The 68,988-nt window shown below is 58.9% G+C and overlaps 1 protein-coding gene across 1 annotated transcript; it reads right to left on the reverse strand.

Annotated features, from left to right (window-relative positions):
- Nucleotides 1-12,911: 12,911 nt before the first annotated feature.
- Nucleotides 12,912-52,334, reverse strand: MUC5B (mucin 5B, oligomeric mucus/gel-forming). The gene is made up of 53 exons (XM_058527671.1): nt 52,250-52,334; nt 49,732-49,803; nt 48,788-48,883; nt 48,189-48,450; nt 47,953-48,067; nt 47,711-47,801; nt 47,342-47,448; nt 46,013-46,214; nt 45,374-45,499; nt 45,130-45,247; nt 44,874-45,012; nt 44,405-44,518; nt 44,067-44,136; nt 43,463-43,600; nt 42,904-43,068; nt 42,399-42,493; nt 41,125-41,251; nt 40,595-40,850; nt 40,139-40,194; nt 39,902-40,002; nt 39,595-39,746; nt 38,961-39,099; nt 38,762-38,875; nt 37,549-37,728; nt 36,845-37,084; nt 35,731-35,887; nt 35,278-35,406; nt 35,044-35,188; nt 34,872-34,915; nt 34,592-34,789; nt 33,495-34,346; nt 31,798-33,383; nt 30,547-31,464; nt 29,104-30,021; nt 20,553-28,524; nt 20,157-20,341; nt 19,670-19,841; nt 18,977-19,233; nt 18,499-18,685; nt 18,074-18,290; nt 17,803-17,972; nt 17,663-17,732; nt 17,282-17,382; nt 16,961-16,992; nt 16,499-16,679; nt 16,036-16,140; nt 15,904-15,941; nt 15,279-15,395; nt 14,793-14,879; nt 14,562-14,684; nt 14,290-14,338; nt 14,079-14,187; nt 12,912-13,781 (listed from the first exon to the last, which is right to left on the reverse strand). Exons 1-53 carry the CDS (start codon nt 52,332-52,334, stop codon nt 13,577-13,579), a joined length of 18,684 nt encoding a protein of 6,227 aa, XP_058383654.1. The 3' UTR covers nt 12,912-13,576.
- Nucleotides 52,335-68,988: the final 16,654 nt, after the last annotated feature.

The following is a 68,988-nucleotide window of genomic DNA, read 5'->3' on the forward strand; positions in this document are numbered from 1 at the left end:
CAGATGTGGAAACAAGATGGGATACGAAGTGCACGCACAGGACAGAAGGCTGTGAAAAACGCCCCTGCAGAGCTGGGAAAGAGCCCCACGGGACTGTTAGAGGTGAGGACGTGGTCACTGGAATTCCCATCGGAAGGGACAAGTGGTCAGCAGACTGGGCATCGCTGACGGGACAGGGACTCGGGGGGGATCTGGAGAAACCTGCTGGGGAGCGGCACAAAGAGAAGAACTGCTGGCCCCAGGAGCACGGGTATGTGCCCGTGCACTGAGTCAGAGCTGTGGGGACTGTGCAGTGGTGTCTGTGCGGGTCAGGGTTGTAGTTTGGGGGCAGCCGTGACGAGGAGGGCAGCGGTGATGGCATTGGGGCTTCTCTGTTCTGAAGGGGTGGGAGACAACGGTTACCTCGGTCTCTAAGTTAAACTGCACAGAGCGTCGTTGAGACAACGGGGCCCGACGTCGGTGCCCAAGGCCTCGAGGGTCCTCGTGTGGAAGTCCACGGCGTGGCCTGGGAACAGGGTGGGCCTGCAGAGCCTGCTGCAGCCGCTGTGCACCATCTGGTTTCTGCAGGCGGTGGACAGATGGAGTAAGTGGGGCTGTAACGGGAGCGACGCTTTCACCCACTGTGTATCTGGGGGCCCCTGCTCTACCATCCCATCCACGACGTGGTTTGGGTGGGTTGTCTGGCTTGGGTGCAGGGGTTCCCACTGCAGTGGCTGTTCCCAAACAGGTGGAGGCATCTGGCCGGGCTCTGCCGGTAGCTGGGCCTGTCTGTCCCAGTTGTGCGTTGCAGGGTTGGGGGCTGACCAGCGGGCTGACCAGCGGCCCTGTAAGCCCCAGTGTTAGTGGGGCCTTGGTGGTGCTGCGGGCCCCTAGTGCCAGTGGTGTCGCTGCCTGTGTCCTGAGGCGTGTCCGTTCTCCAGTGCACGTTGGGGTAAATGGTCGTGGGCCCCTCTGGGAAGGGCTGGGATCACCGCCCTGTACACCTGCTGTGGTGTTGACGGGGTGTCCTTAGGGAGCCTAGCCCCTCCTCTGGTTCTGGTTCTGGTTCTGGTCCTGGTCTGAGAACTGCCTCAGGTCTGGATGCTGCAGGAGGGTCATGGCTTTGCATGGAGGAGGCTGGCGACCTTCTGCTCTCCTTCTGTTCTGTTCTGAATACGCGTCCTTGTCAGCTGTCCTTCCAGCCTGCCCCGGGGACCCCCTGGTCTAACACCTGTCACCACATAGCTGCCAGTCAGGGCCTCTGGTTGCCCTCTGACCTTGGTGCTCCGTGTGGGACCCTCGCCCCACTCCGTTGCCTCTGCTAACGGGGGAGCCGACTGTGATGGCGTCTGCTGTCCTCAGCGCGCTGCACAGGGGGCAGCTCTGCTGGGCTTCTCAACTTGCGGTGCCCTCTCCTGTGCAGCCTCACTGCCTTCGGAGCACAGTGTCCCCTGGCGAGCCCTTGGATCCCCCCCTCAGCCGTCCGCGAGGGGTGTTCCGGGCTCGCCATCAGTGGGGACTGCTGTTGGTTCCGGACTTCCAGGAGCCACCCCAGCAGCAAAGTGGAGGAGCTCACGGGCACCTGCTCCCGAGTCACAGACTCGCCCTCACGCGGCCTGTGCTCAGGCCCCACCCCAGCCTGCCCCAGAACTCCTCAGACCCCGTCATGCTTCCCAGCCCCTGTGGCTGCGGTGGGTCAGCCTCTCCTCCCTGCAGGACCCGCACCACCCTGCCCTCCTCACTGACCCCACTTCAGATACTGGACTACGTCTGGGGGCAGCAGGCCCTGCAGCTGTGGGGGTCCGAGGGCCCCACCGGGTCTAGGCTCCCACTCCTTCCCTCTTGGCCTGGTGTGACCACAGGGGCTTCCTGGAGAGGCAGGTGCTGCCTTCCCCCCAGGGGCTGCCGGCCTGGCATTTAGGTCCCAGTCCTGCACTCAGCCTCCGGCGCTCAGGCTGCAGGAGAACCATTGCCTCAGCCTGCCCAGGGGCCTCCTTATTGCCCACCTAGAAATCTGGAGGCTGTTGTCGCCAACCTGGGCACCCACGGCAGTGGTCCCCGGTCTCTTCTCACTGTCCCCACCATGCCTCCTGAGTGCCAGGGAGACAACACAGGCACTGGTCTCTGACCTGAGCCCCCGCATCCCAGGCAAACGCTCTCCAGGACGTTCCCCTCAGGCGCATTCTGGACAGTTCCTGCCACGTTTTCCGGGTGGACGTGTCTCATCAGGGTGGACGAAGGCTAGTGGCACAGGCCTGCTGGTTTCACGACCTGCCACCATCTGCCGCCTTTCTGAGTTCCCCGTGTGTCGTGGTTTTTCCATCAGTTGTTTTGAGTTCTCTGTATACATGATCACGTCTGTGAGGACCAAGATAGTGTCTCAGTCTGTCCCGCTGCCATAACAGGTGGCTTAAACCAGACATTTAATTCTCAGTCTGGAGGCCGGAAGTCCAGGATCAATGCTCGGGCAGTTGGCGTCTGGTGAGGGCCTCCTGGTTCATAACCCGTCATCCCGCTCTGTCCTCATGTGGTGGAAGGGGTGAGGGGGCTCTCTGGGGTCTTTTCTAAGGGCGCTGATCCCATCATGGGTGCTCCACACTCAGGACCTGATTGCCTCCTGTGGGCACTCCAAACACCGTGACACTGGGGGTGAGGCTTCCACGTTTGAATTTGGGGGACGTGTTCAGGCCACAGCAGGTGGCTTTCTGTCTGCCTTTCCGATGCCCACGACTGGTGCCTCCACAAAAGTGGACGTAGTGGCCAATTCCTTTGAAGCCCGAGGCAGGCTGAGATCACAGGAGAGGAGAAGGGGCCCAAGGACAAACACGGGCCCTCCTGCGTTGAGGGCCGGGACAGGAGGCGGCCAGCGAGGTCCTCCTGCCTCGGCCGGGACAACTGAGCAACTTGCTTGATCCACATGCGTCTCAGGCCCCAGCAGGCCAGCCTGTGCATGCTCTGGGGCTGTGGCAGAGACGCAAGAGAGGGGGGGTACGTGTGTGCGGCCTCCTGATATGGAGGGGCGGCAGTGGGGGCACTCTCTGCTGCTGGAGTGCTAACAGCCACAAGGCAGTGACCTGGGAGGTGGAGGCAGGGAGGGCGTGATCGAGACCCACCCAGAAGTGTTTCAGTGTGTCAGGTATGGCCCCGAGGTCCCGCCACACGGGCAGGCGCGCTCAGGCGGGAAGAGTAAGAGCCCAACGCGGGGTTCAAGGGAGAGGTGGGAGTGAGAGGAGAGGATGGGGACACAGGATGGGCCTCGGAGGGGGGAGATCCAGGAGGGGACGTTTCGGAGACAGGAGAGGGAGGGATGCTTGTGCTGACGGATGAAATGACCTGGAAGGAAGGCCCAGGATGCTGGGTGTGGGGGGGGGCAGGGGAGGCTGGGGTCCCCGGGAGTCCCGCTCTGGTCTCTCCCAGCCTTCTGCGTCTGCCTCCACACCTGCTCAGGCTGCATCGCCTCCCTCAGGTCCTCAAAGGGCCCGGCAGCCCCGTCTCACTGGAGTGAGGCCCAGAGCCCCTGCCAGGGCCTCTAGGGCCTCCCCACGGCCTCTCCCTCTGCCGCCACCCCTGATGCTGCTCCAGTGTCCCTGCTCAGGGCAGCTTCCCGCTCCTACCACCCTCTGGCCCATCCCTGTTGAACATCCAGGCTGACACATTTTCTCCTTTATCTTACTTATCGTCTGTCCACACACAGATGCTGGCTCGCAGGGAAGCCCATCTGAGCGGGGTCCTCGAGGGGAATCCCACCAAAGCGGGGTCTGTGCTTCTGTCCCGTTTCCCCAGCACCCACACAGCAGGCGCTCAGTGGGCACGTGTCGAGCGAACAGTGGAGGAAGGGATTCCCAGCTCAGCCCCACCGTGCCCCGCAGGCCCCTGGGTCAGTCCCCTCATCACCCCTCCCGAGAGTAGCAGGGAATTGCTGGGGGATCGCCTCCGGGGGCATGCAGGTGCGTGCCCCAGAGCATGCCCCCCCGCCCCCCCAGCAGTCTGAGGGCATGCAGACCTTGGGCCCTTCCAGGTTGTTTTCCCTGGTCCTGACGAAGACAGCTGATTTTTTATTATGTTTTCCATTTTTATTTTCAAAAGTAATTCCCAGAGTATCCCTTTAAACTGTTGATTTCTGAACAACAATCTTTGTGGAAGCAAAAACTGCAGCCAAGTTTTACTTGAGGTTTGAAGTTCTCAAATGTGGAAACAAAAGGATGCGTCTTGCTGGTCACTTTCCCTGCAACTGGCGAGGCCCAGGTTCTGCTGGTTCAGCCCCTGAGAAGACGCCGGCCCCACGGTTATCAGCGGGAGGACATGGGCCCTTGTTAGCAGAGGGGGGAAAGCAGGGGAGTGAAGAGAAGTGTGTGGCCTTACTGGTGACGAGTGCATCAAGTGGGGATTTTTGCTTGTGAGTTTTCTTTAATAACGTGAGAAATAACCTGTTCATCAGAGCCCCATTTAGCCCCTGGCCGGCAGGCGTTGTTGTGGAAAACATTCAACCTAACAGAACACAAAACACCCTCTTTTACTAATGTGTAATGTTGTCATAAGAAAATCACCTCCAGTGCCTATTAGCTGTCAGGTATCACCAATATTAGAGCAATAAACCTCATTTAGGAGAAAATGGAATAGTGAAAAATTACAGAAAGTATGATGCAAGAGCTGTTGACTCCACACGGAAGTACCGTCGTCGGTCTTTCTCTTCTCAACGTGTGGCTGGTTCGCAATTATTCCTGCAAACGTTCGGGTTAGTGGTGGGCTGAGGAGACACCACGACGGGGAACGAACAGAGCGTGTCAGCTTGACACCAGTGCAGGTGGGACGTGTCCAGTGCTGACTGCAGGCGTCGTGGAGGGTCAGGCCTGGGGCCCTGGGCTGGGTGGGGCTCTGCTGGGTGAGGAGGGACCACTCACCCACGGGCCCCCTGCCGCACCACTCAGCACAGGTCTGTGGCCCTGGGCTCAGGTGGGAGCTCCGCCCTCGATGCTGACCCACCACGAAGCTCCGGGCCCCCTGCCTCCACAGTTCCCAGTCTCAGGGCCCAGACTGGCTGGAAGAGTCATGGAACCCACGTGGCTTTGGTCACTGAGTGAGCAGATTAGAGAGAGCAATGACATGACCCTCAGATTACCCGGACTCCGACAAGACGGTCGCTCAGCTCCAGTGGGCATCCTGCAGCCTCCCTTGTAGGATGGGGCTTGGGACAAGTCGTCAGAGTGAAGAGCTCACTGGCAGAGTTCTAGGAAAGGCTGTGACCTGCCCCGGCCCCCCACCCCTCTGCCCTTCGTGAATCACATGGGAAGCCTCTGGGGTTTCTCCTGGCTCTTGGCCCCTGCCTCCAATGAGCCTGGTGGTAGAGCTAGGTTCACCTAACGGTCATATCCAGGCTTCAGCCCGGCTGTGGAAACCCACACAGAATCCTGGTGGGCCCACAAGGCCAGGCAGATGGCAAGGGCTCCAGGGGTCCACTCTGATCAATCAGGGACTTCCAAGGCCCAGGAGGGAGGCACAACAAGATCCTTGCACTCAGGGCTGGACTGGGCCGACCGGTGGGACCTTGCACTCAGGACTGGACTGGGCCGACCCGTGGTGGGACTTGCCAGGAGCAAGATGAGAGCACAGAGCATTCCAGGGGCTGATAGGTGGCACCCCTTTGATCCCAGGATCTCAGTGGGCAGGGTCTGGGGTAGATGGGGACCCAGCAGCAGATGCTGCATCTCTCAGCCCTCCCTCAGTGACTCTGGGGTTATGGAGACATTCTTCTCCTTGACCTCTGGAACGAGGCAGAGAGCAAGGCTGCAAAGAGCGCATGCAGACGCTTGGCTCCAGGGCATATAAGTTTAAATTAAGAGTGTTATAATGTTAGGATGTCAATGTCATCCCCATGGTCACCACAAAGAAAATAGCTATAGAATATGCACAAAAGGAAACCAGAAAGGAAGTTACATATTTCACTTCAAAGAATCAACTAAACACAAAAAAGAGACGGTAGTGCAGGAAATGAGGGACAGAAAAGCTCCAAGGCACATAGAAAACCAACAGCACAATGACGGAAGTATGTTCTCTTTATCAGTAACTACTTTAAATGTAAATGGATTAAACTCTGCAATCAAAAGACACAGATTGGCAGAATGGATAAAAACGCATGACCCAACTCTATGCTGTTTGCAAGAGACTCATGAGCTCCAAAGACACCATCAGGTTGAAAGTGAAAGGATAGAAAAAGTTATTCCATGCAAATAGTAACCAAAAGAGAGCAGGGTGGCCACACTAATATCAGGTAAAACAGAATTTAAATTTACAAAGTTTAAAAGAGACAAAGAAGGACATTCAAAACAGTATGAAGATATAGCAGTTATAAACATTTACACCCCTAAGGACAGACCATCAAAATATATGGAGCAAAAACGGACAGAATGGGGCTGGCCCAGTGGTGTAACAGTTAAGTGCGCACACTCTGCTTTGGCAGCCCGGTGTTCACAGGTTCAGATCCTGGGTGCAGACCTTATCAAGCTATGCTGTGGCAGGCGTCCCACATATAAAGTAGAGGAAGATGGGCATGGATGTTATAATGCCCAGGCCAATCTTGCTCAGCAAAAAGGAGGATTGGCAACAGATGTTAGGTCAGGGCTCATCTTCCCTCCCGCCCCCACACACAAACTGACAGAATTGAACGGAGAAATAGTTCTACAATAATAGTTTGAGATTTCAATACCCCACTCACAATAATGGATGAAACAACCATACAGAAGATAAGTAAGAAAATAGAGGGCTTAAACAACACCATAGACCAACTAGCTCTAACAGACACATATGAAACACTCCACCCAACAACAACAGCACACACAGTCTTCTCAAGTGCATGTGGGACATTTTCCAGGATAGACCATATGTTGGACCACAAATTAAGTCTCAGTAGATTTTATTTTATTTTTTTTTTAAGATTTTATTTATTTCCCCCGCCCAAAGCCCCAGTAGATAGTTGTATGTCACAGTTGCACACCCTTCTAGTTGCTGTATGTGGGACGCGGCCTCAGCATGGCCGGAGAAGCGGTGCGTCGGTGCGCACCCGGGATCTGAACCCGGGCCGCCAGCAGCGGAGCGCACACTTAACCACTAAGCCATGGGGCCGGCCCTCAGTAGATTTTAAAAGATAGATATCATATCAAGTATCTTCTCTGACCACAAGATGAAGTTAAAAATCAATAACAAGGAAAACTGGAAAATTCACAAAATTGCGAAAATTAAGCAACATACTTTTAAGTAACCAATGAATCAAAGATGAGATCACAAGGGAAATTAGAAAATACTTAGACATAAATGAAAATGAAAACACAACATACCAAAACTTATGGGACACAGTGAAAGCAATGCTAACGGGGAAATTTATAGCTATAAATGCTTACATGAAAAAATAAGAAAGATCTCAAATCAGCAACCTAACTTTACAACTTATGGAACTAGAAAAAGAAGAACAAACTAAACCCAAAGCTAGCAGAAGGAAGGAAATAATAAAGATTAGAGCAGAGGTAAAGAAAATAGAGGAAAAAAAATAGAAACAATCAATGAAACCAAAAGTTGGTTCTTCAAAAAGATCAACAAAATTGACAAACTTTTAGCTAGATGGACTAGGGAAAAAAGGAAGACTCAAATACTAAAATTAGAAATGAAAGAGGGACATTATTACTGATTCTACAGAGATCAAAAGGATTATAAGAGAATCTACAGAGATCAAAAGGATTATAAGAGAATACTATGAATAACTACACCAACATATTGGATAACCTAGATGAAATGGACAAATTCCTAGAAACACAAAACCTATCAAGACTAAATCATGAGGAAATAGAAAATCTGAATAGATGTGTAACTAGTAAGGAGACTGAATCAGTGATCAAAAATCTCCCAACAAAGAAAAGCCCTGGACCAGAGGGCTTCACTGGTGAATTCTACCAAACATTTAAAGAACTAATGCCAATCCTCAAGCTTTTCCAAAAAATTGAAGAGGAGGGAATACTTCCTAACTCATTCTATAAGACCATCATTACCCTGATACCAAAGTCAGATAAAGACACTACAAGAAAAGAAAACTACAGACCAGTATCTATTATGAACTTTGTTGCAAAAATCCTTAAGAAGATACTGTCAAACCAATTCAGAAGCATTTTAAAAGGATTATACACCATGACCAAGTGGGATATATTCCTGGAATGCAAGGATGGTTCAACATATGAAAATCGATCGATGTATACACCCCACCAACAAAATGAAGGAAATAAAACCACATGATCATCTCAATTGATGCAGAAAAAACATTTGACAAAATTTAATACCCTTTCATGATAAAAACACTCAACAAAATAAGAATAGAAGGAAAATACCTCCACATAATAAAAGCCATCTGTGAAAAACCCACAGCAAACATAATACTCAATGGTGAAAGACTGATAGCTTTTCCTCTGAGATCAGGAAAGTGGCAAGGATGCCCACTTTCACCACTTCTATTCAACATAGTACTGGAAGTTCTAGCCAGAGCAGTTAGGCAAGAAAAAGAAATAAAAGGCATCCAAATTGGAAAGGAAGAAGTTAAGTTATCTCTGTTTGCAGATGATATGATCTTATATGTAGAAAACTCTTAACTGTTAGAACTAATATATGAATTCATCAAAGGTGCAGGATACAAAGTCAACACACAAAAATCAGTTGCATTTCTGTAAATAAACAATGAACAATCGGAGAAGAAAATCACAAAAACAATTCCATTTACAATAGCATCAAAAAGAATACAGTACTTAGGAATTAACCAAGAAAGTGAAAGACTTGTACAGTGAAAACTGCAAAACAAACTACAAAACATTGCCAAAAGAAATTAAAGAAGACATAAATAGAAATACATCCCACATTCATAGATTAGAAGACCTAATATTATTAAAATGTTAATACTACCCAAAGTGATCTACAGATTCAATGCAATTGCTGTCAAAATCCCAATGACTTTTTTTGCAGAAATAGAAAAACCCATCCTAAAATTCATGTGGAATCTCAAGGGACTGTGAATAGCCAAAACAATGTCAAAAAAGAAGAACGAAGCTGGAGATATCACACTTCCTGAGTTCAAAACTTACTATAAAGCTACAATAATAAAAACTCTACGATATTGGCATAAACACAGATATATAGACCAATGGAATAAAATAGAGAGCCCAGAAATCTTGCATATATGGTCAAATAATTTTTGACAAGGGTGTCAACCATTCAATGGGGAAAGCACAGTCTTTGCAACAAATGGTGCTGGGGAAACTGGACATCCACATGCAAAAGAATAAATTTGGACCCTTCCATAACACCATACACAAAAATTAACTCAAAACGGATCAAAGACCTAAATGTGAGACTTAAAATAATAAAACTCTGGGAAGAAAACATAGGACAAAAGCTTCATGACATTGGATTTGGCAATGATTTCTTGGATATGACATCAAAGGCACAGGTAACAAATGAAAAAATAGACAAACTGGACTTCATGAAAATTAAAAACTTTTGTGCATCAAAAGACAGTATCAACAGAGTAAAATGACAACCCACAGAATGGGAGAAAATATTTGCAAATCATATATCTAATAAAGGATTAATATCCAGAATATATAAAGAATTCCTAAAACTGAACAACAAAAAACCAAACCAATCCGATTCAAAAATGGGTAAAGGTCTTGAATAGACATTTCTCCAAAGAAGACATACAAATGGCCAATAAGCATGTGAAAAGATGTTCAACATCACTAATCATTAGGGAAATGCAAATCAAAAGCACACTGAGATAGGACCTCACACCCGTTAAGATGGCTACTCTCAGAAAACCACAGGTGTTTGTGAGGATGTGGAGAAATTGGGACCCTTGTGCAGTGTTGGTGGGAATGTGAAATGGTGCAGCCGCTGTGGAAAACGGTATGGCAGGGAGCCGGCCCAGTGGCACAGCGGTTAAGTGCGTGAGCTCCGCTTCAGCAGCCTGGAGTTCGCAGGTTTGGATCCCTGCGAGCACTGATGCCCCGCTTGTCAAGCCATGCTCACATATAAAGTAGAGGAAGATGGGCATGGATGTTAGCCCAGGGCCAATCTTCCCCAGCAAAAAAGAGGAGGATTGGCATCGAATATTAGCTCAGGGCTGATCCTCCTCACAAAAAAAGAAAAGAAAAGAAAACAGTATGGCAGTTCCTCAAAAAATGAAACATAGAATTACCATATGACCCAGCAATTCCATTTCTGAGTATATACCCAAGAGAATTGAAAGCAGGGTCTTGAAGATATATTTGCACACCGGTGTTCACAGCAGTATTCACAATAGCTCTAAAACGTAAAGACAACCCAAGTGTCCATTGATGGATGAATGATAAGCAAAATTTGGTCTATCCAGACAATGAAATATTATTCAGCCTTAAAAAGGAAGGCACTTCTGGCACTGCTACCACATGGATGAACCATGAGGACATTATGCTGAGTGAAATAAGCCAGTCACAGAAGGATAAATACTGCATGATTCCACTTAACATGAGGTACTTAGAGTAGTCAAAATCATAGAGACAGAAAGTAGGATGGTGGGTACTGAGGGAGGGGAGAGTGGAGAGTTAGTGTTTAATGAGAACAGAGCTTCAATTTGGGGAGATGGAAAGAATTATGAAGACGGGTGGTGGTGACGGTTGCACAACAATTGTAAATGTGCTTAATGCCACTCAACTGTGCACTTAAAAATGGTTAGGATGGTAAATTTCATGTTATATGTATTTTTACACAATAAAAATAATTTAGGCAGAAGGCAAAACTGTAGGACTTTAAAAACATAATCCAGAAGACCATATTTTTGATCCCAGGGCGGGGAAAGTTTTCTGAAATAAGACCAAGAAACACTAACCATGAAGAAAAATACTGATAAATTTGTCCCATTACAATTATGAACTTCTGTATTTGATCTGTTGGTTCCTGTGAGGTATGCTTCTTGTTTGGATGTAACGTGTGTGTTTCTGATTTCCTGGCTTACGGTTATCTGCATGCTACTACGTTGGATGTGATGAGTACCGTTTCTTCTTGTTGGAGTTCAGATTCCCCTAGTTGTTCTTTCCCAGAGGGTCTGGGAGGTCAGCTTTCTGAGTCCTTGTCCGTCCAAAATGTCTTTTTTTCATTGTCACTCTTCAATGATAGTTTAGTTGGGTATAGAATTAAGCGTTCAAAGTTAGCACTTTGCAAATATTGTGCCACAGTGTCCTTGCCTCTGGTGTCACTGATGGGAAGCCTGCTGGCGATCTAATTCTTCTTCCTTTGTAGGTAAGCTGTTGTGTCTTCCTGGCAGCTGTGAGGTTTTCTCTGTCTCTTGATATTCCAAAATCTCACTCCCAGGTATCTAGGAATGGGTGCCTTTTTTTTTTTCTCTTTCTTGACAATCATTGGGTGTTTTCAGTCTAAGAGTTCCTGTCTTCAGACTGAGAGACCCTTGTTACTGTCCATTCAAATGTTGCCCTGTGGCCTTGGCCCCCTCCCACCACTGGGGCTTCCCAGAAACCTCCTTCTTTTTGGGAAGTCTGTTGGGTTTACAGATAATTCACTTTCTTGTTTTCAATTGCTGCTATTTTAAAATTTTTATCATTGTCATGGTTTTTGTGTCTGTGGGGGACGATACGTCCAGTTTTCCATCCTGGAACCAGAAATCCCTTTTAAAAATATTTAAAGTTTGGGTAACGTTGTTTTGTTTTATTCATTGTGTTGATTTTTACAGTGACCTCCTCTAGGGCAACAGTGGACTCTGGAGTCAGACTGCTTGGACTTAAGCCCAGCTTCACCCCTTCCTGAAGCAAGTCTTTTCATCTCTTTTGTGCCTTCCCCATCTGTGAAGTGGGAGAAGGAGTTGCTCACACCACATGGGGCGGTTGTCAGGGTTAAATGAGGACATACCCTGACACACTTCATACACGTGAGCTCTGGTCCGTGCGAGTGACACTCGTATTCCTGGTACCTCAGGGACACGTTTAGATTTTGTAAGAGGTACACGGGTTTAAGGAGATGATCATGCTGTGAGAATGATTGAGGTTTAGGAAACGCTATTGTTTTGTGCGTGGGTTAACAGAGACTCAGGTGGGGTGTGACCAGGCCACAGCACCCCAGGAAATCACAGTGAGACATAGCATAAGTTACAGAAGTTGACCCCAGTGGTAACCAGGGTGCTGGCCAGCCTCACCTATAGTGTACCTGCGACCTAGTCAGCCCCCAGGTCATCTCCGGTCCAGTGCCAGGGTGGCCTGCTCTGACCTTGGTGAGCTGGGTAGGAAAGGCCAGAGGACTGGCAGTGGCCACTAAAGAGAGCTCAGGCCCTCCTCACTGAGACCTCAGGCCCACCTTCCCCACGAGCTGGGGACCCCAGCCCACGGGGGAGCAGGAGCTCGGTAAATGTAAATTACCAGTGATACAAGAGCCTTGGAGAAAGTACACCACGGGAAGCGTGGACAGGATGGGGAGGGGGACAGCCGTGGGCAGCGGGGACAGCCGTGGGCAGCTCCCTCGGGGTCTGAGGGAGCTTCATGTACCCTGTCCGCCCTGCGCACCCCTGGCCTACGGGGCAGCTGCTTCCTGCACTGACACAGCCTGGGTTGCCTCCATGGCCCCCTGTTGTCTCGGTTGATCTTTCTACATCTGTGAACCAGTTTCCTCATGAGCCCAGTGTGTTTGAAATAATGGCGAGGTCATTGCTGAGGCCTTGGTTGATCCCTGGCTGCTGCCATTACTCCACAGCCCGTGACTGACCCCGGGGCTCCTTGCCGCCACCCCGCCTGTGCCTCCCAGAGGGTCCAGCACGAACCCTGGGGGTGCTATACAGTCTGGGGAGCCTAGGGCCGCCCACCCCACGGACAGGGCAGAACCTGGGGACACAGTCGGCAGGAAGAGACGCCAGGACAAGGAACTGTACACAGTGCTCAGCATTTATTTGCTAGATTGGGGCTGGGTGAGAGGAGGGGGTGCTGCGGGGTGCCGACCCCTCCCCGCCCACACCTCGGCCATCGAAGCCTCAGGTCCAGGTCCAGACGTGGGCAGGCAGCCACTCTACCTGACGCCGCCTCTTGGAGGCAGCCGGCCTTGCCTGGATAGGCCTCAGTCTGCAGTCTGCTGCGGGAGGTGGCCAGCGGGAATTTGTGCCCCATGGGGCTTCAAGGAGTGGTGGGGGCTGCAGTGGGGAGCAGCACAGCGATAGATATGCGGTTTTGCTCCAGGGCGTCCCTCTGACACCAGGAAGGGGTGAGTCTGGGCCGAGTGGGCGCTTGCGTTTCTGCTGAGGGGCAGGCCCTGATGACTGGGCAGGTGACCAAGACCAGGCGGAGGGGCTCCCAGGGCAGGGCCCCCGGCTGGCGCCCTCCTCAAGCAGACTCTGGCTGCGCTGTCCCCCTCCAGCGCACAGGTTTCACCTGGGGGCAAGTGGAAGGTGGGCGGGGCAGTGGGAGTCACAGAAGGTGTGCGTGGGCTCCTGGAGCAGGCCCCGCGAGGTTTCCGTGGTTGGGTGGTGCAAGTTCTGGCTCCAGACGGGGAGGGCGTGTGGGACGGGGGCACTCTGGCGACAGACAGTGGTGGTCCCCTAGAGCAGGTGGATGGGGGTGCTGTCCTCGGGAGCCTCGGGCGAGGGGGCGCAGGACGGGGTGCAGCTGCACGCGTCCACGTGGATGTAGGTGTGCTGGACAGCTGTCCCGTTGGGACACTGCAGGGTCACCGCCTCCTCGTGGGCCCTGGTCTCCTGGCAGCAGGTGCACCGGCGCTGCATGGCCTGGGCCTCCAGGGAGTACCTGCGGACACACAGCGCCCTCAGGACGCGCCCGCCGGCCCACCACCGCTCCTGTGCTGGGGTCTGGAGACGCCGGCCCCGCGCTGGTTCTCTGAGCACGCGGGGCGTCTCCTTCCGGGCCGGGGCGGCGCTCAAGGTCGCTCTGAACCCCGCTCTTCCTCCACCCAGCTGCCCAAACTTGCCGACCCCGGCAGGCCCCCCGCGCCCCCCTCGCTTCCTGGGCCTAGAGCCGGCACGGCCTTTCCTCCGCCTCTCTGGCCGACTGCGGCCACGGGGACACTGCCCGCAGGCTACTCACGCGGACACGCCCGGGCAGGAGCCCTCGCAGGAGGAGACGTTGACGGGCGCCCCGCTGGTGCAGTCCCCGAGCCGCAGCACCGTTCTGTTGACGCGGACGCGGCAGGAGTCTGGGCGGGGACAGGAGGGACAGGGGTCTGAGGACCCACCGGGCGTCCCCCGCCCGTGCTCAGGGGGGCTCTGGGGCGGGGCGGGAAGGCGCCTCCACTTACGTAACTCTTCCTCGCAGGAGTAGCAGCAGCCGCTCTTCCGGAGGACGCCCTGCGGACACAGGGGGGCTGGGGCGGGGCCTCCGGGGGCGGGGGCTCCGGGGGGCGGGGGTGTGGGCGGGGCTTCCGTAGTGGGCCCCTGGGGCGTGGTGTGGGCGGGGCTGCCGGAGTGGCAGGCCGTGGGCGGGGACGGGCGCTGGGGGCGGGGCCTCCGGGGCGGGGTGGGGCGGGCCTGCGGAGGGCAGCCAGACTGGCGGGAGCTCCGGGACACACACCATGCAGCTGGACACTTCCGGGCAGGGCGCGGGCCTCAGGATCAGCACGTGGAGCCCGTTCGTCTCCTGGCAGCGGTACTCGGTGCAGTTGTCCACGGGGCTGCTGACCCAGGTCTCGTTGGGCTGAAATGCAAGGGGGAGAGTGGAGGCCGGGTGGGGATTACCTGGTGGGCCGAGAAGGGCTGGTTGGGAGGGTCCCCCGGGTTGGGGGCTGAGACGAAGCCCCCTTACCTGGACCAGCCTGCCGTCAGGCGTGAGGCAGGCCGTCTGCACGCATTCCCCGCAGCACTGCCCCGCCACCTTCGAGTGCTCGAAGCCCTGGGGACAGAGGAGTGGTCACATCCCACACCTCTAGCCTGGTTCCCCAGCCTTAGCAGCCCCCGCCCTTTGTGAGCCTGTGTCCTTGCCCAGGGTTTCCAAGGCAGAAGCTGCCCCAGCCCTATTGTCCCAGCTTAGCCTCACGCCTGCTTCCAGCACCTTCTCCATCCACTCCTGCCTTCCTGGAACCAGAAGCCAGTCCTCAGTGCCCTGCAGGCCCTGGCCCCCGCCACACCCCCTCCACCCTCCTCCTGCTTCGCACCCTCCCTTTGGGAAAAAACAAGACCCCAGCGAAGGCTGAACTAGAGAGCCCTCCTGGAGCCCAGGTACCGGTGACACCAGGCTGCCACCAGGCAGGCACACAGTGGGGCCTGGGTCTTCCTGGGAGGATGGGCTCACCTGGGGGCAGGGGGTGTTGCAGGCGTTCTCCTCACACTGCACAGTCAGGTTCTGTGTGTCCGTGGACAGGCAGGTGCATGTGTGGCAGGGCTTGACCCCTGGGAAGGTTGCACCAACCTGCAGTGGACGGGGTGAGGGGAGGTGACATTGAGGGCACTGGGCGGGGCATCAGGGCCAGGACCCCTTCCTGCAGCTGGGTGGGTCAGGAAAAGGTGAGGCCCACAGAAAGTGTTCTTTCATCTTCAAATGGAATTATAGATGCGCCCCCTGGGGCAGAGGCAGGACCTGGAGCAGGCAGGAGAGGGCATGGAGGGCATGGTCCTGCCCCAAAGCTTTTGCTGGGAGGAAGCTGCTGGGAGACTCTGAAGGTGTGGATTCCACTGCTCTCCCAGGCTCTTGACAGAGGTGCCACCCCTGTACCCCCATGTCCCGACCTGACTCTCAAGCGCCCAGAGCCCCTTGGCTGATCTGCTCGCGTGGCAGGATGGTGTGGACAGGGCTGGGCATGTTGAGACGAGGAGTGGAGGTCCAGAGGAACACGGGGAATCCATGGTGGGCGTGCCAAGCCCAGGGCCCCACCCACCGCCACCCACCCAGCCTGGCCGCCTGGCCACTGGGCCCTTACCCCATAGAAGGTGCCGTTGTAGGTGCACAGCTTAGGTCCTGGAAGGAAAGGGAGGGTTGAGCGCCTGCTGGGTGACGCGAGGAAGTGGACACAGCCCCACCCCGAGAATTCCCAGCCCTCAGCCCCGCTCACGGCAGTGGAAGGTGGGGCAGCAGTCGCCTTCATTCTGGGTGCTGGTCAGCTCCTCTCTCGGCCCACATGTGGGTGGCCTCCGGGGGCAAGTGGTCACGTTGCAGACTGTGAGAGAGTCAGGGCGCTGTCAGAGGTGCCCCTCCCTTCCCTGGTCGCCGCTTCCTTTCTCTGACCTGCTAGTTCCTGGCATCATGGAGTTTCCCCAGGTTGGAGCCAAAGATGTATTCTTCCTATGGGGGCTGCCCTCTCCAGGTCCCCTCACTGTCACCTCCCCAGTCCTCCCCAAGGCCCTGGGCTGTCCTGGGGCAGACCAGAGTCACCAGCCTCAGCGGTCCAGCTGCCATCAAGCCAGGACCCTGTGGTCCTCCTCTGCCCTGCAGACCCTGCCAGCCAGGCAGCCTGTGCCCACCACCCTCCTCGGCTCCCTCCCTGCCGCACCCGGCCGCTGAGGCACAGGGCTCACCGCACAGCGTCTCCTGGCAGCAGGGGTTGTCCGCCAGGGGCCTGGTCATGGTCACAAAGCCGGCCTGGCTGCACTGCGGGGGCTGGTCCTGGGCCTTGCACTGCACGGGGACACACTGTACCGACACGGAGCCCTTGTCGCACACGCAGTCCTGGCAGTTGCTGACCCACTGCTCTCCGGGCTGGAACAGACCAGGTCAGGGTCCCCTAGGGCTCCCGGGCAGTGTCCTGGCCTCTCCGGCTGCATCCAGCAGCAGGTCGGGCCCAGCCCTCAGCGTGGCCAGGTCAGCCCTCAGCCTCCCCGGCAAGCTGCCACCTCTGGAGCAGCGCGGGTGACAGGGACATGTCTCACACTGGGGCACCCCTCGCCAGCCCGCTACAGGCGCCGCCTGGGGATGGGGCGCTCCCTCCCTCCTTCTGCTCCAGTGGAGGGAGGGCAGGGAGCTGGGGGTAGAACACTCACGAGTTTGGGAAACCCATCTGGTCCCACGCAGGCTGGAAGGGAAGGAGAAAGAGGGTCACTGGGGGGCTGGAGTTCACGGCCTGGTGGGGCCACGGGTCTTTGTGGGCCTGGCCACCCCCCGAGCCGAGGCCTTGTCTTCCTGCTGGGGACAGAAGCTCCAGAGAACTGGAGGGGTGTCACAGAGGAGGGGGCTTGGCAGGGCTCCAGGCCTCACTGCGCTGCTGGCAGAACAGGGTGAGAGCTGGCCGAAGATCGAGCTTGGCTGGCGGGACAGTGAGTGGTCTTCCGGCCCGTGGCCCTCCCCCTCCCTCTTGGGCTTACAGCACTGGGGCACACAGACGTCCGTGTAGGAGTTGAAGAGGATGTGGCCATCTGGACAGAAGCAGCCCTCCGCCAGCCTCTTGTTCACTGGGCTCTGGCTCCTGCAAGATGAGGAAGGCAGTCCTGGGACCCTTGATGCTTGTGAGCGGGCAGTCTGAGGGAGGAGGGCGGCGGGCATGTGGAGGGCTGGGGTTGGTTGGTTGCCCAGGGCCGCCCCTGGGGTCAAGGGTCAGAGGTCGGGGAGGGAGAAGGGAGCCCCAGAGATGTTGGGCTGAGGGTCCTGGACCCTTCGTGGGTCCCCTCTTGGCTCCCCCCAGACCCTCCAGACAAGCCTGGGAGGCCCGAGGGGCCCACTGTCCCTGACGTCCGGCTAGCACTAACCTGGAGTCACAGGACTCGGCCTGCGCAGGGCCACACGGCTTGTACACCTTGGCAGGTGGGCAGGTGAGTTCTGGGGGCACAGAGACAGGTGTCAGGCGGGCCAAGGAGGCCAGAGCTCCCGGCAGTCGCCCCCCACTCACCGCACAGCCCGCCGGTGGCATTGCGCCAGTTGCTGCACACGCCCCGGGCACGACAGAGCACCGCGTAGGCCTCCAGGCTCTGGCAGGGGTCGCTGGCCTGGCAGTGGTCGCTGATGCAGGTGCTGAAGAACGGGCCAGGAGGGATGAGGCCGTGGCACTCAGCGAAGACCCTGCGGGCAGGGGCGGTCAGAGGCCAGAGCAGAGAGCCAGGTCTTGGGCCAGGGTGGGGGTCGTTGCTCCAGGACTGCCAAACCCACAAGGCAGGACTCACTGGCTCAGCATCAGTGTGCAGAGGGGCGCTGGGGGGCACGTGGTGGAGGCAGACATGGTAGGTGTGGAGGGCGGGGGGCTGGTGGGCGGGGGCGCTGCCCGGCAGCTCTCCTTGCTGCTGTCGGGGATCAGCCAGGAGCTGGCCATGTCCTTGCAGGTGGGGGCCACAGTGCCGTCTGACCGGCGGCAGTCATCTGTCTGGCTGTTGGTGCAGGTGCCTGGGAAGTGCAGGGACAGGGCGGGTCACCGCAGGGTCAGGCTGGGCAGCGCGACCATCTGGTTCTCAAGCCTTTCATGATCTCTCCCTTCTCCATCCCCCCACTTCCCTGGTGGTCACTCGGTTAGGAAACACCATCTACTGAGGCAGCTCTGGCCTGGGGCAGGTGGCAGGGGGAGCAGGTGGAGGTCCCGCCACATCTGGCTCACCGCACAGGCCCTCAGTGTTGTGGTTGAAGTGGCTGTAGGAGAGCTGGGCCTGGAAGACGCGCCCGTCAAAGGTGATGCTCACGCCGATGGCAGGAATGTCAATGCGCATCATGGTGGTCCCCGTCACCGACACGTTCACGCCATTCTTGCTGAAGCCCTCACCCACCGGCCTTTGGTCAAAGAGGATCTGGGGACATATCCGGGGGGACCCATAATGGGAGGTGGTGGGGCCTGCCTTTGGGCCTCTGTCTCCCAAGCGCCAGGGCCCCCTCATCTGCACCGCCACCCCAAAGCACAGCTGCTCCTCTCAGGGCGCTCTCGGCTGTGGGCACCCCCCACAGGCCTTCCCTGCTCCCAGGAGTTGCTGTGCTTGGGGGCCCTGCATCTTGGCACGCCCTTTGCCCTCTCTGAGGCCCCTGGTGGAGCTGACCACCGGGCAGGGGAAAATGGGCTCTGCTCTGGGAGCAGGAGCACTCACCAGGCTCTTCTCCTGCCCGTTGGCGGCCGTGGTGGTGGTGAGGATGATCTTCATGGACTCGTAGTGGACAATGAGGGCGCGGGGGCAGTGGGCGGTGGCTGCGGCGGCCCCGCAGTAGTAGTTGTTGATGTAGATGCTGAGGTTCCCGTCGCGTGGGCGGATCTCTCTCATGAGCACGTGGGTGCAGTTGTCCCAGAAGGAGTAAGAGGTGCCATCGAACGTTGTGTAGTGGGAGTCCCCCCAGCCGCTGCAGGAGCCTGTGGGACACGGACAGTCCCCTCACCCAGCGCCACCCCAAACCTGCCACCTCGGGGTGTCACTCAGCCCCCCGCGGCCTCAGTTGCCTCCTTTGTAAAATGGGTGTAGTGGGTTCGATGGTGGCCCCACAGACACGTCCACCCAGAGTCTGCGAGTGGGACCTCCCTTGGGGAGGGGGTCTTCAGAGCTGGAGTTAAGTTAAGGGTCTCGAGAGGAGGTCATCCTGGACTACCGGATGGTCCCTAAATCCCATGACAAGTGTCCTCATGAGAGAGAAAAGACAGAGGAGGTCGTGTGACAGATGACAGAGGCAGAGATTACAGCAGACCCAGGCCTGTCCCCCTCCCGTGGGCGAGCTGGCAGCATTTCTGGCCGACTCAGTGCCACCAGGAGAGCACATCTCCCAGGGCCGTTCACGCCCTACCCGCTGCTCACACTCGCACTCCAGGCGGTAGGCGCACCGCTCCTTCTCGCTCCACACTTTGACGGGCAGATGCCCGTTCACGCAGGTGATGTTGGCCACCGGCTGCGGCCCCAGCAGGATGATGCGGTTCTTGCCCTCACACCTGGCCACCGTGCAGTCCTCCAGGGTCCAGGACTCGTTCACCTGGCGGACATCCGACACGGTGCTCAGCGGGGTTGGGGGCACTCACGGCAACCCACCCCATCGCCCTGCCACAGCCTCTGGTCCCCGATGGCCTCAAGTCCTGAGCGCCTGGCCTGGGGCAGGGCTGCTGCTACCACCTGGCCGGCCCCAGGCGCTGCCCTGGCCCTAGACCCAATGTACCTCCCTCCAGCCAGAGGTCCCCATGGAGGGGTCAATGAGGTGCCAGGGGCCATGCCCAATTGGAGCCCTCAGCAGCCCAAGGCAGGACATGATCCTGAAGGGCACACAACAGGGAGAGGAGGTGGGGGAGCGCACCTGTCGGGGAGGGAAGATGAGGTCGCAGCCGGGAGGCTGGGAGGTCGGTGGTGCCGGGGTCTTCGAGGTCTCCAGGGGTGAAGAGGTGGGGCAAGCACCTGGGAAGCGGTCAATGTCACAGTGCTGGTTGCAGATGGCATAGAACTGGCAGCCGGCGCTGTCCGTCTTATTGTAGATGACGTCCCCTGTGGAGGAGCAAGTCACCAAGACAGAGACATGCCTGGGTCAGCCCGAGACAGCAGGCAGGAGGGAGCACCTGTCACAGGGAGGGGCCAGAGGGCAGGGACACAGGGAGGGGGCAGGAGGGAGCACCTGTCACAGGAGAGGCCACAGGGCAGGCGCACAGGGAGGGAGTAGAGGGCGGGGGCACAGGGAGGAGACAGGCTCTCTACTCACCAGGTAAGAAGAGCCGTCCAAATGCCTGGCAGAAGCAGGCTGTGGTAGAGATGGGTGGGCTGGAAAAGGCGGTGGGCCTGAGGGTGGTGAGGATGGAGGGAGCTGTGGTGGACACGCTGAACTGTGGCAAGCTGCTGGAGATGGCTGGGGTGGTCCATATGCGGGAGGTCACCAGGGAGGCGGCTGGGGAGACACTGGGCGTGCCTGGCTTGACAGTTGTGGTCTGGGTTCCCAAGGGGGAGGAAGGACTGGTGACAGAGACTCTCTCAGTGGTCCCAGAGGAGGAGGGACCTGTCACAGTGGTGGGAACAGTGACCTTCTCTGTGGTGCTGAGGGAGGCGAGAGGTGTCTGAGTAGTGGGGACCCGACGAGTAGTCCCAGGAGAGGAGGGACCTGTCACAGAGGTGGGGAGAGTCACCTCAGTGGTCCTGGAAGAAAAGGGACGTGCCACAGTGGTGGGGACTGTCACCTCAGTGGTCCCAGGAGAGAAGGGACCTGTCTGGCTGGTGGGGACAGTGATCTTCTCCGTGGTGCTGAGGGAGGTGAGAGGTGTCTGCGTGGTGGGGACCCGATGAGTAGTCCAGGGAGAGGAGGGACTTGTCTCAGGGGTGGGGATAGAGAGCCTCTGAGTGGTCCCAGGGGAGGAGAGACCAGTCCCAGTGATGGAGATGGAGTAGAGCTGGGTGGTCCCGGGGGAAGAAGGACCTGTCACAGGAGTGGGGACAGTGACCTTCTCCGTGGTGCTGTGGGAGGTGAGAGGTGTCTGAGTGGTGGGGACTCTCTGAGTAGTCCCGGGAGAGGAGGGACCTGTCTCAGTGGTGGGGATGGAGACCCTCTGAGTAGTCCTGGGAGTAGAGGGACCTGTCACAGTGGTGGGGATGGAGAAGCTCTGGGTGATCCCAGGGGAGGAGGGACCTGTCTCAGTGGTGGAGATGGAGAACCGCTGGGTGGTCCCGGGGGAAGAAGGACCTGTCACAGGGGTGGGGACAGTGACCTTCTCAGTGGTGCTGTGGGAGGCAAGAGGTGTCTGAGTGGTGGGGACCCTATGAGTAGTCCAAGGAAAGGAGGGACCTGTCACAGAGGTGGTGATAGAGAGCCTCTGGGTGGTCCCGGGAGAAGAGGGACCTGTCTCAGTGATGGGGAGAGTGATTTTTTCTGTGGTACTGAGGGAGGTGAGAGGTTTCTGAGTGGAGGGGAGCCTATAAGTAGTCCCGGGAGAGGAGGAACCTGTCACGATGGTGGGGATGGAGACACTCTGGGTGCTCCCGGGGTAAGAGGGTCCTGTCTCAGGGGTGTAGATGGAGTACCTCTGGGTGGTCCTGGGAGTGGAGGGACCTGTCACAGCGGTGGTGATGGAGGAGCTCTGGGTGGTCCCAGGGGAGGAGAGTCCTGTCTCAGTGGTGGGGACTGTCACCTCGGTGGTCTTGGGAGAAAAGAGACCTGTCTGGCTAGTGGGGACAGTGACCTTCTCTGTGGTGCTGAGGGAGTTGAGAGGTGTCTGAATGGTGGAAACGGTGTGAGTAGTCCCCGGAGAGGAGGGACCTGTCCCAGTGGTGGAGCTGGAATACCTCTGGGTGGTCACGGGGGAAGAAGGACCTGTCACAGGTGTGGGGACAGTGACCTTCTCTGTGGTCCTGAGGGAGGTGAGAGTTGTCTGAGTGGTGGGGATCCTATGAGTAATCCCCGGAGAGGTGGGACCTGTCACAGTGGTGGGGATGGAGATCCTCTGGGTGGTCCCTGAGGAGGAGGATCCTGTCTCAGGGGTGGGGATGGAGACCCTCTGGGTGGTCCTGGGAGTGGAGGGACCTGTCACAGTGGTGGTGGTGGAGAAGCTCTGGGTGATCCCGGTGGAGGAGGGTCTTGTCTCAGTGGTGGGGACCGTCACCTCGGTGGTCTTGGGAGAAAAGGGACCTGTCTGGCTAGTGGGGAGAGTGACCTTCTCCGTGGTGCCGAGGGAGGTGAGAGGTGTCTGAATGGTGGGTACGCTATGAGTAGTCCTGGGAGAGGAGGGACCTGTCTCAGTGGTGGGGATGGAGACCCGCTGAGTAGTCCTGGGAGTAGAGGGACCTGTCACAGTGGTGGGGATGGAGAAGCTCTGAGTGATCCCGGGGGAGGAGGGCCCTGTCACAGAGGTGGTGATAGAGAGCCTTTGGGTGGTACTGGGAGAAGAGGGACCTGTCTCAGTGATGGGGAGAGTGACTTTTTCTGTGGTGCTGAGGGAGGTGAGAGGTTTCTGAGTGGGGGCGACCCTATAGGTTGTCCCAGAAGAGGAGGGAGCTGTCACGGTGGTGGGGATGGAGACCCTCTGGGTGGTCCCGGGGGAGGAGGATCCTGTCTCAGAGGTGGAGATGGAGTACCTCTGGGTGATCCTGGGAGTGGAGGGACCTGTCACAGGGGTGGTGATGGAGGCGCTCTGGGTGGTCCCGGGGGAGGAGGGTCCTGTCTCAGTGGTAGGGACCGTCACCTCGGTGGTCTTGGGAGAAAAGGGACCAGTCTGGCTAGTGGGGAGAGTGACCTTCTCAGTGGTGCTAAGGGAGTTCAGAGGTGTCTGAATGGTGGAGACGCTATGAGTAGTCCCCGGAGAGGAGGGACCTGTCTCAGTGGTGGAGATGGAGTACCTCTGGGTGGTCCCGGGGGAAGAAGGTCCTCTCACAGGAGTGGGGACAGTGACCTCCGTGGTGCTGAGGGAGGTGAGAGGTGTCTGAGAGGTGGTGACCCGATAAGTAGTCCCAGGAGAGGAGGGACCTGTCATAGTGGTGGGGATAGAGAGCCTCTGAGTGGTCTTGGGAGAGGAGGGACCTGTCTCAGTGGTGGCGATGGAGTAGAGCTTGGTGGTCCCAGGGGACTGGAGAGCGGTCCCAGTGGTGGAGATGGAGGAGAGCTGAGTGGTCGCGGGGGAAGAAGGACCTGTCACAGGAGTGGGAACAGTGACCTTCTCTGTGGTGCTGTGGGAGGTGAGAGGTGTCTGAGTGGTGGGGATCCTATGAGTAGTCCTGGAAGAGAAGGGACCTGTCTCAGTGGTGCGGATGGAGAAGCTTTGGGTGGTCCTGGTAGAATAGGGACCTGTCACCCTGGTGGGGATGGAGAACCTCTGGGTGGTCCCGGGGGAAGAGGGACCTGTCAAAGGGGTGGGGACAGTGACCTTCTCCATGGTGCTGTGGGAGGCGAGAGGTGTCTGAGTGATGGGGACCCTATGAGTAGTCCAAGGAGAGGAGGGACCTATCACAGAGGTGGTGATAGAGAGCCTCTGGGTGGTCCCGGGAGAAGAGGGACCTGTCTCAGTGATGGAGAGAGTGACTTTTTCTGTGGTACGGAGGGAGGTGAGAGGTTTCTGAGTGGAGGGGAGCATATAAGTAGTCCCAGGAGAGGAGGAACCTGTCACGGTGGTGGGGATGGAGACCCTCTGGGTGGTCCCGGGGAAAGAGGGTCCTGTCTCAGGGGTGTAGATGGAGTACTTCTGGGTGGTCCTGGGAGTGGAGGGACCTGTCACAGTGGTTGTGATGGAGGAGCCCTGGGTGGTCCCGGGGGAGGAGGGTCCTGTCTCAGTGGTGGGGACCGTCACCTCGGTTGTCTTGGGAGAAAAGGGACCTGTCTGGCTAGTGGGGACAGTGACCTTCTCTGTGGTGCTGAGGGAGTTGAGAGGTGTCTGAATGGTGGAGATGGTGTGAGTAGTCCCCGGAGAGGAGGGACCTGTCCCAGTGGTGGAGATGGAATACCTCTGGGTGGTCACGGGGGAAGAAGGACCTGTCACAGGAGTGGGGACAGTGAACTTCTCTGTGGTGCTGAGGGAGGTGAGAGGTGTCTGAGTGGTGGGGACCCTATGAGTAGTCCCAGGAGAGAAGGGACCTGTCACAGAGGTGGTGATAGAGAGCCTCTGGGTGGTCCCGGGAGAAGATGGACCTGTCTCAGTGATGTGGAGAGTAACTTTTTCAGTGGTGCTGAGGTAGGTGAGAGGTGTCTGAGTGGTGGGGGTCCTATGAGTAATCCCAGGAGAGGTGGGACCTGTCACGGCTGTGGGGATGGAGACCCTCTGGGTGGTCCTGTGAGTGGAGGAACCTGTCACAGTGGTGGTGATGGATAAGCTCTGGGTGATCCCGGGGGAGGTGGATCCTGTCTCAGTGGTGGGGACCGTCACCTCGGTGGTCTTGGGAGAAAAGGAACCTGTCTGGCTAGTGGGGAGAGTGACCTTCTCTGTGGTGCTGAAGGAGGTGAGAGGTGTCTGAATGGTGGGTACGCTATGAGTAGTCCTCGGAGATGAGGCACCGGTCCCAGTGGTGGAGATGGAGTACCTCTGGGTGGTCCCGGGGGAAGACGGACCTCTCACAGGAGTGGGGACAGTGCCCTTCTCCGTGGTGCTGTGGGAGGCAAGAGGTGTCTGAGTGGTGGGGACCCTATGAGTAGTCCCGGGAGAGGAAGGACCTGTCGCAGAGGTGGGGATAGAGAGCCTCTCGGTGGTCCCGGGAGAAGATGGACCTGTCTCAGTGATGTGGAGAGTGACTTTTTCTGTGGTGCTGAGGGAGGTGAGAAGTTTCTGCGTGGTGGGGACCCTATAAGCAGTCCCGGGAGAGGAGCGACCTGTCAAAGGGGTGGGGATGGAGACCGTCTGGGTTGTCCCAGTAGTGGAGGGACCTGTGTCACTGGTGGGTGTGGAGACCCTCTGGCTGGTCCCGGGGGAGGAGGGTCCTGTCTCAGTGGTGGAGATCGAGACCCTCTGGGTGGTCCTGGGTGAGGAGAGACCAGTCCCAGTGGTGGAGATGGAGTACCTCTGGGTGGTCTCGGGGGAAGAAGGACCTGTCACAGAGGTGGGGACAGTGACCTTCTCCGTGGTGCTGAGGGAGGCGAGAGGTGTCTGAGTGGTGGCGACCCTATGAGTAGTCCCGGGAGAGGAGTGACCTGTCACAGAGGTGGTGATAGAGAGCCTCTGGGTGGTCCCGGGAGAAGAGGGACCTGTCTCAGTGTTGTTGAGAGTGACTTTTTCTGTGGTGCTGTGGGAGGCGAGAGGTGTCTGAGTGGTGTCGACTCTATGAGTAATCCCGGGAGAGGAGGGACCTGTCACAGAGGTGGTCATAGAGAGCCTCTGGGTGGTCCTGGGAGAAGAGGGACCTGTCACATTGGTGGCAATGGAGACCCTCTGGGTGCTCCCAGGAGAGGAGAGACCTGTCACAGAGGTGGGAATGGAGACCTGCTGGGTGGTCCTGGGAGTGGAGGGTCCTGTCACAGGGGTGGGGATCGTCTCCTCGGTGGTCCTGGGAGAGGAGGGACGTGTCCCAGTGGTGGAGATGGAGACCCTCTGGTTGCTCCCAGGAGAGGAAGGACCTGTCACAGGGGTGGGTATCGAGACCCGCTGGGTGGTCCCGGGAGAGGAGGGACCTGTCTCAGTGGTGGAGATGGAGTACTTCTGGGTGGTCTCCGGGGACGAGGGACCTGTCACCGGGGTGGACATGGAGACCCTCTGAGTGGTCCCAGGAGTGGAGGGACCTGTCACTGTGGTGCTGATGGAGAAGCTCTGAGAGATCCTGGGAGAGGAGGGTCCTGTCTCAGTGGTGAGGACCGTCACCTTGGTGGTCTTGGGAGAAAAGGGACCTGTCTGGCTGGTGGGGACAGTGACCTTCTCCATGGTGCTGAGGGAGGTGAGAGGTGTCTGAGTGGTGGGAACCCTATGAGTAGTCCCCGGAGAGGAGGGAACTGGCACGGTGGTGGGGATGGAGACCCTCTGGGTGGTCCCGGGGGTGGAGGGACCTGTTGCAGTGGTGGCGATGGTGACCCTCTGGGTGGTCCCGGGGGTTGAGGGACCTGTCGCAGTGGTGGGGATGGAGACCCTCTGGGTGGTCCCGGAGGTGGAAGGACCTGTTGCAGTGGTGGGGATGGAGACCCTCTGGGTGGTCCCGGGAGAAGGGGGACCTGTCTCAGTGTTGGAGATGGAGAACCCCTGGGTGGTCCCGGGAGAGGAGAGTCCTGTCACAGGGGTGGGGACCGTCACCTCGGTGGTCTTGGGAGAAAAGGGACGTGTCTGGCTGATGGGGACAGTGACCTTTTCTGTGGTGCTGAGGGAGGTGAGAGGTGTCTGAGTGGTGGGGACCCAATGAGTAGTCTCCGGAGTGGAGGGACCTGTCACAGTGGTGGGGATGGAGACCCTCTGGGTGGTCCCGGGGGTGGAGGGACCTGTCCCAGTGGTGGCGATGGAGACCCTCTGGGTGGTCCCAGGAGAAGAGGGACCTGTCACAGGGATGGGGATGGAGACCCTCTGTGTGGTCCCAGGAGAGGAGGATCTTGTCTCAGTGGTGGAGATGGAGACCCTCTGGGTGGTCCCGGGAGAGAAGGGACCTGTCACAGGGCTGGGAACAGTGACCTTCTCCGTGGTGCTGAGGAAGGTGAGAGGTGTCTGAGTGGTGGGGACCCTATGAGTAGTCCTGGGAGAGGAAGGACCTGTCACAGAGGTGGGGATAGAGAGCCTCTGCTTGGTGCCGGGAGAAGAGGGACCTGTTGCAGTGGTGGGCATGATGACTTTCTGGGGGGTCCTGGCAGTGGAAGGTCCTGTCATAGTGGTGGTGACGGGGAGGCTCTGGGTGATCCCGGGAGAGGAGGGTCCTGTCTCGGTGCTAGGGACTGTCACCTTGTTGGTCTTGGGAGAAAAGGTACCAGTCGCAGGAGTGGGGACAGTGACCTTCTCCGTGGTGCTGAGGGAGGCACGAGATGTCAGAGTGGTGAAGACCCTAGGAGTAGTCCAGGGGGAGGAGGGACCTGTCACAGGGATGGGGAGGGGGGTCCTCTGGGTGGTCCCAGGAGAGGAAGGAACTGTCACAGTGGTGGCGCTAGAGACCCTCTGGGTGGCCCCATGGGAGGAGGGTCCTGTCTCAGTTCTGAGTACAGTGAAATCAGTGGTCCTGAGGGAGGTGAGAGGTGTCTGAGTGGTGGAGACAGTGTGAGTAGTCCCGGAAGATGAGGGACCTGTCTCAGCGGTGGGGATGGAGACGCTCTGGGTGGTCCTGGGAGGGGAGGGTCCTGTCTCCCTGGTCCCAGTGGAGGAGAGGTGTATCTGGGTGGTGGCTGTGGTCCAGACTGCTGTCACTCCCGATGACCACCTGCCCGTGCTGGTGGTGGAGGGTCTGGGGGATGGTGTGGTGGTCTCGGAGGCAGCCGAGCTGGGGCAGTGGCTGTAGTCATCACAGCAGCGCACGCGGATGTGGTAGTTGAGGCAGGTCTGGCCTCCGCTCTGCCAGCTGTTTCTGCAGATGAGCCCGTAATCCACATTGCACTGCACCACCTGGCCCAGCTGCCCGAGGGGTATTTCCGGATAGAGGACGGCCTCGCATTCGATGGCCACCGGCCGCAAGCAGAGCTGGCCTCCCCTGCCCACGATGTGGTAGTAGGTCTCGATGTCGCCCCTGTAGCGGCCGGGCAGAGGCCGGTCACTGTCCAGCCAGTCAGTCCAGTGGCAGGCGGGCTGGCACCCGGAGGTCGCTGTGCTGGGGCTTGTGCTGGGGCCTGCAGTGCTGGGGCTGGTCGGGGGCTGGGCAGTGGTGCTAGTGGCCGCTGGGGAGGTCAGTCCCAGGCTGGTCCCCTGGGGGCTCAGTGTGGTGGTGGCCGGGGTGCTGAGACAGTGGCTGTAGTTGCAGCAGAGCACGCGGATGTGGTAGTTGAGGCACAGCTTGAATGGGCCGCTCTGGTCACGGTTGTGGCACACCAGCCCGAAGCTCAGGTTGCACTGGACCACCTGGCCCAGATCCTGCACGGGGACGTTGGGCTGCGTCTCAGCCCGACACTCCAGGTCGAGGGGCTGCTGGCAGATGGCCTCGCCGGTCGCCCGAAGGTTGGCATAGGTCTCAAAGTCCCCCCCAGAGGCCCCCGGCACCGGGTAGCTCTGGTCCAGCCAGTCTGTCCACGCGCACTGTGGCCTGCATCCCTCGGAGGGTGAGGTGGCTGGTGTGGATGTGAGGGAGCTGGGCGGTGGGGAGCTAGAGGGCAGCGTGGTCTGAAAGGGAGACTGAGTGGGTGGGGACCAAGGGTTGGTCATTATGTGGGTTCTGGTGGGGGCACTGGATGGGGCTGGCTGGGTGGTTGTGGCTGGGGTCCCAGGGGAGGGAGAGGGACTAGAGATGGAGACCCTCTGGGTGGTCCTTGGGGAGGAGGCACCTGTCTCAGTGGTGGGGCTGGAGACCCTCTGGGTGGTCCTTGGGGAGGAGGGTCCTGTCTCAGTTCTGAGTACCGTGACCTCAGTGGTCCTGAGGGAGGTGAGAGGTGTCTGAGTGGTGGAGACAGTCTGAGTAGTCCCGGAAGATGAGGGACCTGTCTCAGCGGTGGGGATGGAGACGCTCTGGGTGGTCCTGGGGGAGGAGGGTCCTGTCTCAGTTCTGAGTACAGTGACCTCAGTGGTCCTGAGGGAGGTGAGAGGTGTCTGAGTGGTGGAGACAGTCTGAGTAGTCCTGGAAGATGAGGGACCTGTCTCAGCGGTGGGGATGGAGACGCTCTGGGTGGTCCTGGGAGAGGAGGGTCCTGTCTCCCTGGTCCTTGTGGAGGAGAGGTGTATCTGGGTGGTGGCTGTGGACCTGACTCCTGTCACTCCCGATGACCACCTGCCCGTGCTGGTGCTGGTGGTGGAGGATCTGGGGGATGGTGTGGTGGTCTCGGAGGCAGCCGAGCTGGGGCAGTGGCTGTAGTCATCACAGCAGCGCACGCGGATGTGGTAGTTGAGGCAGGTCTGGCCTCCGCTCTGCCAGCTGTTTCTGCAGATGAGCCCGTAATCCACGTTGCACTGCACCACCTGGCCCAGCTGCCCGAGGGGTATTTCCGGATAGAGGACGGCCTCGCATTCGATGGCCACCGGCCGCAAGCAGAGCTGGCCTCCCCTGCCCACGATGTGGTAGTAGGTCTCGATGTCGCCCCTGTAGCGGCCGGGCAGAGGCCGGTCACTGTCCAGCCAGTCAGTCCAGTGGCAGGCGGGCTGGCACCCGGAGGTCGCTGTGCTGGGGCTTGTGCTGGGGCCTGCAGTGCTGGGGCTGGTCGGGGGCTGGGCAGTGGTGCTAGTGGCCGCTGGGGAGATCAGTCCCAGGCTGGTCCCCTGGGGGCTCAGTGTGGTGGTGGCCGGGGTGCTGAGACAGTGGCTATAGTTGCAGCAGAACACGCGGATGTGGTAGTTGAGGCACAGCTTGAATGGGCCGCTCTGGTCACGGTTGTGGCACACCAGCCCGAAGCTCAGGTTGCACTGGACCACCTGGCCCAGATCCTGCACGGGGACGTTGGGCTGCGTCTCAGCCCGACACTCCAGGTCCAGAGGCTGCTGGCAGATGGCCTCGCCGGTCGCCCGAAGGTTGGCATAGGTCTCAAAGTCCCCCCCAGAGGCCCCCGGCACCGGGTAGCTCTGGTCCAGCCAGTCTGTCCACGCGCACTGTGGCCTGCATCCCTCGGAGGGTGAGGTGGCTGGTGTGGATGTGAAGGAGCTGGGCGGTGGGGAGCTAGAGGGCAGCGTGGTCTGAAAGGGAGACTGAGTGGGTGGGGACCAAGGGTTGGTCATTATGTGGGTTCTGGTGGGGGCACTGGATGGGGCTGGCTGGGTGGTTGTGGCTGGGGTCCCAGGGGAGGGAGAGGGACTAGAGATGGAGACCCTCTGGGTGGTCCTTGGGGAGGAGGGTCCTGTCTCAGTTCTGAGTACAGTGACCTCAGTGGTCCTGAGGGAGGTGAGAGGTGTCTGAGTGGTGGAGACAGTCTGAGTAGTCCCGGAAGATGAGGGACCTGTCTCAGCGGTGGGGATGGAGACGCTCTGGGTGGTCCTGGGGGAGGAGGGTCCTGTCTCAGTTCTGAGTACAGTGACCTCAGTGGTCCTGAGGGAGGTGAGAGGTGTCTGAGTGGTGGAGACAGTCTGAGTAGTCCTGGAAGATGAGGGACCTGTCTCAGCGGTGGAGATGGAGACGCTCTGGGTGGTCCTGGGAGAGGAGGGTCCTGTCTCCCTGGTCCCAGTGGAGGAGAGGTATATCTGGGTGGTGGCTGTGGACCTGACTCCTGTCACTCCCGATGACCACCTGCCCGTGCTGGTGCTGGTGGTGAAGAGTCTGGGGGATGGTGTGGTGGTCTCGGAGGCAGCCGAGCTGGGGCAGTGGCTGTAGTCATCACAGCAGCGCACGCGGATGTGGTAGTTGAGGCAGGTCTGGCCTCCGCTCTGCCAGCTGTTTCTGCAGATGAGCCCGTAATCCACGTTGCACTGCACCACCTGGCCCAGCTGCCCGAGGGGTATTTCCGGATAGAGGACGGCCTCGCATTCGATGGCTACCGGCCGCAAGCAGAGCTGGCCTCCCCTGCCCACGATGTGGTAGTAGGTCTCGATGTCGCCCCTGTAGCGGCCGGGCAGAGGCCGGTCGCTGTCCAGCCAGTCAGTCCAGTGGCAGGCGGGCTGGCACCCGGAGGTCGCTGTGCTGGGGCTTGTGCTGGGGCCTGCAGTGCTGGGGCTGGTCGGGGGCTGGGCAGTGGTGCTAGTGGCCGCTGGGGAGATCAGTCCCAGGCTGGTCCCCTGGGGGCTCAGTGTGGTGGTGGCCGGGGTGCTGAGACAGTGGCTATAGTTGCAGCAGAACACGCGGATGTGGTAGTTGAGGCACAGCTTGAATGGGCCGCTCTGGTCACGGTTGTGGCACACCAGTCCGAAGCTCAGGTTGCACTGGACCACCTGGCCCAGATCCTGCACGGGGACGTTGGGCTGCGTCTCAGCCCGACACTCCAGGTCCAGAGGCTGCTGGCAGATGGCCTCGCCGGTCGCCCGAAGGTTGGCATAGGTCTCAAAGTCCCCCCCAGATGCCCCCGGCACCGGGTAGCTCTGGTCCAGCCAGTCTGTCCACGCGCACTGTGGCCTGCATCCCTCGGAGGGTGAGGTGGCTGGTGTGGATGTGAAGGAGCTGGGCAGTGGGGAGCTAGAGGGCAGCGTGGTCTGAAAGGGAGACTGAGTGGGTGGGGACCAAGGGTTGGTCATTATGTGGGTTCTGGTGGGGGCACTGGATGGGGCTGGCTGGGTGGTTGTGGCTGGGGTCCCAGGGGAGGGAGAGGGACTAGAGATGGAGACCCTCTGGGTGGTCCTCGGGGAGGAGGGTCCTGTCCTAGTTCTGAGTACAGTGACCTCAGTGGTCCTGAGGGAGGTGAGAGGTGTCTGAGTGGTGGAGACAGTCTGAGTAGTCCCGGAAGATGAGGGACCTGTCTCAGCGGTGGGGTTGGAGACGCTCTGGGTGGTCCTGGGGGAAGAGGGTCCTGTCTCAGTTCTGAGTACCGTGACCTCAGTGGTCCTGAGGGAGGTGAGAGGTGTCTGAGTGGTGGAGACAGTCTGAGTAGTCCCGGAAGATGAGGGACCTGTCTCAGCGGTGGGGATGGAGACGCTCTGGGTGGTCCTGGGGGAGGAGGGTCCTGTCTCCCTAGTCCTTGTGGAGGAGAGGTGTATCTGGGTGGTGGCTGTGGACCTGACTCCTGTCACTCCCGATGACCACCTGCCCGTGCTGGTGGTGGAGGATCTGGGGGATGGTGTGGTGGTCTCGGAGGCAGCCGAACTGGGGCAGTGGCTGTAGTCATCACAGCAGCGCACGCGGATGTGGTAGTTGAGGCAGGTCTGGCCTCCCCTCTGCCAGCTGTTTCTGCAGATGAGCCCATAATCCACGTTGCACTGCACCACCTGGCCCAGCTGCCCGAGGGGTATTTCCGGATAGAGGACGGCCTCGCATTCGATGGCCACTGGCTCCAAGCAGAGCTGGCCTCCTGCACCCACGATGTGATAGTAGGTCTCGATGTCACCCCCATTGTAGCCAGGAAAGGGCTGGTCACTATCCAGCCAGTTGGTCCAGTGGCAGGAGAGCTGGCACCCGGAGGTCGCTGTGCTGGGGCCTGTGCTGAGGCCCGGGGTGGTCATGGACTGGGCATTGGTGCCACTGGGCGTTGGGGAGGTCAATCCCAGGCTGGTCCCCGGGGGAGTGACTGTGATGGTGGCCGGGGTGCTGGGACAGTGGCCGTAGTCGCAGCAGAGCACGCGGATGTTGTAGTTGAAGCACATGTTGAAGTTGCCCTGCTGGTCTTCATTCCTGCATACCAGCCCGGTCTGCAGGCTGCAGCTGACCACCTGCCCGATCCGGTCAATGCTCACCTCGGGGTAATTCTCCGCCCGGCACTCTATACTCTTTGGCTCCGCACACATCCTGCCCCCTGCAGCCCTGATGTTGTCGTAGGTCTCCATGTCGCCTCCTGTGACCCCCGAGGTTGGGAAATCCACATCAAACCACTCCGTCCACTCGCACTTGGGCTGACAGCTGGTTGTGCCCTGGTTGGTGTTGGCCTCGGTCGTGGCCGTTGGTACCAGAGTTCCTGTTGGCGTCTCTGCTCCTGATGTGCTCGTCTTGGTGCGTGAGGTGGGTGGCGGGCTGGTTGAGATGGTGCCGGCTGTGCTGGCTGGTGCTCCTGTAGTCGCGTGAGCCCTGGAGGTGGGTCCCTGTGAGGTGCCCCCTGTGGTCCCCTGCAGTGTTGTGCGAGTTGGAAGGACTGACGTGGCTCTCTCCGGGGTGGTGGGCTTTGTGGAACCTGGAGGAGCCGTGAGGCTCCTGGTGGCAGACGTCCTGTGTGTGGCCGTGTGGCTGGGGTTTAGGGATGTGGCTTGGGATGTTGATCTCGTCGAGAGGAAAGGCACCACAGTGGTCACCCCTGGGCTGCTGCCCAGCCATGTGCCTGTTTCTGTGGCTGGTGGCATGGTGGTGGTGGCGGTGGCAGTGGAGGCAGTGGTGGTGGAGGTGGCAGTGGCAGTGGAGGTGGCAGCGGTGGTGGTGGTGGTGGTGGCGGTGGCAGTGGAGGCAGTGGCGGTGGCAGTAGAGGCAGTGGTCGCAATCATGGTGGTGGAGGCAGTGGCGGTGGTGGTGGTGGATGTGGCAGTGGAGGTGGCAGTGGCAGCGGTGGTGGCAGTGGAGGTGGCAGTGGTGATGGAGGCAGGTTCCCCACAGTGGCTGTAGCTGCAGCACAGCATGCGGATCTTGTAGTTGAAGCACATCTTGAACATGCCCTCCTGCTCTTCGTTCCTGCAGACCAGGCCGAACCTAGGGTCGCAGTGCACTCGCTGGCCCAGGTCCTCCAGGCGCATGCTGGGAAAGAGCACGGCCCTGCACTCTATCTCCTGAGGCCGCTCACACACGGCCCCTCCCGCACTCCTGATCCTGTCGTAGGACTCGATGTCCCCCCCGGCCTTCTCAGACTTGGGGTAATCCTCATCGAACCACCCTGTCCACTGACATTTGGGCTGACAGGTGGTGGCAGCTGGGGTTGAGGAGCTGCCGACCTCCTGGGTCTCAGTTGTGGCAGGCATGGCAGGTGGGGTCTGCGAGGTGGAGGCTGCCGTCGACCCGAGGGGGCTTTCTCTCGTTGACGTGGTCTGGGTGGGGGTGGGCAGGGACTTGAGGGTTGACACCCAGGTGGTGATGCCGGGGGAGGGACTGGGGCTGGTGCCCAGGGCCGAGGAGGTGCCACAGGGCACGTAGTCACAGCAGAGGACCCGCAACTCATAGTTGTGGCAGAGCGGGGGACTCTGCTCGCTATTGAGGCACGTGAGCCCCCGAGCCATGTCGCACTCCACCTTCTGGCCCAGCTCCTGCAGGGGTTTGTCGGGGAGCTGCTGCGCCCGGCACTCGACACCCTCGGGGGCTGGGCAGACCTGGTGGCCCCTCTGCCTCAGGTTCACAAACGTCTCGATGTCTCCCCCTCCCATGCCGGGCTCTGGACGGCCGCTGTCGTACCAGTCAGACCAGCGGCATTGCTTGTGCACACACACAGTGGAGATGGTGGGGGCTGGGCCTGTGGGGGGACAGGGCAGGGGACCCAGTCAGCCTCCTCTGCCCACTCGCCAGCCGTGCCTGGGAGGAGGGGTGACACAACCCACAGGGCTGGCCCCCAGGCCTCTGCGGAACCCTGGCAGTCCCTTGTGCCCAGGATGCCTGCACCGAGCACCTGCAGGGTCTTCCCTCGTCATCCAGACCATCACCCGGGGCCAGGGGCTCGAGAGAGCGAGGCAGGATAAGTGGCACGACCGCCAGGCTCACCTGTCGTGGACAGCGGGGCCGCAGTGGTAGTGAAGGTGAAGGGTGTCGTGGACACGGTTCCAGGACATTCCACGACTCTCCGGATGATGGTTCCATTGTTTCCGCAGATGGCAGTCAGGCAGGCGCCCAGTCCATCGGTTGTGTTGTAGATGACGTCCCCGTAGCCGTAGGTCTTGCCCTCATAGGTGCAGGTGCAGGCTGGGAGAGGCGCAGGGACAGGGCTCACTCGAGCCCCCAGCCCCCAGCCCCCAGCCCCCAGCCCAACCAGGCCCCTCCTTACCCGTGAGGTTGTACGTGCACTGGAGGCCGCCAGGGGTGCAGTCACTGGGAGGAGGAGAGACAAGCTGAGGGTCAGCAGGGCCGGGGCCGGTGTTCCTGCCCCGGCCTGGCCTGACCTCAACCCTGCCCCCATTCCCCGGCTGGCTCCCGTACCCCAGCCGGCCTGTGCTCACCAGCTCTGGCAATTCTCTGCCGTGGGGACCCTGGAGCCGACCTCGTGGTAGTTGCCATCCTCATCGTAGCAGCCGCACTGGGCCACGCACTCCATCTGGTCCTCGCTGAAGAAGGGCTTGCTGGGTGGGCACCTCGGGTAGCAGCCTGGGGTGGGCACAGGCAGGAGCGGACTCACTCCCTCGGGCCAGGTGGTTGTGCTGCCCGGTGGCTCCCCCGGGATGGCCTGGCCTCACCTTCCAGGCCAGGCAGGTCCAGCAGGCAATGCCCACTCGGGTTCCGGCAGGTCCTCAGGCAGGGGGCCCCGCACGGCTCGTAGTGCCACTCGCACTCCCCGCGTGGGTTGTAGTAGTCGCAGAACAGGGCTGGGCGGGGAGGAGAGAGGCTAAGGGTGCCTGCAGGCCTTGTCCCTACCGTGGGCAGCGTGCAGGGGTCTGGGGCCCGCCCTTTGCTCCTTTCCTTTCTCAGCCCTGCGCCCGTAACTGCTGTCCCTCACTGAGCCATCTCGTTTGGGGAAACCTGTCTGTCTGGTTTTTATGCACATGGACGTGTGCACACACCTGAAGTGCATGCGTGTTGGGTATGCATGTGTGCACACGTGTGTGGTCAGGCACTGGGGCCCGTGCTGCCTCGCCTCCTCCGGCCACCCCTCTCCTGCCGTTCAGCACCACGGACAGAGCCCGACTCACGGCAGATGTCGGGAGTCCGCCAGGTCACGCACACGCCCACGTCGCGACAGGCCTGGGCGTAGGCGGCCACCGCGGTGCAGAAGCACTCGCAGTCGCCTCCCGAGTTGCAGGCGCACGCGTCGCTCACACAGGCGTCATAGTACTTGGTGGAGTCGACCTGAGGGCAGAGGGCGAGGGGCCGCTCAGCCAGGAGAGACAGTGCGCCCCTCAGGTCATGGGACAGCCGTCTGGACCTCAACCCCCACATCTGTGATCTGAGATCGGTGACTGCTGGGGCCAGAGTCCCCTGCCCACCTGGACACCTTCACTCCTGCCCCTGGTGGCCTCTGACCTCACCCCTGTCCCTGGCCCTTGCCTCTGCGGACCAGCCCTCCCGCAACTGCTTGGTGACCCTGTCCTGACAAATGGGGGGGCTGCCTGTCTCCTCAGGGTGGGGGCAGCCCCCCAACCACATTCCTCCCTCCCAGATGGCAGAGCCCAGAGGGCTCCCAAGTCTCGAATTTGCCACTGCTGATGGCACCACCCGGGGCAAGGATGGCTTGTCAGGCTCACATAGGACTTTCCGAGCCCTCGGACAGGGCACCCAGAGGGGCCGTGGATGAGAGGGGTCGGGGCCTGGCACAGCCACACCTTGGTCGGCTGCAGCCCACTCCTACCAGGCCGCCCTCCCGTCAGCGTGCAGGTCCCGGATCACGAGACCATGTCCTCGTTCAAGAAGGACTTTTGGGAAGAGAGTCTGAGGCCCATCACATCCTCTGCACACGTGAGGCTGGGCTGGAGGCTCCACTAAGGTTCCCGTCAGGTCGGAGAGTGTGGGGGGGATGGGAGGTGACTCTGAGGGCCTGTGGGGCTCGCAGCCCTGTTTCTAGGGAATGAGGCTGAGTGTGGTCAAGGAAAGCAGAGGGGACTCTCTGTGCTGGGACTGGGGACGCGGGCGCCTGCCTGGTGGGAGGTCCAGAGGTGTGCTCTGAGTGATGGTCAAGGCCATGACCCGCTGTCCTCAGAGGCCCAGCCCAGGCCAGACCCAGCTCCCGCCGGAGGGAAGAAAGCAGCCCAACACCTGTCAGCCCCCAGCCCCTGCCCGCTAAGCCCAGGGCCCCGCCTCTCAGCCCACCTGAGAACGGCAGGCGGCGAAGGTGGCGCTGTTGATGATGCTGCACTGCTTCTGGGCCCAGGACTTGCGGTATGGGTTGGCAGTGCAGGGGTCCTTGGGGGCCGAGGCATCCGGGCAGGACGGGGAGAACTTCCAGCTGTTGCCGAACTCCAGTGCGTTGCCCACCACGGACTGGCTCCGTGTGGTGAAGTCGTTGACGGCGTTGTCGTCGAAGTTCCCGCACAGCCCGCAGACCCTCCCCTGCAGATGCAGGGACAGTTGGGTCATGGGGGCTGGGGCTGCAGGGGGCAGCCCGAGGGAGCAGCACAGAGTCTGGCCCAGGAGGGGTGACTTCAGGGCACCCGGTTCCCCTGGGCAGTGCCTGTGAACTTGCAGGAGGGGTACACGGAGGGTCCTTTGGTGAGCAGGGGGCAGGAGGGTGGGCACCTGCTCCCCCACAGAACCTCAGCCCAGCAGGTGTGGTATTACTGAGTGGGGAGACCACAGAGCAAAGAGCGGCTTTCCAACCAGGACTCTGATGCACCCATTTGTTGGTTTGGTCTGAACATGCCCCTTTTCAGAACCTGACATTGTGCATGTCCTGGCCCCAGCCCTCAGCTGACCCTCAGCAGACCCTCAGCTTCCAGACGGTCCCCCCAGGGCCAGGTCTAGGAGTGGGGGCTCTGTCCAGGCCCGAGAGGATCCCATAGCCCGCCTGCCCACACCTTGTAATCCTGGCGCAGCCGGATGAACACACTGGTCTTCCGGTCCCAGGACACGACCATGCCACTGCGGGTCTCGACGGTCAGGTAGATGCCCATGTACCGGATCTTGTAGGGCAGGTCTCCGCCCGACCCCCTTTGCACCACCTTGTAGGTGCCCTCATGGAGGATCAGCTCATAGTTCTGCGAGGGCACAGGGGAAGCAGCTGCTGCAGGGGCCAGCTCTGGGGCCAGAGCCCACCCCATGGCCCAGGGCAGGGGCTCCACGGGTGCTCAGGGGCCCCAGAGCACCAGCATGGGGCTGGTGTTACGGATGAGCAGGGCTCCTGATATAGTCGACGAATGCAGGACGAGAGGCTGGGCAGGGTGTGCTGGGAGCCCGGAGGCTGCGTGGAATGTTGGGGGCCACAGGCGAGCAGAGGAAGGCAGAGGGCACAGCGCGAGGCTGCGGGAGCCCACGTGACTGCCTCAGGCTCTTTGTGGCCAAGGCTTTGCTCCCCTGCCAAGCACTTCACCCCCTGCCGCCCCCAACTCCGGCTGCCCCCCACCCCCCCGCCTCCGCTGATCCCCGAGCGCTGCTGCCTTCCTCCTGCTCCTCCACTCTTTCGGGGGAAACGCCCCCCAGCCAGCCGCTCTGCTCTCTGCCCTGGGAACTCTGATCTTCTTCTGCCGGAAGTGGGCGTCTCTAGGTATGGTGGGCTGAAGGGAGGCCCCCAAAAGACATGTCCACATCCTAAACTCCGGCCCCTGTGAATGTGCTCTTACATGGATAAAGGGTCTTTGCAGATGTGATTAAGTGAAGGATCTCAAGATGAGGTCATCCTGGATTTAGGGTGGGCCTAAGTCCAATGACAGGTGTCCCCATAAGAGAAGAGAAGGAGAAAGGACACACGGAGAGGAGGCCGTGGGAAGATGAGGCAGAGACAGGAGGAGTGCAGCCCCAGGCCCGGGAACGAACGTCTGCAGCCCCAGAAGCTGAGGGAGGCAGGCAGGACCCTCCCCTGGAGCCTGCGAGGGAGCGCGGCCCCGTGACACCTGGATGTCAGAGACCTGGCCTTGGAACCGTGAGGGAATGAATTTCTCTGGTTTTAAGTCCCCGGGGTGTGGCCATTTATTAGGCGGCCCCAAGACACGATTCAGCTGGAGGGCCAGGGATTCAGCTGGAGGGCCAGGGTGGGCTGCAGAGGAAGGGAGAAGGTTCCTGGTGGACTCGCACCTCCAGGAAGAGCTTGATGGCCTTGGAGCAGGTGACGCCCGTGGTCCCGCAGGGGACGTTCTCGCTGATGATGTGGAAGGTCCCGTTGGTGGTGCCGTTGCCCCCGCAGTGGTCCTGGGACGGGGAGAGGTGAGACTTGGGTAACATGGGTCACTGCCAACCAAGCCCGGCCCTTGGGAGGGGCGAGGGGGCCGCGTACCTGGGCCAGTGTGTACTCGCAGCTCCCTTCGAAGCTGTAGCGCTCGCCGTCGAAGGTGATGAAATGGCCGTCCCCGTAGGCCACGCAGGTGCCCAGGCAGGGCCGATGGCTGCACTCCCACCTGCGGCTCCTGCAGGTGCTGCATGGCGAGGGGAGGACACGCGATGCTCATTGGGCAGGAGCCTGCCCCCTGGGCCGCTGTGGCCAAGCCGGTCCCCGCCATGACAAGGACGGGGACCCAGCCCCTGCTCATAAAACGGGGACATGGGGGTGCCCCCCCACGCTCGAGAGGGGTCAAATGAAGCAGTGAGTGTGGGGCTCACAGGACCCACCACCTGCCGGTGGCGCTTCTGTCTTGAGGCTTCCCCAGCCCTTGGCGCCTGGGGTGCAGGGCCGGTGGTCCTGGTGTCAGCTTTAACTGGCCCCTGCCATCTGCTGGGCAGAGGAGGCCAGGCCCCTGGGGCACCTCCCAGAGGACAAACGGGACTGCCCAGGGCTTCTAAGGGGTGGGGACAGCACCAGGCCTCAGCTCCTCTCCTGCTCCCTGCCAAGGACCCCCTCGCTGAGGCCAGCTCAGGCCCGCTGTCCCTGTGGTCTCTGCCCACGCCCTCCCCTCTGCAGCCCCTCGACTCACCAGGTATTACAGTCCACCCTGATGGTCTCCCCGGGCTTGTATGTGGCCTCGTTGTGCAGACAGGGGCAGTCCTCCTCAGCCACGCAGCCCCCACTCCCGTCCGACACCAGCCCCGGGGGGCAGACGCAGCCAGACACACAGTGGGTGCTGAACTGTGGACGAGTGGGCAATGGTCAGTGGCTCGTCCCTTGCTGGGGCCCGGGGACACCGAGGGGAGGGGATGCTGCCCAACCCAGGGGTGCCCAGGCTTAGGGGTGGGCATGCTCTCCAGGCAGCGCAGGGGCTGTGCCCTCCCCGGCCAACTCACACAGTCCACGTCGAGCATGTGGCAGCTCCTGAGGCACTCGGCCCCGGGTGTGCCCGCTGAGGCGTTTCTGCAGTCCAGGTACACCATGGGAGCCACACACCCTGCGGAGGGATGGCACACTGGGAGGAGCCCGCTGGTGTGGGCAGGACCCCCACCCTGAGGCCAACAGAAGCACCCCCCTGCCACCCCGGGTGGGGTTCCGGGGGTCCCAGGTGGGGCTCGGAGGGAGGAAGGTACCTGTGCTCGTCTCCTCCTCGGCTCCCAGGCAGCTCAGTTTCCCACTCACACAGGAGCTATGAGAGATGGGCAACCTGGTCTGGGCCCGCTGCCCACTGCCCACAGACCCCCACCCGGATCTCTGTCGGCTGGGCCCGCCAGGATTCGTCTGAGGAAAGGACGGTGCCCACTGCCGGGGTCACAGCGAGGCCCCAAATGCCGCGGAGGTGCTCGAGTAAACAGGCAACAGGTGTGCAAGAAGGCAGCTTGGACTCGAAGATGAGGACGTGGCCTCAGCTGGTAAAGGAGCCACCGGGGAGGCGATGGGGGGCACCCCGGGCCGGCCCCAGAGTGAGAGCCGCCCGCCGCGCACGCGCCGCACCTTCCATGGTCCCCGGCCCTCAGGACACCCTCCCGGGCCAGGGGAGAGGCCCCTCTTCCCGGAAGGGCTCAGGGCTGGCCTGGCCGGCCCCTTACCACACCACGCCATCGTCGTGCACGACCTCTCCCGGAGCCACCACGGAGCCGCGGAAGTAGCAGGGACAGGCCTCGGCGGGCACACAGGCACCGGCGTCGTCCAGGAAGGTGCCCGAGGGACAGGTGCAGCCGTCCACTGGCACGAAGGCGATGCCGCAGGTGACGTCGGCCTGGCTCAGGCTGCGGCAGGTGGGCTGGCAGCCGTCCACCACGTAGGCATAGGTCTGGGACTTGGGGCAGCTGCTCATGTACTTGGCTAGAGGTGGGGTGTGGGGGGCGACACAGGGGTCAGTGGCTGAGTGGCCCTGTCTGGCGTCGCTTTACCACGTCCAAACTGGGTTTGAAGTGGCCTGGGACTCGGTTTCCCCCTCTGGAACTCGGGATGGTAAGGGCACAAGGTTCTTGGCTGGACCGGAGGAGGAAGCGCCAAGCCCTCGCTGAGAACATGTGGGTGGGGGTCGCTGCCCCCCGGGGTCCCCAGCGCCCCCCGCCCCTGCCAGGTGAAGCCAGGATGGCGCGGGGGCACTCACTGCAGACACTGTCCCTCCAGCCGCGGAGCAGCACGCCCTTGGCGGCACAGGCCCGCACGTAGGAGGACAGAGCCGCGCACATGCAGGCCTCGCTCTTCTCGCAGTTGCACGTGTCGAACATGCAGTTCTGGGGACGGGGACATCGGGGGGCCGTCAGGGACTCCAGCCCACCAGGGTCCCACCCCTCCCAGTCTGTCCTTCCCGGGACGGCCAGCTGGGCTGGGAGCTCCACCCCCCAGGAGGGCTCATGGCGCAGACTGAAGGCGGTGGGTCCTCCTGGGGGACAGCCCCCTGTGCTTTGTGCGAGGCCACCAGGGAGATAAGCTGCACACTCTGTGGTGGGAGAGGCTGGGCCCGGGCCCAGCGGGAAGGCATGGAGCCGGGCTGAGGATGGGGTCTGGGGAGGGGTCTCTGAAGGGCAGGGCAGGGTCTAGCTTGAATTCTAGATCTGTCACTGGTGGTGCTGCATGTGAGGGCGTGGATGGAGTGGGGTGGGGAGAGACTGAAGGCAAGAGACGGCCGGAGGTGGGGTAGGCTGGACGGCAGGGTGGAGGTGCACCACCCCCAAATGGGCAGAGGTGGCCTGGGTCCTCCACCTGCAGACAGACTCCTTGAGGCTGGAGTCATGTGCACTTAGGGCTTTCGCTTCTAGAAAAGTGGCCTGTGACCTGGCCTTCGTGGGTTGAATTGTGTCCCCCAAAAAGGTATATGGAAGTCCTAACCCCCGGGGCCTGTGAACGTGAGATTATCGGAAATAGGGTCTTTGCAGACGCAATTAAGATGAGGTCATTAGGGTGGGCCCTGATCCAACATGCCTGGTGTCCTTATAAGAGACTTGGACACAGTCACACAGGGAGAGACAGACACAGAGAGAAGGCCATGTGATGACCGAGGCAGAGATTGGGGTGCAGTGGCCACAAGCCAGGAACGCAGGAACCCCCAGAAGCTGGAAGAGGCAGGAAGGACTCTCCCCTGGAGCCTCCAGAGAGAGCACAGCCCTGTGACACCTTGACTTTGGACTTCTGGCCTCCAGAATGTGAGAGGATAAATGTCTCCAGGTTTTAGCCACCCAGTGTGTGGTCCTTAGTTACGGCAACAAACACACCAACAGTGCTGGTGCCCAGAGCCCAGAGCATGGCCGAGAGTGGGACTGACTGGCCCGGCCCGCTGTGTCGGGGGCCGTCCGTGAGAGAGGGACCCCGAAGGGGTGGCTGGGGAGGGACAGCTCCAGGCAGGGCAGGTCCCGCTCCAGCACCAGCCCACCAGGGTCTCACCGAGTGGAAGGGTGCAGGGTTGACAATGGTGTGGCAGGGCGAGAAGGCGCCGGCAGGGTGGGTCAGCAGCGAGCACCAGTGCTGGGCGTAGTTCTCTGGAAGAGGAGAGGTGGGCGGGCTGATGGTCACTGGGCACAGCTTAGCGGCTGCCGGCTCCCTGTGCCCACCTCACTCCCCCTGCACCTGCACACCTCCAGCAGCCTCCGCTCCGAACACACAGACCTGTGGGGGCCCCTCGGCCCTGGGAAACTGAGTTGGAATTTGGGGCTCACCCACCGTGCCGTGTGGGCACTGCTTACGGGGCGGGAAGGTGCTGTTCCCAGAAACGGGCTCTCAGCGCCCCTCCCTGCTCACCCCCAGCCCTCCGCCTGCATGCACGCCTGGACGTGGGGGTCTCCCCAGACCCTCCAGTTCCGGAGCCCGGGTGAGATGAGGCTTCCTGCGAAGATGGGCAGCCCCCAGGCCCGGACCCGGGGTAACCCTAGGGCTCCCAGGAGTGGGTTACCGTTCTCCACGCTGAGGGAGCAGGGGTCCTCGAAGCTGTTCTTGACGTTGGGGCAGGCGGCCTGGGTCTTCCAGGTGTTGGCGAAGGGGGCGGCTGTGCCCTCCACCACGCCACCGAGGATCCGGAAGTCGTCAGCCTGGTTCTGGTTGAAGTTCCCGCACAGGCCTGGGGACGGGGGGACGTTAGCTGGCCATCCAGCTTGGCCGTACTCCCCCTGCCCTGCAGTTCCTCTGGGTGCCGCCACAAGGCAGACTGGCCAAGAGCCCCAACCCAGGGTTTTGGTTCCAGAACCATCTGCAGATAAGCCCTGGTGGGCGTCAGCCCCTGTGCACAGCCTGCCCAAGTGAGGGCTGCGTGGCTTGCTCACTGTCCTCCTGGGCCACCTCCCTCCTGCCACCGGCCAGACATTGGGTGCCCTGGGCTGGTGCAGGGGTCTCTGGGAGCAGCTGCCTCCCTGATCCCCATCTCCTGCCAGACTCTGCCCGCCCCGCTGCTTGCAGCCTGGACCTGAGTCATCCCCACTGCCCCTGCCCCTCCGAGCCCTCCCGCCAAGTCTTACCACACATCTGGCCTCGGTAGGAGGGGTCCAGCCTGAGGTACACCTGCATGAGAGGCACCAGCTGCACCTGCAGCTGTAGCCCAAGGCCCGTCTGGACCAGGATGAAGAAGGACGAGGGCCTGAAGATGGTGATGTTGGCTGTGGATGCAGGGGGTGGTGAGAGGCTGCACGGAGGCCAGGCCTGGCCAGGCTGACCACCACTGCCTGAGCCCCCGTGCTTCCAGGACGGCCCAGGAGGCGGGGATGGGCCCGTAGAGGATGGGCTGGAGTGAGTCACGTATCTGGTGGACTCCAGCCACCACCATGGGATCTGGAGCCAGGCAGGAGCTCACATGTCTGCTCAGGTCATGAGTGACTGCTGATGCTCCCTGAGAGGCCGGCCACCAAGTGTACTCAACACAGGGTCCCCGAAGCAGCCTCGGTAGGACCACTGACATCCTCACTTTGCAGATGAGAAACCAACCATGGGGTGTTCTGAAACTGCCCAAGGCCACAAAGAACTAGCAAGGGCCCAGGCTGGTTCTGCTCAGGCTCTGGGAGTGGACGGTCACTCTGGAGGCGCCCGCCTGGCTGCACAGGCCCAGCTGCCCCAGGGGCCGCGTACCTGCTGACACGGGCAGCTGTGTGTAGATGGAGTTCATGAACACCCCGCCGTTGGCCTGGATCTGGATGGCCTGGCGAGACGAGACGGGTCTGCAGTCAGTGTGGGGAGGGGCCCGCCGGCTCACAGACGAGGGAGCGCTGGCCACCTTGTCTGCAACCTCGAACCTCTGAACCTCCTCCGAACCTCCGTGTGGCTGGGAGGGCGGTGGTCCCTGGGGCTGTGGGATCTAGGGAGGGAGCTGGAGCCCGTCCTCCCCATCTCTGTCCTGTAGTCCCTGCCCTTCTTCCAGCCCCGACCCTCACCGTTTCTCTGACCCTCACTGTGTCCCCGACCCTTACTGTGTCCCCACTGCCGGTCATCCTGAGTGTCACCGTCTTGAGGCAGTTCTCGTTGTCCGTCAGGCCGCATTTCCGCAGCTCAGCCAGCACGGTGAAGCTACTGTCTGCACATTTCTGACAAGGCAAAGCCCACCAGTTCGTTGGGGGACAGCCAGCCCCCACATGGCAGAGAGGGGCTGCGTGTGTGTGTGTGTGTGGTGCCCCTGTGCCCAGGAACACCCATGCAGGTTGGAGGCGGCCAGTGGCTCGTGGTGGCCTCTGGCACCTGCGGTCATCTCCAGGCAGCTTCCTCAGGGCCTGGGGCCCCTCGGCCCCCGTGAGTGTGAGCCTGGGGCCTTTCTCTCAGGACGGGAGGGGGCCGCAGGGGCTTCGCCCACTTTGACGGCCATCATAGGGCCCTTCCCTGGCGCAGAGGAGGCCGAGGGGCCCAGCAGGTGGGGCCTGATGCCCGCAGCCCCGCGGGACCCACCTTGGACAGGATGTAGCTGCAGTCTCCGTGCACATCGTAGAGTTTCTCGTCGTAGGTGGAGACGTGGGAGCCGCCCTGGACGGAGCAGGTGCCCGGGCACGGGACGTCCTGGCACTGCCACAGCCCCCTGGAGCAGGTGCTGGGGGAAACGAGGCCGTGAGCAGAGGGGGCACAGTGAGGCGGAGGCGGACCTCACCCCATGCACCCCCGCCCTAGGCAGGAACAGGCTCAGGAGCAGGGCCGGCTGGGGGCCTACCAGGAGCTGCAGCTGGTGGTGAAGGAGGCCCCTGGGGCATAGATACGGCCGCCGTGGGTACAGGAGCAGCGCTCCAGGGGCAGGCAGCCCGTGTGGGTGACGTCGTCCAGCACTGTGCCTGGGGGGGCGGGAGTGGGTCAGCCGAGGCTGGGGCGGGTGTTGGAAACACAGTGACCGGAGGCAGCCATGGGGTGGGGGCAAAGGTCCCGGGTGAGGACAGTCCTCAAGGGCCAGGAGGACCTGCCTGGGGGGCAGAAGCAGCCGTCCACGCAGTGGTCCTCGCAGAGCTGCGAGTGCTCGGGGTTGGAGCAGGTGTCGGCACACGGTGAGCCGCACTCCTGGTGCTGCAGGCTGAGGGGGCACATCTGGGCTGCAGGGAAGAGGCAGCGCTAGGCCCTCAGGAGGCCACCCAGGCACCCGGCAGGCAGACAGACACCTCTGCTCCTGTCTTCCATGTGCCACGAGGGGTCGCCAAAGCCACAGCTGGGCCCAGGGAGCCCCTCGTCTCAGGAGCCATGGCCCCACTTGTCCTGGCCCCCAGCCGTCTTCTGGGTGAGGCGGGAGGCGAAGGGAGCACGAGGCCCAGTGTCTCCTGGGACAGCCCTCTCATGCCCACCTAGGGTCTAGGGTGAGCTCAGCTCACTGTGCCCTGGCCGGGTCCTTCCTCAGGGCCCCCAGACACCCCTGGCCTTGCATATCCCCCTTTGCTCCCCAGCCCACCCTCTTGCTAGTGGGCCCCCTGAGTGGCTCTGCCTGCCCTGTGTCCCCAGCCAGACCCAGGGGTCTCGTCCCTCACCCCTTCCCCAGGGACCCAGCGTGGGTGCAAGGCACAGGCTGGCCCTCATTGGGGCCCACAGCCCAGGCCCTGGTGGGGGACACTCACGGCAAAAGTCAGGGCCCCTCCAGTTTTGTGGCTGGCCCCCCGCATGGGCACACTGGCGGGAGTACTCGGCAAAGGTGGCACATGGGCAAGTGGGGCAGCGGCACAGGTCCTGGGTGCAGGCGGCCACGTACACATCGGTGTCCACCAGCCCATTGCACTGGGCGAAGGCCGGGCCCAGCAGGGTGCGGCGGCAGATACCCTCCTGGGGAGCACAAAGGCTGGGCACCCACTGCCCTCCACGCAGGATCGTACAGGGACACCAACCCTGCATTCCCCACCCCAGCCAGGGAGCCTCTTCTTCCCCTTGAGGTTCCTTCCATCCACCCACCCATCCATCATCCACCTATCCCTCCAGCCACCCATCCCTCCATCCACCTATCCATCCATCCACCCATCCCTCCATCCACCTATCCATCCATCCACCCATCCCTCCATTCATCCATCCATCTGTCCATCTACCTACCCATCCACCCATCCACCTATTCCTCCATCCGTCCATCTATCCATCCATCCATCCATCCACCCATCCATCCATCCACCCATCCACCTACCCATCCATCCATCGGGATAGCCTTCCATCCATCCATCCACCCACCCACCTACCCATCCATCCAGTCAACCACTGTGAACTTGCCACTGCTGGGTGCAGAACTCTGCTTGCCTCTGGGGAGTGACCCATGACACTGGACTCCCCCCACCCATCCAGGGCTCCAGGACACCCCTGCCCATGGTGTCAACAACCAGGAAAGGTGCAGACTCTGCGCCTGGAGGTGGCTCAGAGGAAGGGGAGGCGGAGGTGCCCGTCCACCCTCAGGCAGCCCCCATAGAGTCAGTGCTGGCTGTTGATGAACATCCTCCCTCCCCACCCCCCGGCCGGCTGGGAGTGGGCCACAGGCCCACGTCCCGATTTCAGGCCTGGGGATTCTGCTGGTTCTGGGGGATCCTGGAGCTTCCAGGCCATTTCCAAAGGTGGGGTCCTCCCGGCTCCTTGGAAGGGCTTTCCTGTCCTGGGCCCCCTGAGTGCCCACTCTTGGTAGGACTGTGTGTGTGGGCACAGATTTGCACACACATGCAGCCCAAGACACACACACTCCCACAAGCACATGGCCCACATGCTGAGCATGTGTGGCAGTGGCACATGCGCGAAGGCGTGTGGGTGCAGAGGGTGTGCCTCGAGAGTGGAGGCCAAGTCTCTGCCGCCCGGGACTAGGAGACCCTCTCTCACCTGGACACCCGAGGTCCCACCCCCAGAAGGTGAGTCCCCTCCCCACTGTCCCCACACCTGGGGACAGGGGCCACAGGGAGGCCGGGCCCCTGAGAGGCGCTCACCTCGTCGGTGCAGTTGTCAGCCGGGGAGGGCAGGGGGTCCTGGCACTGCTCCGTGGGCCCGTCCAGCTTCTGCAGGTTCCCAAACTGTACAGGAGTCAGCCTGGCGTCTGCAGAGACGCAGAGCTTGGTGTGGGGGCCCCGAGGGGCTCTGGGGGCAGTGTGGGACATGGCTGCCAGGGGACCCCCTGCCCATGCCCAGGACCCCCTGAAACTTCATTCTGGGGCATCACTGGGTTGAGCGTTGCCTCCACTCCAATTTGCTCCCTGCCAACGGCCTGGGTGACACCACCCCCACTCGGCCCTCCTGGCCTCCCTGGGACTGTCTGGCCCTCGGCTGCCTGCCACGCCCTGACCCCGGGCAGCACTCACTGTGGGCGTAGAACTCATTGATGGCAGGCAGCCCGTTGAAGTCCCCACACAGGCCGCACGTCTGGTTGGCATACTTGGGGTCCAGCTCCAGCTGAGGGCATGGGAGGGGCAGCTCCAGCCTCTGCCGGCCAGGCAGGGCCCCATCCCCACTGACCCCGGGGGACCGCAAGGCTCTCCCACCGTCCACCTGCGGGGGCTCCCCCAGCTGTGTTGAGAGGGGCCTGGGGTTGGGGCTTCCTCACCAGGGCGCTATCCTCCCCGTTCCACATGAAGGTCAGCGCCAGCCGGACGTTGACTTTGACGTAGATACTGGTCTGCTCCACCACAAGTCCGGCACGGCTGTAGGGCAGGTCCTCCCTGGGGAGGAAAGTTCTGGTCCTCCCACGGCCGGGGTGTGGGGCGGCGTCCAGTGCCCCACCCCCGGCTCTGAGCCCCGAGCCCACCCCGGAGTCCTGGCTCCTCCCAGCCCCGGGCTCACCGCTGCCCGTTGATGAGAACAGAGCCATTGGAGATCTCCACCACCAGCCCCTGGGTCTTGAGGACGACGTGGGTGATAGTGGGCCTGGAGCCGGCCAGGCTGCGGCGGAGCTGGATGTTGAAGTCCTCGTAGGCGGCGCCACAGTGCGCGGAGAAGACGTAGTTGCAGAGGCCGGGGAAGCGGAAAATGTCGCCGTCGAAGGTCTTGTAGTGGAAGTCGCCCCAGGTGCTACACACCCGCCCGTTGTGCACCGGGTTCGCGGCTGTGGGGAGCACATGGTAGGGCCCCCGCCAGATGCCACTGCCCATGCCCAGCTGCCCACGGGCGCCTTCCCCAGGACAAGGTGCCCAATTTGGGAAAGGGGAGCCAGAAGGGCAGCCGCCTCTATCCGACATACCTGCCTCCTCCCCTCAGCTCCTCTGCTTCTCTCCAAGACCCGTGACGGCCTGCCCAGCACCCCAGAGTCAGTCCCAGGAGAACTGTCCACAGGGACGGCCACCCAGCTGCCGGCTGCCCCACACTGTGCCAGCTTTAATCCAGATCTGTGACCCCCTGGCAAACACCCCCGCCCCCGTTAGCAGTGGGTGGTGTCCACTTACGGCTCATGGTGGGGAAGACAGTGATGGGTGGGATGAAGATCATGTGCTGGGCTGCAGAGAAAACCAGGTCACTCCGGGAACTCAGCCAGGCTGGGACTGACTGGGGACACCCCTTCCTGGGACCCCTACCCTCCTCTCTGGCCACCCTGGGGCAGCAGGGAGCCACAGGCCAGGACTGACCCGGCCCAGGGAGCCCCAGGACTAAGGCGTCCCCTGCTGGACCCTCCTGTCTGCCTGAGACGTGCTCCTGCCCTGAGCTTTTCCATGTGGTCGTTGCCCTGTGGGTGTGTGTATGCACACGTGTGTGAGAGTGTGATTGTGAGCTTGTGGGTGTGCCCACATGCATGCAAGTGTGAGTGTGCACACGTGTGTGCACATGCAAGTGTGAGTGTGTGAGATGTATGTGACTGTGTGAGTGTGTGGACGTGTGTGCACATATGAGTGTGTGGATGTGAGTGTACATGTGTGAGTGTGTGAATGTGAGTGTGTGGGTGTGCCCACATGCATGCAAGTGTGAGTGTGCGAACGTTTGAGTGTGTGGATGTGTGTGCATGTATGAGTGTGTGGGAGTGAGTGTACATGTGAGTGTGTGAATCTGGACACATTTGTGGGTATGCGTGTGTGTACACACATGAGTGTGCACACAAGAGTGTGAATGTGTGCCCGACCACTCTGTGGGCATGAGTATGTGTGCACATGCATGTGAATATGAACATGTGCATACACGTGTGTGAGAACATGTGTGTGCACTCGTGTGAGTGTGTGTGAGCGTGTGAGCCTCTCTGCTCTGCACCTCAGTGGTTTTTGGCCCCTCCTTGCCACCTCCTTGGGCAGATGGGATGGGGAGGGTCTCTGTGTGACATGTGGGTGATGTGGGGAGGGCTCTGGCCCCCTCCGGCCGCCCGGAGCCCCTTTCACTTCCTCCAGGAGCCTGGGCCGCGTACCAACAGCCTCCCTCTGACCGTCCGCGGCAGCCTCTGCGCTCGCCCAGCTCAGCTCCGTGTTGCCCTGGGTCTCTGCGGGAAGAGGGGACGGGAGTCGGTGAGAAGCAGACAGTCAGCCACCCCTCCTTCGGCGGCCTATTCGGGGCACTGGCGGCGGGTCTCCGTGGGCTGCAGGATGGCGGCCACGTGATGGCTCAGGCCTCCCCATCACCCAGTGTGAGAGAGAGCAAGGCCTCCGCCGGGATGGAAGGTTCTGGCAGAGAGCTGCAGCTGTTCAGTGGCCCTGCGCTGACCCCCACCCTCCCTGTCCATGAATTCTGGGTGGGGCCTCATCGCCCTGTGACAGGGAAGCTGGCTCAGGGCAGGAGAATGGAATCAGGAAAAGGCGTTGGCGCCCGTGACCCCGGCCACCCCAGAGAGAGGGTTTGGCCCCATCCCGTGCGTCCCTCAGAGAAGGACAAAGACCGGCTTTGTTGGGGAGAGGGGCACACGCACTCGGGGAGGCTTCCAGGTGTGACTTAGGAGAAACCCAAGACGAGCGCCAGCTCCGCGTTAGAACCATCAATCATGGCAAGTGGGAGGCCTGGGGACCTAGTGCTGGGACGGCTGCCCCAGGTCACCTGTGTGTCCACCACCTCTAGGCAGGGCCTCATCCGCCAGCCTGACTGGGGCCAAGCCAGGTGCTCCCCTCCAGCGGCCAGGCCCCCACGACCTCTCACTGCCTCAGTGGAGAAGGCTGACCCCTCAGACCCCTCTCTGCTGGGCTGGGGCAGGGGCACCCCCTTTACGCGGCCCTGGAATTCCTTCCTCGTGTCTGCCGGGCGTCTCCATGCTCAGCCCAAGCCTGCGCTTCATGGGGAGTGGGAGGTGGGGCCGTGTCCTGATGTCCCTGGTGGGGCCGGCGCTCAGCGATGGGTGCTGGGCTGCTCTGCATCCTGTTCCACTTTCCCGGTGGGGACGCCGATGCGTGGAAACCGCGGTTCCTGGCCCGGCACCTCTCTCTCCTCTCAGGGGCCCCGGCTGACTGCGTTTCCCAAGAGCATAGCTGCTCCCTCTCACCACCCATGACCCCAGACCCACAGCCCCTCCCACCTGTGCCTAGCCGGGGCCAGCTGCTGCCAGCCCCTGGCCCCACACCACCGTGAAGAAACCAGAGGGTTCCACACAGATGCAGGGTACACGGCATCCCTCCTCTCCATCAGTGCCATTTCCACGCAAATTGGTTAAACACAGGGCCCTCCTTAGGCGGGTGACAGGCCCAGTGAATCTGGGTCTCCATCACTTGGCCAGAGAAATGCCTGCCGCCGACCACCCCATCACGCCGCGGTCGGGTGCACATCCCCCCTGACATGAAGCTCCCCCACTCAGGGCCCACCCTTACCCACCCCTGAGAGGGCCTCTGGCTCTGGGGATACCAGTGTCTCATGACAAGATGCGCCCCCATCCGAGGGATTTGTCCCCAACAAGAGGGAAGCAAGTGCAGGATGAGGTAGGCTCACAGGCAGGCCCACTGCTCAGGTGTGCGGAGCTGAGGCCAGCCTGGCCCGAAAGAGCCCGGCTGAGCGGGGACACGGCTGTGCAAGCTGGTGAACTGGCGTCCTAAACCACTCTGCAGGCTGGGGGTCGCTGCACTGGGCAGCGTCCCAGGACCCCCTCTGGGAGTTGCTGTAGGGACCACCTTCGCCTCCCAAGAAAGGGGACTCATGTGACTTCACACGTCTCCCCGTGCTCTGGGAGACGGTCCTCTCCCCTTCACCGCCTCCTGTGCACAGATGGAGAGAGCCTCGGGCTCGGGGTGAGGCTCTGTGGGGAGCAGGAGCAGGAGCAGAGTGCGGCTGGGGACAGGCAGGGCAGGCTCTGGTGGCCAGAGCTCCAGGCCAGCCCTGCTGGGTGTTGCCCAGGCAGCCCCTGGGGCCGCATCTTTTGTGTTGACAGTAAGTATTAGGGCTCCTGGCACTTCCCTGCGATGCTAAGAGCCTTGGGGCCCGAGGGACAACAGACAAGACCAACAGGTACAGGCCGCTGAGAAAGGCCGCACGGTGGGTGTGGTGCGAGGTGCCACAGTGGGCTCAGGGGTGGCTCCCCTTCTGCCAGGTGGGCACTGCACCTGTTGGCTCCGTGGCAGCCCTATTTCCAGGAGGTATTTCAGAGACACCGTGGGGGCTGCCTTCGTACCCCAGGCCATTCTCGGAGGGCAGAGTGGAGAAAGTGCAGCCCCTGTGGACAGGGATCCATACTGGGTGCTGTCCCTGCCTCTGATATGGGGACCTCATGGGGACCAGAGAGACCCCCAGCCTCGGCTTCCTCACCCAGTGCCGACCCCCATCCCATCCCCGAGTGGTCTCCCTCGGGCACACAACTTCTCCTGACGAAGGCTGAGAGCCCCGGCGGCCGGGTGTCCCTGCTGTGCAGGGCCTGTCAAGGACACACTGTCCATTCTCAGCGGGAGAAACCCCCAGGCGCGTGGCCTGCAGAAGCCGTCCACCCCTTGAAGGTGGAGCCGGGGGGTCGGCCTTACCTGCCTTCTGCACCAAGAGCAGGGCCGCGAGGGCCCACGCCAGCGCCCGGCACCCTGCTGGGGCGCCCATCCCGGGGGCTGGCATGGTGGGCGGGAGGCGAGGAGGGAGTCGGGCAAGGTGCTCGCTCCCCTGGGGGCCCTGGGGCTTAAGTAGCAGGAAGCCCTGGCCCGGCGCCCAGCTCCTGGGCTGCGCAGGGCGCCGTCCTCTCCCCCGCGCCAGCCACGTGTGTTTGCTCTTGGGGAGGGGCCGTGGCAGGCAAGAGGACTGTAGGAGGAAGAATCTGTGGCTCTGGGCCCCAGAGACGCAGGACCCCCGCCCCCAGAAGCTTCTGAGAATCAGAAGGGAGGGGGGACAGGCCATCCACCTGGGCCAGGAAGGTGGTGCTGGCGGCCCATTGTAGATGGCAAATTCCCTACAAAGCAGGGCCGCCTCGGACCACCCGGGGTCCTGCCTGGCTGCAGCCCCACTCACTGAAGAGGGAGGGTGGTCAGCAGGCCCTGCGTCGCGCTCCTCTGGGCAGCCTGACCAGGCCGAGAGGTGGGATTGAAGGGGAGGAGCCGACCGCTCCTGGGGGAGCTGGCCCGAGGTGCTCACTGTCCCCGAGGAGTGGGGAGGGGGCCGTGAGGCTGTGAGATCATGCTCGTCCTGGCAAGCGGGGGCCCTGGGGCTCCTGCTCAGCTAGGGGAGCGTATGGCTGTGTGAGGAGGGCGGGGCGCCTGTCTGTGGTGCTTATGAGGGTCCTGGGAGGAGGCTCCGTGCCCAGAGACCCCAGCTGTGCTGAGCAGTGCCCCCTGCAGGTCTCTGGGCTCCTCTCTGTCACCAAGTTCAAGTTCAAGGGGAGACGGAGGCCCTGAGGCCACCATCAGCCTATCTTCTTTCCCCTCCCATGGTGCGCTGGGATGCTGGCATCCTTCCCCAACTCCTGAGCGTGTCTGAGAACAGCCCGCAGGATGGCCAGGGGAGACACGCAGGGTCCCATGGCTGTAACCAGCCCCCCTCCCAACCCCGGGCGCGGGCAGGTTCCAGGTTGGGGGAGCACCTGGTATTCCTCCTGCGTCTTTCTGAGGATGAATTTGCAGATGTGGAATTTCTGGGGTAAAGGGAAAACCCGTCTTAAAAGCTTTGCCGCGTTTTGCCAACTGTTACCCCTCAGCATGGCCGCCGGCTGCACAGGCCGCACGTGTCGGGAGGCCTGCAGGAGGCCCGGACGTGCTCTTCACTTTGGGTCCCGGTGTCTTAGGAGCAGGGTGCCCCTGCACTGGAGGTGGCCCACGTTCCCTGGTGCCCGGACGCCTGCTGTGTCCACGGCACTGCAAACCTGGGCCCTGGGCTGAGGCAGGAGGCACGGGGATCTCAGCCGTGGAACTGCTCCCTGCGCACTTCCGGGACCCCAGGGGACCTCAGGCCACCCGCCAGCTCCCCCCCCATCGTCACTGTCATTTCCAAGGGGCTGGGGTCTTCGGGGTCCCAATATCCAGCCCCATTGTCCCCACTGCAGAAGGGCACGACTGGAGGGGCCTCCGAGGGAGGTCTGGGCCAGGGGACCTTGAAGGACAGGCCTGGTGGGTGGGCTCAAGACCCTGCCCGGCCCTCCTGTGCTCTTGAGCTGTGGCTGTGCCTGGGCCCCAGACAGATCCTGTCCTCCTTGGCCTTCCTGCCCGTGTTCCAGGCACAGGCTGGGCAAACAGCCGGTGCTCGATAATGCCATGGCACCTAGTCCCTCCCGTGGGTGGGGAATGCACGCTGCCTGGACCATTGGCTCCTCCACCAGAGGAAGGAAGCAGGGGGATCTTTGGACCCCCAGCTGTGGCTTTGGTGGCCTGACACAGGCAGCACCCCGAAGCCCTCAGAGGGACCCACCAGCCCCATTCGGGGCAGCCCTCACCCTCCACACATGCAAGTAGCCCTGGGCACCTTGGTCTCAGGGCTCAAATGTACGTTATCTCTTCAGGGCATCATCCGTCCCTCGCCACCCCCACCCTGAAGGAGAGCTCCCTGCGGGCAGGGGCTTCTCCCATCTGTGCACAGCTGCACACAGCAGGCACTCAGTAAATGCACAGAATGAGTGAGGAGAGGACCCGGCAGTGCCACGGGGCAGAGGCTGCCCTGATCCTTCCCATGAGCACATCCTCGGGCAGCGATGGCGGTGGGGCCGTCAGGGTCCCAGCTATTGGGACATCCCGGATGCGGCTGGGAGCCCAGCCTGTTTGCTCAGCGTCTTTACCTCTTCACACTTGAGGGAGCCGAGAACAGAGGATAAAGGAGGGAGCCGCTGCCGGGAAGGAGGACCGGGGCCAGCGGCCTCCTGGAGCTCGGGGAGGGCTCTGTCAGGGACGGTGCCAGGAATCTGCCCCACATGGGCACGCCCTGTCCCTCTTTCAGCCCATGGAGTCCAGAGGGCGGCCAGGACAGAGGATGGCACTGCGCCACGCAGAGCCCAGAGGTGGACGTGATCCCACCCGCGGACAAAGACCTCTGACCACACAGCCCAGAGGTGGACATGGTCACACCCGTGGACGAGGATCCCTGACCACACAGCTCGTAGGTGGACACAATCCCACCCGTGCACAAAGACCCCTGACTACACAGCTCAGAGGTGGACATGATCCCACCCATGGACAAAGACCCCTGACCACATAGCTCAGAGGTGGACATGATCCCACCTGTGGACAAGAATCCCTAACCACACAGCTCATAGGTGGACATGATCCCACCCGTGCACAAAGACCCATGACTACACGGCTCAGAGGTGGACATGATCCCACCCGTGGACAAAGACCCCTGACCACACAGCCCAGAGGTGGACATGATCCCACCCATGGACAAAGACCCCTGACCACTCATAGCCCATGGACACGATGCCACCTGTGGACAAAAACCCCTGACCACACAGCCCAGAGGTTGACATGATCCCACCCGTGGACAAAGATCCCTGTCCACTCATAGCCCAGAGGTGGACATGATCCCACCTGTGGCCAAAGACCCCTGACCACTCATAGCCCAGAGGTGGACATGATCCCACCTGTGGACAGACCCGTGACCACACAGCTCAGATGTAGACGTGATCCCACCCGTGGACAAAGACCCCTCACCACAGAGGCAGACTGCCCCAGCCCAGCCCACCACCCTGGTGGACTTGGAAGGGCTTGGAAGGTGCTGGGGATCACCCAGCAAGACCAGGGCCTCTTCTCAGCTCGTGCCTCCCCCGTCTCCCACCACAGCAGCGCAGATTTGAGGACAAGGGTCCTGGCGTGCATCACGCCTCAGGCATTTATTGAGTGCTGGCTGTTTGCCCAGCTCCACCTCTGGCACCGTGGAGGGTCCAGGAAGATGGGGACCCTGGGCTGTCCTGGAGATGGGGCCTTCTACCCCTGCTGCTTCCTGCTCCCTAGAAGGCTGTGTGGCCACGGTAGGTGGGAACCATGGGGTTCCTAGCAGCCCTGGTCTATGCCCCGAGGGGCTCACACTCCCCATGAGCTGAGCAGCCCAGTGGTATGACTAGGCAGGGAGGGTAGTCCGGTGGGGAAGCACCCAGGCCCCACGTGTGGGTGACAAGCCCCTCTCTCCTGGGCTTTGGGATGGCTGGGCCTCATCCCTGCCCCCAACACACTCAGAGCTTTTCCAATGAGACTCGGGGGGCCAGCTTGCTCCAGAAGAAACAGGTGGAGGATGCATTGGACCATCACGGCCCCCCAGACCCTCTGCTTATCCATCGACAGACCTGACTGAGCTCTCCACCCTGTGTCGGGCATGCGAGGTGCAGTGAGGTGGCCGTGACAGCCCCACTGGGGGGCCGCGTCACCCAGGGAGCAGTGAGCTGTGGGGGGGATGGGCAGGTCATGTTCCACCTGGCACCCAGTCCCTGAAGCTGTGCCCACTGTGGGGAGGGTGGTGCCCATTCCCCCAACCCCACTCCCGGGGAACAGGAACGTGGATCCTCTCCCCCAGGATGCCCCGCCACGTGTGAAGAACCCCACCAGGTCTCCTTTTTCCTGGTCTTCACACAGATCCCTTTCCTTCTCTTTTTCCCCTCCCTCCCTCTCTTCCTCTTTCTCTCCCTCCCACCCTCCCTCCCTCCTTCCTTTCTTCCTTCCAGGAAATTCTGATGAGCCCCAGGTGGTACTGCCAGGGCAGTGGGGATCTACATGGACAAGGAGAACGAAGTTCCTGCCCCTCTGGAGCTTACAATGCACGTGATGGGTTAGGGCAGCAAGGAAGGAAGCAAGAGAGAGGATGGCTCTGTGAGGGATGGGGCGACAGCTGAGAGGAAGGAAGGGGAGGCTTCTGCAAACTAGGGGAACAGCTCCACCAGAGAGGGGACAACAGGTGCAAAGACCCCGGGGCATGGATGGACATGGCCCATTGGAGGGTCTGTAGGCCCCTGGTGCAGCTGGGAAGGGGCCCAGGGAGAAGCGGGGGCTTGGGAGGGCCAAGGTCAGATGAGGAGAGGGGCTTGGGTCTACTCTGAATTTGGGGACGTGGGGTGTGTTGGAGCATTTAAAGCAGGGAAACCATAAGGGATGATTGTTTTGTAGTAAAATGTACATAACATAAAATTTACTATTTTAACCATTTTTAAGTATATGTCAAGTGGTGTTAGGTATATTCACAGTGTTGTACGACCATCACCACCATCCATCTCTATGACTTTTTTATCATCTCAAACAAATACTCTGTCCCCATGAAACTAGCTCCCAATCCCCCTCCCCCAACCCCTGGCACCCTCCCTTCTATTTTCTGTCTATGAATTTGACAACTCTGGGGCCCTCATACGAGTGGGATCATATATATTTACCTTTCTGTGTCTGGCTTATTCACTGAGCATAATGTCCTCATGATTCATCCATGTGGTAGCAGCTGTCAGAATTTCCTTCCTTTTTAAGGCTGAGTAATATTCCACTGTATGGATGGACCACAACTTGTTTATCCAATCATCCATGATGGACATTTGGGTTGTTTTCACCTTTTGGCTGTCGTGAACACTTCTGCTGTGAACATAGGTGGACAAGTATCTGCTTGAGTCCCTGCCTTCAGTTCCTTTGAGTGTATACCTAGGAGTAGAATGAGTGGATCATATCACAATTCTATGTTTAACTTTTTGAGGAATCACCAAACTACTTTCCAGAATAACTGCAACATTTTTCGTTCCCACCAACAGTGCCCAAACTCAGGTTCTGGTGAAGACCCTCTTCTGGGCTGCAGACTGCAACTTCTTGCAAAGTCGGCAGGGTGAGGGATCTCTCAGGCGCCTCTTTTGTAAGGCACTAATCCCATCATGGAGGCTCCACTCTCACAATGTAGGCACCTCCCAAAGGCCCCACCTCCTAATACCATCACCTGTGGGGGTTAGGATTTTAACATATGGATTTGGGGGGATGTATTCAGACCACAGCAAGCCTGAACAGTTTTTTGGTGGAATTTTTAGAGTTTTCTACATATAAGAGCATGTCATTTGTGACCAGGCACGGTTTTACTTCTTTTCCAATCTGAGTGCCTTTTATGTCTTTTTCCTGCCTAACTGCTCTGGCTAGAACTTCCAGGACTGTGTTGAATAGGACTGGTGGGTGAGGGCATCCTTGCCTTGTTCCTGATCATAGAGGAAAAGCTTTCGTCTTCCACCAGTGAGTATGTTAGCTGTGGGCTTGTCATATATGGCCTTTATTAGGTTGAGATAGTTTCCTTCTATTCCCAGTTTGTTGAGTGTTTTTTCCTATTATGAAAGGGTGTTGAATTTTGGCAAATTCCTTTCCTGCGTCAATTGAGATGATCATGTGAGTTTTCCTCCCTTCATGCTATTAATGTGGTGATTGGTTGACTTTTGTATGTTGAACCATCCTTGCATTCCAGGAGTAAATCCCACTTGGCCGTGGTGTATAATCCTTATTACTATGCTTCTGAATTGGTTTGATAGTATTTTGTTGAGGATTTTTGCATCCATATTCATAATGGATACTGGTCTGTGGCTTTCTTTTCTTATAGAGTCTTTGTCTGGCTTTTGTGTCAGGTTAATGATGGCCTCATAGAATGAGTTAGTAAGTGTTCCCTCCTCTACAGTTTTTTGGAAGAGTTTGAGAAGTATTGGTGTTAATTCTTCTTTAAATTTTTGATAGAATTCACCAGTGAAGCCCTCTGGTCCTGGGATTTTCTTTGTTGGTAGGGTTTTGATTACTGATTCAATCTCCTTACTAGTTACAGTTCTATTCAGTTTGTCTATTTCTTCATGAGTCAGTTTTATTAGAGTGTGTGTTGCCAAGAATTTGTGAGTTTCTTCTAGGTTATCAAATTTGATGGCATAAAATTTTTCATAGTATTCTCTTATAATGTGTTTATTTCTGTAAAATTGATAATAATATCACTTTCATTTCTGATTTTAGTAATTTGAGTCCTCTCTCTTTTTTCTTAGTCCATCTAGCTAAAGATTGTGAATTTTGTTGATTTTTTTTAATATATGGTAACAGCTTTATTATGAACTTGACTTCACATACAAAGTTAGAATGGCAATTACACTTAAAATTAATTCATTTAAAAGTTTAAATATCATATTATAGATATGCACTTTCCAAAATTCCAGAAAGTATTTAAATAGATAACAAACATTGCTACCCATCTTTGGACAAATAGAAGAACCAACTTTTGGTTTGGTTGGTTTTCCATATTGTTTTTTATTCTCTATTTTATTTATGTCTGCTCTAACCTTTATTATTTCCTTCCTTTCATTAGCTTTGGGTTTAGTTTTCTCTTCTTTTTCTAGTTCCTTAAAGTATACAGTTAGATTATTGATTTTAGATCTTTCTTCTTTTTAAATGTAGGCATTTACAGTTATAAATTTCCCTCTCAGCACTCCCTTTGCTGAATCTCATAAATTTTGGTATGTTGTGTTTTTGTTTTGTTTAGTTTTGTTTTCATTCATCTCTAAGTGTTTCTTTTTCTTTTTTTTTTAATTTTTTGTTTATTGCAGTAACATTGGTTTATAACATTGTATAAATTTCAGGTCTACATCATTATACTTCTATTTCAGCATAGATTACATCATATTCACCACCCAAATACTAATTACAACCCGTCACCACACACAAGTAAGTGTTTATTAATTTTTTCTTTGACCTATTGGTTGTTTAAGAATGTGTTGTGTAATTTCCACATATTTGTGAATTTTATAGTTTTCCTTCTATTATTGATTTGTAGCTTCATTCCTTTGTGGTTGGAAAAGATACTTTGTATGATTTTAATCCTTTAAAATTTATTGAAACTTGTTTTGGAGCATAACGTATTCTGGAGAATGTTCCATATGCCCTTGAGAAAAATGTGTATTCTGCTATTGCTAGGTGGAGTGTTCTATATATTTATGTCAGGTCTAGTTGGTTTAGAGTTTTGTTCAAGTCCTCTATTTCCTTATTGATCTTCTGTCTGGTTGTTATGTCCATTACTGAAAGTGAGATATTGAAGTCTCCAGCTATTATTGTAGAACTATCTATCCCTCCCTTCAATTCTGTCAATGTTTGCTTCACTTATTTTAGGCTATGTTGTTTGGTACATATATGTTTACAATTGTTATATTTTCTGGTTGAATTGACTCTTTTATCAATAAATAATATCCTTCTATGTCTCTTGTAAACTTTTTAAATTTAAAGTCTACTTTGTCTGGTTAAATTAGTGTAGCCACTCCAGCTCTCTTTTGGTAACTATTTGCATGGAATATTTTTCCAACCTTTCACTTTTCAACCTGTGTGTCTTTAGTTCTAAAGTGAGTCTCTTGTAGACAGCATATAGTTGGATATACGTTTTTTGCTAATCAGTTTTGCCTATCTCTGCCTTTTGAATGGAGAGTTTAAATCCATTTACATTTAAAGTAGTTACTGATAAGGATGGACTTACCTTTGCCATTTTGCTATTTGCTTTCTGTATGTCCTCTAGCTTTTTTGTTTCTCATTTCCCCCATTACTGCCTCCTTTTGTGTTTTGTTGATGTCTGGTAGTGACAAATTTTGATTCCCTTCTCATTTCCTTTTGTGTATATTCTATAGATGTTTTCTTTGTGGTTAACGTGGGATTGCATATAACACCCTAAAGTTATAACAGTCTTATTGAATATATACCAACTTAACTTCAGTTGCAAACAAAACGTCTGCTCCTATATATTTATATATTTATAGTATTTGTAAATATTACATCTTTATACCTTTTGTGCCGAATAACACAGATTTATGGTTATTTTATGCATTTGTCTTTTACATCCTGTACAAAATAAAAAGTGGAGTTACAACCAAAATTACAGTAATACTGGCTTTTATATTTGCCCACATATTTAGTTTTATAGATCTTTATTTCTTCATACAACTTTGATTTACTGTCTTGTGTTCTTTCATTTCAACCTGAAGGGCTTCTTTTAGCATTTCTTGTAGAGCAGGTCTACTTGTAATGAACTCCTTCAGCTTTTGTTATCTGACAATGTCTTAATTTCTCCATTTTTGAGGGACAGTTTTGACAGATGTAGAATTCTTGGTTGACTGTTTTTTCTTTCAGCACTTCAAATATATCATCCACTGCCTTTCTATTTTCCAAGATTTCTGATGATAAATCAGTTATGATCTTATTAAGGATGGCTTGTATGTGATGAGTTGATTCTCTCTGGGTGCTTTCAAGTTTCTTCTTTGTCTTTCTCTTTCAATAGTGTGATTGTAATATTTGTCAGTGTCAATATCTTTGAGTTTATCATACTTGGAATGTGTTGAGCTTCTTTGGAAGTTTTCAGCCATTATTTCTTCAAATAACATTTCTGCCCCTTTCTCTTCTCTGCTGGGACTCTCATCATGTATATGTTGGCCCGGTTGATGGTGTCCCATAAGTCCCTTAGGCTCTATTCACTTTTCTTTATTCTTTTTTTCCCTGCTTTTCAAACTTAATAATTTCAAAGGTTCTGTCTTCCAGTTCACTGAATCTTTCTTCTGCTTGCTCAAATCTTCTGTTGAACCCATCTAGTGAATTTTTCTTTCTTTTTTTAAATATTTATTTATTTATTCAGGGTGTGTGTGTGTGAGGAAGACTGACCCTGAGCTAACATCCATGCCCATATTCCTCCACTTTATATGGGACACCGCCACAGCATGGCCCAACAAGCGGTGCGTCGGTGTGCGCCTGGGATCTGAATCCGGGCTGCCAGCAGTGGAGCATGCGCACTCAACCGCCACGCCACAGGGGTGGCCCCCCTAGTGAGTTTTTCATTTCAGTTATTGTACTTTTCAGCTCCAGGATTTCTGTTTTTTTAAAAATATAATTTCTATCTCTTTGTTAATATTCTCATTTTGTGCATGCATCGTTTTCCTGATTTCCTTTGATTCTTTGTCCATGTTTTGCTACAGCTCTTTGAGCATACTTAAGACAGTTGTTTTAAAGTCTTTGTCTAGTAAGCTTAATATCTGGACTTCTTCAGGGATAATTTCTGTCTATTTATTTTGTTCCTTTGAATGGGCCATCTTTTCCTGTTTTTTTGTAAGCCTTGTAAGTTTTTGTTGAAAATTGAGGATTTGACTATTGTAATGTGATAACCTTGGAAGTCAGATTCTCCCCTTCTCCAGTGTTTCCTGTTCTCTTCCTTCCTTCCTTCCTTCCTTCCTTCCTTCCTTCCTTCCTTCCTTCCTTCCTTCCTGCCTTTCTTTCTTTCTTTTTCTGTTGTTGAAGGCCATAGTGGTCCATTTCTTCTGAGACTTTTCCAAACAATTTTGACAGAATATTCCTTGTCTTGTGTGATCACTGAAGTCTCTGTTCCTTTAGCTCCTGTTCAGCTAATGTTTTTGCAGAGTTTCCTTGAATATTATAAGCTTTCTCAGTCTTTACAGCCTGGCTCTGTGCTGAGGCAGTCCTTCAACGCTCAGGTCGACTTGCTCTGAGCCTAGGGATCAGCCAAGGTGAAATTTTGCCTGGGCATGAGTGTGGCTTTCTAAATTCTGCATATACATGGCTTCTTTCGAATGTCCTAAATTCCCAAAGAGTCCTACTTCAACTTCTCCAGGCCTTAGATGGACTGCTATATGTCTCCACCTGTAATCTCTTGCCCAGGAGTCTGTGGGTCTGTAGTAACCGAGCAGCTTTTATGAGCAGTACACGCTGCTTTTGCCACCTGAGTCCCAAGTTAAGCAAAACAGAGATGAGCACCTTGCATCAGTCCTTCAGTTATCCACTAGATGGGTTAGAACAGATGTCCACAATAATTTGCACATATGATATTCTCTGCTCCTTCTGAGTTCTTTTTGGAGGGGAGAATGGGAACTTGGCTGGCAATTCAAGACCAAAACTGCCACTGCACTGGGATGGTGCAAAGGTGAGTAAAAATGCCACAAAACTTTCCTACCATTTTGAAGATGACTTTTTCTTGATGGGACGTTAGCTTGGTTGCTGTAAACCTTTGACTGTCCTCTAGAGCTCTGACAAAATTGGTTCAGACAGTTTCTCTCATTTTTTTCAATGTTTCTATGGGGAATGAGAGCTTAGAGCTTCCTAGTCCACCATTTTCCTGATTGATTTCTATTTTTTAAAAGATGCATTCTGAAAATAGAAGTTCATAGACTATACTGATATATATGAATAAATGAAAAATAAATGAGAGAGAAGAGAAAGCTCTTCTTACAGCAGAATGCCAACTAAGAAAAGTGGAAGTGATTAGAAAAGTGTTGATGGGTGCTAACACTGGTGGTGACAGACCGAGAAGGAGTGGGGCACTTCCATGGTCCCCAAGCAACTCACAAGACCCTTATTAATTCCAAGGGGGAAATAGTTACTTTCCAGTGGAGAAACATGGCAGACACTCCTGAGCCAAGTGATGAAGGTGAACATCCCAGTGATGGGTGCCATTGACATCGTGTGCCTCCAGACATGATGCACTGAGAAGGACACAGCTTCACTCTGTGTTGTTCCTGCTAAAGTGCATACTCTGACCTAAGAATGAGGAAACTGCAGGTGGACCCAGGTTTGAGGGTGCTGCACAACATAACCAGCCTGCACCCCTCCAAAAGGTCATGGTCAAGAAACACGGAGAAAGGCTGAGGACAGACTCCAGACTAAAGGAGGCTAAAGAGAAAGCGCTCCTGTGACACGGGGTCCTGGATCAAGTCCTGGACTGGGAAAATGAGCAGCTGCAATGGACATGATCAGGACTGCTGAGGGGTTCGGACCACTGAGGGCTGCAGTTTGGAGGGTGATGTCATGTTACTGCTGACTCAGCTGAGTGTGACCCCTGCCCTGTTTCTGGGGACACACACCCACTATTTAGGAGTGAAGGGCACGCTTCTTAAATACAAGTGGTTCAGAAAAGTCACGTAACTACAGGGGGCGGGGGGGAAGATGTACACACATGTGCAAAAGCAAAGTGTAAAGCAAATGGGGCTACATGCAGACACTCCTGAGTCCACATGATGGGCAGACGGGGCTCTTTTACTATTTCTAACTTATCCATGAACTTGAAATCATATCAAAATAAAAAGTTCTCTGCAAGCTCCATGCTGGTTGTGATTTGGAGAATGGACTAGAGGGAGGCCAGTGGGGGACCGCTGCAGCAGCTCCAGCTGGACATGGACGTGGACATGGCGATGAGTAGTGAGGGAGGGCAAAGGGGAAAGAGAGAGGAGGGGGGAGGAGGAGAATGGGGGAGGGGCAGTGGCTCTATCTTCTGGGCAGAGCCAGCCTGAGCAGGCAGCAGACGTGCAGGAGGCCCCGTGGTTCCAGGGGCCCGTGACGTGGCAGGTCCTAAGGCAGGTGCAGGAGGTGCTCCCTCCCCTACCCCCCCCCTCCCCTCCAGCCCTGGTGAGTCTCCTACAGGGCCAGGGTTTGGGAGGCTCCACAGGGGTTCACCCCACAAGGAGCAGAGCCTGGGCGATGGGGGCAGACATGGCCCAGTGTGACCCCAATGTGGGCAGGGCAGGTGTGGACAGAGGAGAAGGTCAGAGGCAGGCCCCAGGGCCCACGTTTGCTCAGGATTAAGACAGTGTGAGGGAGAACAAACAGAGGGGGCTGTGATGTCCTGGTCGCCGGCAGAGATTACCAACTGTCAGTGGGCAAACAGGCCCTCCCTTCCCTCCAGGAACCCAAGTGTTGACTCAGCACCCACAGGGTTGGCAGAGGGGCCCTGACGCAGCCCCACATGGCCCAGGGCCACCTTCCCCCCAGCCGGTGCTGAGAGAGGCGCCTAGTTCCACACCCTCCCCCTCCGGCCCACCCCACCAGCCTCGGGGCCCAGTGACCAGTGGTCACCCGCGACAGGAGAGGGAGGCCAGGGACATGGCACCGTCCTGGGCCACGCCACCTTTGTCCTGGTTCAGGCCCCAGGGTGGGGAGGCCGAGAAGCAGGGTACAGCCCCCACACTGCAGGCCATCCCCCAGCCCCCGACTTCGCTCTGTTGCACTTTTGGGGAGGCAGACGGGGGTCCCCTCGCGCCCGGATACCTTCTTGTGTGTGTTCTGTCAGGGTCCTGCCGCGACCCAGCGTCTGGGACGTGGCCGATGCTCAGTAAGTGGGTGTGGGGTGAACGAACCAGGGGGCACAGGAGCTTACACCCCAGTGCCTGGGCCATGAAACTGCAGGCCGGGGTCAGAGTGGCCTGAGGTAAGCGGTCAGAAAACCTGAACTCTGAACTGTAAGAGTTCAAGTAAGAGGGTCTCTGCCAGAGGCTCACAGGAGGGGGCGGCACACGGCGGGGTCCTGGTGGTCAGAGGAGGTCCCGAGGGGCGTGCACAGTGAGCCGGACACGCGTGTGTGTGAGTGTGTGGGTGGACCAGGGCCAGGCTCTCTGCCCAGCGGAGGTTGGCCGAGTCTCTGGAGGAGGGGCTTCTGCCTCACTGAGCAGCCCCTGCCCTCGTTCCCGGGGCTCTGGTGCCCCCACCCCCGTGTCCACGTCTGCACATCAGGCCAGGGACTGGGGTGAGTGATGTGCACACCCAGGTGCAAACAAGTGAGCAACTGCCCTCATTTTTCCAGAAATAGAGTTTGCAAACCCAATCCGGCCATTGCTGGAGAGACTCGGTTTCCCCGAGGCCCAGAGTTGTAACGAGGACCACCCGGGACCACTGTCTGTGGCCCCCCTGGGAGGAGGGGCAGGTCCCGGGGGAGCTGCAGGTGGCCTCAAGAGTTGGGCACAGGCCACGGCCTGCTGTGGGGGGCTAGACGCTGGGACCGTGGCTCGGCTCCGGGCCCAGGGCAGGTCCTGCCACCTGCACGCTCTGGGGACCGTGGTACCACCTCACTGCACTGGGGCTACTTCCCAGACCACCCACAGGTGGGGGCCCCTGCCGGGGCTGCTCTCTGCAGGATGTGAGTTCTTGGTTTTCACAAGACACCGAACGGTCCTCTTGTGGACCTGCGGAAGCTTGGGAGCCACCAGCGGAGGGCAGAGCATGGCCACTGGACAAGAGGAAATTCGTCCATGGTGAGGCTAGCGGGAAATACAGACCCCATCCCAAGGGTGGATACCCTGGCCCCGGCTTCCTGCTGAGACCAGGAGCTGCCCTCGTGGGGCTGGAGGCCAAGGGCTGGGGGTGCAGGAAGGGACCAGGTCTGGAGACAGGGCAGGAAGTTCCCCTCCCATGGGTTCAACGTGGGGCCCGAGGGACTGAGTCTAGGGGACGTGAGGCTGGCTCCGTGCTCAGTGCTCAGCTGTGGTGCTCCCAGGGCTGGAGGGGGCAGGAGAGGGGGGGCAGGCAGGGAGGAGGGGCTGCCCATGCCCCGGGGATTTCTGACCCCTCGTGGCCTGCGAGTGGGCAGAGTCCTCTGCTCAGACGGGGTCCCTGAGGGTGGGTTGGACTCACCGACAGGCTGGGGGCCCTGAGGGCACCCTATCTGCTCCTTCATTGAACGGGGATGGGGGACTGTGGTGCTCATAGAAGGACAGGGGTGCCCTGAGCTTGGCACGGTGACGGGCAGCCCCCTCGGAGCCTGTTGACTGGGCAGTGGGCTCAGCCACCCACTCTCTGCCCGAGGCACCGACTTCCTGAGCCCCACTGGGGACTGCCCAGGCTGTTTGCCTTGGAGGTGGGGCCGGCTGGCATCTGGCTGCGTCAGCTCTGACCTGTCCTGAGGACCCTCCCTGGACACCTCCTGCCAGCCCCACCCAGGCAGCTCCCTGCTTGGGCCCCTGAGGCCCCTAGGGTGGACCTTGGGCAAGCGGAGGTCCTGAGCCCCAGGGGCTGGTCACCGGTCAGGCAGTTTCTCACGATCTCGTCACCCCCCAGCCCCTGCTCCCCCATCGGAAACGTGCATAATTGCACCCTCTGTGTGGTTTTAGGTCAGTTTTGATTTGCAGCTCTGTACATCTTCCAGGTCACGCGGTCCACAGTCTTTGGAACTTCAGTCATAAATACATTTTTCCCGGGACACACAGGCTTTATAACAGAGACACCGAAGTTTTATTCTCATTCTGTCTGTAAAGAAGCGGAAACCTGGCTGGGAGCCTCCAGGTGACTTATGAGCTTACGGTGAGAAAGTCACCGATGCAGACAGCGTCCCCGCAGACACCTGCTCCTGGCCTCTCTCCTCCGGGTCACCCTGCGCACTGGGACGTGAACACAAATCTGTGGCTTACGTCATTAAAGCCCGCAGTTGTTGTGTACAGCACATATTTTAAATCTCCATGAAGGGAGCGCTCCCCACTTCCGGGTCACAGAAACCGCCTCCCACGTCATCTCTGTGGCTTCGGGTCCTCCCCTCCGAGGTCCTGAATAACCTGGAGCCCAGAGCGGGAGGAGGCCCACCTGCCCTCTGGCCGCTCCACCCACCTGCACTCCTCTCCTGCCGGCTCTGCCTCCAGACCACCTCTCCTATGCTGACCCCTGGACTCCCCTCCCCTCCCAGCTTCCATCCGGAGTCTCCCCTCCCTCTCTCTCCCCTCCCTCCCTTCCTTCTTTCCCCTCTCCCCTCCCCTCCCTCTGTTCCATCTGCACTCACTTCTCTGGGGACCCCACAGTTGAAGAGCTGTAAGCTCCACGTATCTCCAACATTCTCCATCTTTACAGCCCAGCAAGTCCTGGCTCCTGCCCTGCTGCCAACCCACACATCCACATGCCCACCCGACCCCTCCACTGGGACGTCTAGAGATCAGTGGAGCTCCTGTCCCCCCCCAAGCCCCTCCCCCAGCTACCCAATCTTGGGGAGGGGGTCATCTGAAGGACAAGGCAGAGCTCAATCACCTCCACCCAGACCCCTGCCTCCCACCCCAGACGTGCCCGGCCTCCCTCCTGCCCGCCGCCGAATCCAGACATCCACCCAGCTTCTCAGTTCTCCCTTCCCGCTTTACTCCCCGTGGCACCAGCACATGGTCTTCTTCCGAGTGATTTGTCCACTCTGCTGGCCCGGCTCGTGCTGTGACCCCAGCACCCAGCACCCCGGGGTCTGCGAGCAGGGGCACAGGAGCTGGCGACCACCTGGTGAGCAGGCTCTCCCTCGGGGCAGTGGCTCCCTTGGTCCACGGGGGCCACCATGTTGCACACCTCCAGGGCCCCCTGCTTCTCGTGTTGGCGGGAAGCCGCCGGCTGGCAGGCAGCGCCCTCTTTGCTCTTCTTTGTCACAGCTGACCCGGATATTTGAGGATCTTTGACATCCTCGCAGACTCTACAATGAGTTTGCCAGCTTCCTCGGAGGACCCCGCCCGCGCAGCTCGTCGGGGCGCACGCTCAATCACGGGGACGCTCGGAGCCGCGCCTGCCGTGTTCCGCTCCTGTTCCAAGAGCTCAGTGCGTTTTGACGACGTTCTCGTGGCATCAGAGGATGTGGAGAAACGGCGTTGACTTCGGGGCTGCCTGGGGTCCGGCCGCCGCGCTGGACTGTTGCTGCTTCCGGTGCTTTCTCGGGCGGTCACTTCTCCTGCAGCTTCTTGCGCACAAGGTGTGTCATTGGGCTGAGATGTGTCCAGGCCTCGCGCAGGGACCGGCCCGCTGCCAGCCCAGCGACCCTCATTATCTCGCCCATCTGTAAGGCCATCCTGGCCACCCGGTGCACCGCGAGGGCAGATGCGTGTGTCCAGCATCCAGCAGGAGCTGTGCACGGGGTGGCTGGCCAGCGCCTGCCACCTGCCCTCCTGCCCCTGCCCCTGCCCCAAGCCAGAAAGTCCTCACCCGGTAACCAGATCATCCTTCTTGGGTCTCTGCTTCTAGGGTTTAGCTGGCTGCCCCTGACACCACTGTGTCCATCGCTCTGCCCCCAGCCAGGCAGGTGCCGGACACCCCTGGTCTCTCTGAGAGTCAACCCGCTGCCCAGAGCCCAGGTCTGTGGCTGAAGAGGTCAGAGCTGCGGCCTGCGTGTGCCCAGGACTGGGCCAGCTGCTGGGACTCTGGCGTGGGGTGGGCATGCTGGGGGCAGAGGTCAGGAGGTGGCTGCCACCCGACCTGCCCGCCGCGGTCACAGGCTCCCCGGTGTCCTGTGTCCCTGCCCACTGCATTTCCATCTCCGAGAGCACCTGGCATCCCTTTATCTGGGCATAAGCTGGCCCCCAACCTGGGCCCTCAAGCCAGAGGGTGGGACACCCTTCTCCGTCAGACAGGGGCAAGACTCAGAACCATGAGCATCTCATCCAGCACCCGAACGGATGCCCCCCAGAGGCTGACTCCAAGGGGACCGCGGGAGGTGGGGTTGTGAGCTGCCCAGGCCAGCCCTGGCCCTCTGGAGCCTCTTGCAGCTGCATGTCCCCACCCTAGCAAGATGACAAGATGTCCCCCCACCCCCGGTGTCCAGGAGGGGTAAGAGGCCCAGGCCGAGGCCG

Source organism: Diceros bicornis, chromosome 31 (assembly GCF_020826845.1).
Source record: "Diceros bicornis minor isolate mBicDic1 chromosome 31, mDicBic1.mat.cur, whole genome shotgun sequence".
Taxonomy (NCBI): Eukaryota; Metazoa; Chordata; class Mammalia; order Perissodactyla; family Rhinocerotidae; genus Diceros; species Diceros bicornis.

Coding starts and splice junctions, on each gene's coding strand:
- MUC5B (XM_058527671.1), bottom strand. CDS start 52,334: ATGCCAGCCCCCGGGATGGGCGCCCCAGCAGGGTGCCGGGCGCTGGCG. Junction 46,215..47,341: donor CTGACAACTGCACCGACGAG/GTGAGCGCCTCT, acceptor TGTGCTCCCCAG/GAGGGTATCTGCCGCCGCAC. Junction 34,790..34,871: donor GTGCACGTACAACCTCACGG/GTAAGGAGGGGC, acceptor CGCCTCTCCCAG/CCTGCACCTGCACCTATGAG.